Genomic DNA, 71085 nt, shown 5'->3' with positions numbered 1-71085 from the left:
AATTAAGTAATCAAAACTCTGTTGCACTGGCATAATTATAAACATATAAATCAATGGAAGAGAAAAGAGTCCAGAAATAAATTTGCAGTCGTACAGTCAATCGACTTTTTATAAAAGTGCCGAGGTACTTCAATGGGGAATGAATAGTGTTAAGAAAGATCCTATAATCATGGAGAGAAAAAAAAACTGAATTGTAAACCTTACCTCATACCATATACAAAATAGTCAAATGGATCATAGACCTAAACATAAGAAAGAACTGCAATAATAAAATTTCTAGAAGAAAACATGGGAGAAAATCTTCGTGATATTGTGTTGGCAAAGATTACCAAAACATGACACAAACTGCATGAACTGTACAATATATATATAAGAAAATGGACTTCATCAAAATTAAAGACTTTCATTCATCTAAGGACACATTTAAAAGTGAAAAAACAAGCCACAGGCTAGGAAGAAGTATCTGCACAATACCTAACTGGTAAAGGACTTGTTTCCAGGATAATAAGAAAGCAAATAATGCAATTAAAAATGGGCAAAAGATTTGAAAAGGTGCCTGCTCAACAAAGATATATGACTAGCCAATATGGACATGGCTGACTAGTCATCAGGGAAATTAAAGCCACCATGGAATATCATTACAGACTCACTAGAATCGGTAAAATTGAGAAGACTGTCAGTACCAGTTTGTGAGATGGGAGAATACACTGCTGGTGGGAGTACACAATGGCACAGTCTCTTTGAAAAAGTGTTTGGCAGTGTCTTATAAGGTTAAATGTATGCCCATCATCAGTTGAGCTCAGGTCAGTTCAGTCGCTCAGTCGTGTCCGACTCTTTGCAACCCCATGAATCATAGCACGCCAGGCCTCAACCCAGCAATTTCACTCCTAGGTATTCACCCAAGAGAAACGGAAAAATATGTCCACACAAAGACTCGTGTGCAAATGTTTATAGCAAACTGATTCACAGGCACATATTTTTAACAGCCCAAATCTGAAAACAGCCCAAATGTTCTTCAATAAGTGAATAGACAAATGAATTATAGTTATCCTATGATATACTGCTAGGCAATAAAAAGAAACAAAAATATTGATACATGCAACAACATAGATGAATCTCAAAACCCAGACATTGAGTAAAAGAAGTTAAACACAAAAGACACTGTGTACTGTGTTGCTTCATTTTATAGAAAATTCTAAGAAAGGCAAAACTATAATGACAAGATTTGCAGTTGCCTGGAGCATGGGGTCTGGAGACAGTGCTGACTGTGATGGGGCTTGAGAAAACTCCTGGGGATGACAAAAATGCTCTGTACCTTGACTGTGATAGCAGCTATATGACTGTACACAATTGCCAAAACCCCATCAAACTGCATCCATTAAATGTGTAAATATTATTGTATAAATGATTCTAAAGGAAATCAACTGTGAGTAGCATTAGAAGGACTGGTGCTGAAGCTGAAGCTCCAATACTTTGCCTACTTGACTCAAAGAGTTGACTCATTGGAAAAGACCCTGATGCTAGGAAAGATTGAAGGCAAAAGGAGATAGGGGCAGCAGAGGATGAGATAGCTAGATAGCATCACAGACTCACCAATATGGGTTTAAGCAAACTCCAGGAGTTGGTAGAAGACAGAGGAGCCTGGTGTGCTGCAGTCCATGGGGTTCCAAACAGTTGGACACGACTTAGTGACTAAACAACAACAATTTTAAAAAATGCTTTGACCTAAAAAATTAAATATAGTTATGGGTCACTTATTATTAGCATGAACAACCCACTGCTACCACATTGAATGGAGTCAAAAACAAGAGAACAAGACACACACGTGATAGTTGGTCCCACGCCCTTACCACAGGCTTTCTGAAACACTGAAAAGCATTAAAGAGCCTTGTTTACCACTTTTGCGAATCCCTGGTGGCCCAAAGACCCCACACTAAGAATGAATGGAAGAGATGCTCCCCTTGGTCACAATGTTCTCTGAGGGAACATGTAAAAATGCACCCAAGAAACAGGACCACTTGTCCTTTCCAGAATGTGAAGTCATACCTTCTCATGGAAGTAAACTAGTGGAGATTAACGCACAAGGGTATTTGATGAGGCTAAGCCCCTGAGCAGAGCTGCCTTCCTGTCCACTTGGCCAGGAAACATTTCTGTAAAGATTTCCTGGAGTCACTTAGGAGACAGCAAAGAAATGCCCCATTCGGGCAGGACTGAAACACTTAGAAAGTAGTCCTAATTAAATTAACATGCAAATTGCCAGTCACAGTGGGGCAGTTTTTTAGATTTTCAAATTAGCTGCTATACAAGGCAAAACCAAAAATGGATTTGGTTTAAATAAACATGAAAAAGGAAGGTTTCATCTTTTCCTCCCCTCCCACGGTTTCTGCACATCACTCTCTAACACTTTGAGGGGCAGGGCAGATGCAACTCAACATTCAATACATAAATTACTATGTACCAGCAGCGATACTAGAGACCCGGCCACCGAGAGGAGTCAAATGTGGTTTCTGACCCTGAGAAATCCACAGAGTAGGGTGGGGCAAAAAGCACAGAACAAAGACCCCCTGTGGCGACAGGGGCGGGCAGTCAGTTCTGATTGGGTTAGAAGCTTGAGGACTGTGTCCCACAAAGGAGAACACTACACAGAACCCTGAAGGATGAGACAGACTTAATAAGTAGAGAAGATGAAGAGACAGTGGCCGGGGAAGCAACAGATACAACATCGTGGGGCAGGACCTCATGCTCTGTTTGAGGGAATCATGGGTATTTTGATGGTGCAGGAGTTTAACGGGAGGCAAGGGGGAAAGTAATGAATGAAGAGCTGACAGTATTTTAGCTTTTTGCTGTCTGGTTTTTGCTGTGCTTGGGCAGCAGCATTCCAGCCCTGCTTATGCCCACAGGGCCACTCCCTCGGGAGTTGAGATCCAGCAGGACACCCCAGTACTGTTCATTCAGAGAGAAAGGCCGGAAGTTAGCTCTGAATGAAGAATCCTCTTTTGAGCCAGATCATCTATGACACTGGATCCATGAACTGAAGTCCACAAGGCCATGAAATTTTCCCAACGTGTTCATTCAGGTTCCAGTTAAATGGGCACTAATAGTCCTTTCTGTGTGTGTGCTCACACACACAGAGTAAACCTACCCAGCACCTTTCTCTTTATTTACAAAGCGCTTTCTCACCTGTTAACCAGTGGAGTCTCCCAATGCCCTCATGAGTTAGAGGGCAGAGAAAACACACCCTATTTTATAGGGGAGGAAACAGGCTGGAGCTGCCATGGGTTAAGGCCCATGTTCCCTGTCACAAGTGAAGTGAAGTAAAAGTCGCTCAGTCGTGTTCGACTCTTTGCGACCCCATGGACTATATAGTCCATGGAATTCTCCAGGCCAGAATACTGGAGTGGGTAGCCTTTCCCTTCTCCAGGGGATCTTCCCAACCCAGGGATCAAACCCACAAAGTAGCCACAGAATATAAACACCATCTGAAGGGCAGGGGGAGAAGTGATTTACTGGCCAGATCTCCATGCATTTTTTTTTAGGGTAGACTTTCATCAGAATGTCAAAAAGTCCACTTTCCTGTAGACCTCTGAAAAGTTGATTTTGATCAGACCAGCCAGCCCCACAGTGTTAAAAGTCTTGTCTTCTGGTTTTTCCTGCTAAGGACATGAAATTCACATTAGTGATCAACTTATTCTCAGAATGGACTTGTGATTGTTGTTCAGTTGCTAAGTCATGTCCAACTCTTTGTTCTCATGTTAATGCTTGTTAATAACTCCTCTCTTCCAATCCCTCTTTGTGACACCGAATCATAGAGCACTGATGCTGGTAGGGCTGTAGAGGCACCAGTAATGTGGTTTCAAAGGATTTTCACTTACTAATCAGCATCTATCATTGCATTTGATCATAAGCTGTGAAGCACCTAACAGCCTGGATCGTTATTCCCCTCTGACAAATGAAATAACTACAACACAAAGAGGCTGAGTCGCCTCTCCACAGGTCAGAGAGCCAGGTTCGAACACAGGTCTCAGAACCCCCCGCCGACGTTCAGTCTACTACACCAAACCCCCTTTCCCTTCCTCCCTGCAGATTAGGTGAGATTTACAACATCCCTGAACTTCACAAACGGGAAATTGCAGCTCATAGAGGATCAGAAATCTGACTGGCCTTGATGGCATTCTGTAGAGCTCCCTACTTCTCACCAGCCCTAGAGAGAGGGGGAGACACAGCATTGCCTTTATGTGCCCTCATGAGGGTTGCTGCATGTCAGCCCCCATCTTAACCTAAAAATGACTGCAGGCCAATATCAAAAGGAAAGGAGAATGCCCACCTACACACTCATGGTAGCTGGCCACATTGTGCTGTCCGGGCCACAGCCGGTCGCTCCAGGGCATTCTTTTGAAACACATAATGGCATCCACCACTCCACCCCGCCCCCCCAGCTCCAGCCTCAGCTCCTGCTGACAGGCAGGCTCTGAAGCCAACAGGCTACAGCCTGAAGCAGCTCCCAGCAGGAGTCGGACGAGGCCGACAAGGTTACAGGTGCTTTTCATCCAGCCTTGCAGGAGAGCACCAACTTCCTGCTGCTAGAAATTTGTCTGCAAATTTTTGTCTTCATTCAAATCGATGGATGGAGGCCTGGGGACCCTGGGGTGATATGATAACTTGATTAAGCCCCAGGACAGATGACACGCTAGCTCAAAGGCCATGTGCTCTCCTCCTTAACCTCTCCAAGGGAGACCGCAGGCTTTGCTGGTAATTGGCCCATTGTCCCTTCCACCGTGCTTCCTACAGAAGCCCACTAATCGCCACGACCCTGGGCTCCTCTCTGCAGCAGCCTTAAATGCTCTCAGAGCCATCAGACTCAGTGAGCTGTGAAAAATACCTGTGCAATGTGACATACCAGAGTCGTGATTTGAGCAGCCAAAAATGACCTTTACTGGAAACAATGACTTGGTAAGATACCTTTCCATCTTCCAGCCTGGGTGCAAATTGCAGCACATTTGGGGATGAAAGTCTGAGACAGTTTTGCTAAAAAATGTGTTCAAACTTTTAGAATGGTTTGTTCTCTTGGGGAACTAATCCCCCTATCTTTCATGTTTACCCAGTTCAGTGTCTTCTGTTGGACAAACCATTACTGAGAGTGTTTATGATCAACCATTTCCAGGTACTTTGGCATACGCTCATGTGAGTCTGCCCTGGGTGAGTCAATGTGTGGATGTTGTTTCTGGAACAAAAGTAAGGTTCAGGTCTGCCAAAGGAGGGAGAGAGCATGAACAGAATGGATGGATGGGATCATAGGTGGGTCGGCAGCCACAGCGATAGTTTGTTCCCCACCCCGCCCTCCACCCCACTCCTTTTTAAAATCTTCTGTCAGCCTTTTTTCATAGTTTCAGGGATTTTAGAGTTAAGAGGGAGTCCGAAGTGTATCTCCTCGATCCATTTTCTTTAGGAATATTGTGAAGGAATAAAATTCACTACTCAGGATCTCAGATGGGTTCACTTTGAGAGACGTCAAGAAACAGAGCTGTTACTGGCACTTGAAAATAAGCAAAGTACACATTAAAAGTTAAAGAAATGCTATTTTAAATTTTCACTCCTTATGATTTATTGCTTGAATCTCCCTGTAAGAAAAACGGCTAGGTATGCCAACAACACCGTTGCTGTATTTGTCATGGGAATGGAATGTCTTTTGAACTGCTAAAATAGATAATTCCAAGCCTGGAAGAAAAACAAGGGAGGGGGGAGGGGGAAGCATGGGAGAAAAAAGAGCCTCTCATTTTCCAATAATTGCAAAGGCCAGGAATGTGCCACAGTGGCACAGAGGACCACGTGGCGGGACGGCCTACAGTGGCGCACGCGCCTCCTCCCCCTGGTGCCAGGCTGGTGGTGGGAAGCCGACTGGAGATCACTTCTGCCATCTGCCCAGAACCCAGAAGCTGGAGCATTTGCGCCTTTCTGCGAGGGAGAACTGTGTGTTTTCATCTTTGTCATCTTAAAGCGGGCCTCTTAGCGCCTAAGGGCAGCACGCACCCCGCTTATTGCGCGGGAGCCCTAGCTGCGCGCGGAGCCTCCTGCCGGCCCCAGGACTGGAAAGGCCTTCTAAAAGGGGGCGTTCCGCTCGGCCCTGTGCGCCGCCGGCCTTTGTCTCCGCTCGCCCCGCACAGGGGCTGAGGAAGGGGCTTTTTAAATGGCTTCCCGGAAACAAAGGGGGCCCAGGCGCCCGGCTTCATTACAGGCTCATCGGCCACACCGGCCGGCCGCCCCTGGCCCGCCCCACTCTGGCCACCATCGGGCCCCGCCTCGCTCTCGCTAGCCCGCCCGGGCCCACCGACCCATGAAGCTGGGCGTCGGTGGGGGGCGGGGGGTGCCTCTCCTCCAGGGCTCCCCTTCTCCACCCGCCTCCCCTAGCCTTCCCCAGCACTCCTCTCTTCCCGGGCCCTCCTCCGCTACCCCCACTTCCACCCCCACTGTCGCACCTACCCCGCGCTCCTGGCACGCCACCCCTCCCGCCCCAAGAGATGCTCCCACCCCAGAGCAGCCCTTTCCCGGTGGAGAGGCTCTTTCCCGTCTGAGGACAGGGGAATGATTGCCTCTAAACTGCCTTGAGGGCCCACGTTGAGATGATCCAGGCCCTGACTCCTGCATGACCGCTCTCTGACCCTCCTTTGCTGTTGGCAGAACAGACTTGGCCGACCACAACTGGGAGTGGGGAATGCGAGGGCCCGGATTTTGTCCCAGAGAAGAGGTTAGCATGACCTCAAACATACTCTGGGAGCCACCTGTTAGGCAAAAATGGAGAAAGGCCACTTGTAAGGTGAGCAATAATGTATGTGACCCTCCTCCTCCTAGTTCATCTCAGTTCAGTTGCTCAGTCGTGTCTGACTCTGCAACCCCATAAATCACAGCACACCAGGCCTCCCTGTCCATCACCAACTCCCGGAGTTCACTCAAACTCAAGTCCATCGAGTCGGTAATGCCATCCAGCCATCTCATCCTCTGTCGTCCCCTTCTCCTCCTGTCCCCAACCCCTCCCAGCATCAGAGTCTTTTCCAATGAGTCAACTCTTCGCATGAGGGGGCCAAAGTACTGGAGTTTCAGCTTTAGCATCATTCTTTCCAAAGAACACCCAGGGCTGATCTCCTTTAGAATGGACTGGTTGGATCTCCTTGCAGTCCAAGGGACTCTCAAGAATCTCCTCCAACACCACAGTTCAAAAGCATCAATTCTTCAGTGCTCTGCCTTCTTCACAGTCCAACTCTCACACCCATACATGACCACTGGAAAAACCATAGCCTTGACTAGATGGACCTTTGTTGGCAAAGTAATGTCTCTGCTTTTGAATACGCTATCTAGGTTGGTCATAACTTTTCTTCCAAGGAGTAAGTGTCTTTTAATTTCATGGCTGCAATCACCATCTGCAGTGATTTTGGAGCCCAAAAAATAAAGTCTGACACTGTTTCTACTGTTTCCCCATCTATTTGCCATGAAGTGATGGGACTGGATGCCATGATCTTCATTTTCTGAATGTTGAGTTTTAAGCCAACTTTTTCACTCTTTTCTTTCACTTTCATCACGAGGCTTTTTAGTTCCTCTTCACTTTCTGCCATAAGCGTGGTGTCATCTGCATATCTGAAGTTATTGATATTTCTCCCGGCAGTCTTGATTCCAGCTTGTGCTTCTTCCAGCCTAGCGTTTCTCATGATGTCCTCTGCATAGAAGTTAAATAAGTAGGGTGACAATATACAGCCTTGACGTACTCCTTTTCCTATTTGGAACCAGTCTGTTGTTCCATGTCCAGTTCTAACTGTTGCTTCCTGATCTGCATATAGGTTTCTCAAGAGGCAGGTCAGGTGGTCTGGTATTCCCATATCTTTCAGAATTTTCCACAGTTTATTGTGATCCACATAGTCAGAGGCTTTGGCATAGTCAAGAAAGCAGAAATAGATGTTTTTCTGGAACTCTCTTGCTTTTTCGATGATCCAGCAGATGTTGGCAATCTGACCTCTGGTTCCTCTGCCTTTTCTAAAACCAGCTTGAACATCTGGACGTTCACGGTTCATGTATTCCTGAAGCCTGGCTTGGAGAATTTTGAGCATTACTTTACTAGAGTGTGAGATGAGTGCAATTGTGTGGTAGTTTGAGCATTCTTTGGCATTGCCTTTCTTTGGGATTGGAATGAAAACTGACCTTTTCCAGTCCTGTGGCCACTGCTGAGTTTTCCAAATTTGCTGGCATACTGAGTGCAGCACTTTCACAGCATCATCTTTCAGGATTTGAAATAGCTCAACTGGAATTCCATCACCTCCACTAGCTGTATTCATAGTGATGCTTTCTAAGGCCCACTTGACTTCACATTCCAGGATGTCTGGCTCTAGGTCAGTGATCACACCATCGTGATTATCTTGGTTGTGAAGATCTTTTTGTACAGTTCTTCTGTGTATTCTTGCCACCTCTTCTTAATATCTTCTGCTTCTGTTAAGTCCATACCATTTCTGTCCTTTATCGAGCCCATCTTTGCATGAAATGTCCCCTTGGTATCTCTAATTTTCTTGAAGAGATCTCTAGTCTTCCCATTCTGTTGTTTTCCTCTCTTTCTTTGCATTGATCACTGAAGAAGGCTTTCTTATCTCTCCTTGCTATTCTTTGGAACTCTGCATTCAGATGCTTATATCTTTCCTTTTCTCCTTTGCTTTTCGTTTCTCTTCTTTTCACAGCTATTTGTAAGGCCTCCCCAGACAGCCATTTTGCTTTTTTGCATTTCTTTTCCATAGGGATGGTCTTGATCCCTGTCTCCTGTACAATGTCACGAACCTCATTCCATAGTTCATCAGGCACTCTATCTATCACATCTAGTCCCTTAAATCTATTTCTCACTTCCACTGTATAAACCTCCTTCTAGTAGGTGGTGCTAAAATCCTAACCACGGTGTCTTTAGAGCAGGAACCCAGTGCACACAGTGCCTTGGGAAGTGCCTCTGAAGTGATGTGGTCTGGGGAGGGGGTGGCCAGCGGCAGGCCAGCCATTCCTTTGAGAGGAGGCTTGTTCCTATCTGCTGTTCCCCCTAACCCCACCTCAGAGGAACCTACAGAGCCCATGATAAGAGCACCGGCAGGTGCTCCACGGAGTCTTTGGAGAATGACCCAAAGGCATTCCAAGATGCTGTTATCATAAGGCGTGCAGACAAGTCAAATGGACCATTTCATGTAAAGCCAGCGAGTCATGGGAATAGACACATCTTCATGGGGGGCATGGAGGACTATTTCAGATTGAACCCTTGCTGTGCTCCTTTCTCGCAGAGGACCAGACCAGCACCCACAGGACAGGGGTGAAAGAACATTCACCATCAGAGTAAGAGCACAGCCTCCCAGGGGAACTTTCCAAAGGACCAAAGAGCCACTCCTGTTCCTCAGTGCTATCCTGGGGCTGCCTCTATTAGTGAAGGCTAACAGAAGGCTGCCTCTGTTGGTGCCCACCCAGAGGACTGGTGTTAACAGTGGACCATCAGGCTAGGCAGGACAGGTGGGAAGCACAAACCCACAGGGCTCTGGGAGCAGCTGCACATCCTGTCTGCCATCCCAGCAAGGTACTGTTGCTTCTCGCTTGCAGTTGGTGATGAGAAAGGTGAATTGTTTCAGAGTAGTGCAGACAGAAATTCAAGCTGGCGATAGGAAAACCTCACCCAGATCCCAGTCCGCAGCCTGCAATGGGCTACTCCCTGGAAACAGTGAATGAAAATGTAGGACTGTGGCCCTGCAGACAGGTTATTACTCTCCTCCTCCATGCTATGCATACTGGGCACCAGTGATGCCCATCATTTGGATGTCGGCAGTTATCCCAAGGTCCCCAAAGGAAACAGAGAAGAAGCAATAAGTGGGAGTTTCTGGAGTGCACCATCTTTTTGTTGCTGGACAGATTTTCAGCCAACTTGGCTAATATATATGTTAACTTTTTGGTATTAATCTTCCCTTTGTTTACTTTGCCTCCCTGTTTTTTCCTACAGTGATCATGAATTGTGACATTTTCTAAAATTATTAGAAAAGAAACAGGAACCCACTGGATAGTCTGGAAATTTAGATATCCAGTGAAGGAAAGTCCTAGTTGAGACTAAAATTGGCTTAAAAACTGCCCCCAAGGAACTTCCCTAATGCTATAGTGGCGGAAACTCCACGCTTCCAATGCCCGGGGCACAAGTTTAATCCCTGGTTGGGGAACTAGATCCCACTGGACCACAACTAAGAGTTTGCATACCTCAAGTAAAGATCCTGCATGAGGCAATGAAGATCAAAGATCAAGAGAGCCGCAGCTAAGATCCGGTGTAGCCAAATAAATAAAAACTGCGACAAGGTGTTGCAGCGCTTGGGCACTTGTGTAGGAGCAGGTGTGGGCGGTGGACGAGGAAGGGTTGCACATTCAGTCCTGGACCCCAGGTTTCTGCAGTTTCTCTGCTCGTGTCCTCTCGGACGAGATAACTTCACTTCTGACAGTGAACCTCGTCCAGAGACTCCCAGACCTGATGACCGGCAGCCAGTCTGTCCAACGTGAAGGTCACAGAGAGGCCACCCTGAAGAGGATTCACCACACAAGCCTTTCTCCATCTGGGATGGTGAATGAATGGTGGCTGGACTGTTGGAACGCTCTTAAAATACTTTTGATGAGCTGGCCTCAAGCAAGGTGGGCTGAGGCCCAGGGTAGATGATGCAATACTGACCCCTTCTTGTTCTGGCCTGGGAAGGAGGTAGACGGCTTCCATGATGTGATTCCCAGCCCTGCTCAGTCAACCAGAGGTGGTGAAATTATCCAAGGGCCAGAGACCTTGCTCTGGCTGGAGCAGAATCCCATGGGCCCTCTTGAGCGGAGAACCTGTTTAATCTGGAGCAAAGGACCTGAGAATGAGTGGTATTTGTGTATACCTGGGGAAATGCTCTGAGGAGGGGAAAGATGTAAATGTTTATTGGTGGTGGTTTTAAAAGTCTGGGGAGGTATCTGCTAAATGAAAATTTGAGCATATATTTCATACTCAAATCCACTGGATATAATGAAATGGTCAATTTTAAGTCTCAAATGTTGCTTTTTTAAAACTCTATGAAAGTTTCCAAGTTAATTTTGTTCAACCTCCTATCTTAAACTCGGTATAAATATTAACTGAACTGTTTTTGAACTCTGATTTTGAGCAAGTTAAAAATCTTATATCATTAGACTGATTTCTGAGGCCTATAAGATTTCTTTCCAGTGGCGTAGGGCCCATCTGCCAGTTGCGGCTAAATCAGTGCACTGGTGTATCGGCTGGTTTTGATATCTAAGATTCGGTACATTTATAAAACTAGTATTTTAGGTTAACATCTTTTTTTTTAGTTGGTCTTCAGTCTAATTCATATTTTTTGAAGCTATAACATACTTGACACTTTAATAGGCAGTCTGCACTGATAATGCCACAGAGTGTCACAATTGAGTAACTGTGGATGATATTGAGTTTCTAGAACTTACAAGAACAGAGTTATGTGACACATCTCCTTTATATAAAAAGTATATTAAATATATAGTCTATATTACATATAATAATATAGAATATTCTATATTATTCTATATTACATATAGTTTCCATGGACTACTCGCTCTCCTTATTAAGACTGGCATTCAAAAGTTGTCATCACAATAACCATTATATTCTTTTTTATTAGTATATTAATAGCACTTTATACAACATCTGCATTGTTATTTATGCATTCAGCAAACATTTACTGATTTCCTCCAATGTGCCAGGTTCTATGCTAGGGACCAGAAATTGAAGTGAGTCAGCATTATTTCTGTTACTGAAGTGACATTCAGTAGAAGATAAAAACAGGGAAGCAAATAAAGATGGGAACATGTTATAAGTGTTAAAATACAGAAATGAACAATGAGCCAAAAGGAAGATGGTGCAAGCTCTGCCCAGAAGAGGGAAAAGAAAGTAGGACCATCTTCCGAATGGAAGGCTCCCAGCCTTTAACTGTTAGTCACTCTCTGGATTTTACCACAGCCTCGTGGGTGGCCTCCCAGCTGCCACACTTACCACAAGGCTAAGAAGGCATTTGATGGAGTGTGGGAGAGTGTGCTCCCCACCCAGGCCTGCAGTTCTTCAGGAGTGGGGAATAGCCATTCTGATTGAAAGTGACAACCAGTCCTCTGTAAGATGTCAACAGGAACCCTCAAGCAATTACCAATAAAGAACACATTCATTTCCCAAACATCAACATTATGAAGGAAGGTCTTCTACTGAATGACACTCATGAATTCTGACCTCTGCCCTTGGCTGGTGACCCCGAGCGTGAAGATGATCAAAGCTGTTGCACTTGCTGTTCCTTCTGCCTCAACCACTTAGAACTGGATTCATTGAGGAAACCCTCCTGATGGCCGTCAACTGTGGGCTCTCATGGCGCCTTCTGCTTCATTCATTTAGACCGAAATCCACTGAGCATCTGCGTGTGCACGTGCATGCATGCTCAGTCGTGTCAGACTCTGCAAACCCGTGAGAGTAGCCTGTCAGGCTCCTCTGCCCATGCAGTTTTCCAGGCAAGAATACTGGAGTGGGTTGCCATTTCCTCCTCCAGGGGATCTTCCCAACCCAGGGATCAAACCTGTGTCTGCTGTATCTCCTGCACTGACAGGCAGATTCATTGCTCCTGAGCCACCTGGGAAGCCCCTCACTGAGCATTTACCACCCGGCACACATTAGGGCCACAGTAGGGAATAGACCAAACATCCTGCCTCCAAGGAGCTTATATCCTAAGGGAGGGGAAAGGAAAGCAAATAAATAAGGGAAATACAGAGTGTGTTATATAGTGGAGAGTTAGTGGGAGCTCCCCTGGTGGGGAGGAATATCATATAACAATGTTTAGACTTGCCAATGCATGGTGCTAATAGAAAACAGACTGACTTAGTACTTTTCATGATTATTTTTTAATTTTCTACAGATGATGCACCTCCTTATTACCTGGACCCAGTACAGGCTCCCCACCCCCACCACTGAATTGGTAAATCACTGAATTAAAGAGAGATAAGAGCTCACAGACATAGAAAACAAACTGATGGTTACCAATGGGGAAGGGAGGGGGGAAAGATAAATTAGGAGTTTGGGATTAACAGATACACACTGCTATCTATATAACAGATAAATTATAAGGACCTACTGTATAGCACAGCAAACTATATTCAATATTTTATAATAATCTATAATAGAAAATAATCTGAAAAAGTGTACATAGATATGACCGAATCACTTTCCTGTACCCCTAAAACTACCACAAGGTTGTAAATCAACTATGCATGCTAAGTCGCTTCCGTCTTGTCCGGTTCTGTGCAACCCTATGGATCGTAGCCCGCCAGGCTCCTCTGTCCACGGTATTCTCCAGGCAAGAATACTGGAGTGGGTTGTCTTGCTCTCCTCCAGAGGTCTTCCTGACCCAGGGACGGAATCCAAGTCTCATACGTCTCCTGCGTTGGCAGGTGGGTTCTTTACCACCAGCGGCATGAAAATTACATATTTGAAGAATGGTAAGTACACTGGAGAAAATAGCAGGGATGGGGACAGTGGGTATAAATGGGGTAGGTTGTGACTTTACACAGGGTGATTAGGGAAAACCTTACTCAAGTGACATTTAGCTTGTCTAATCTTGGAGGCAAAGAGTTCCCAGCAGAAGAAACAGTTAGTGCAAAGGTCCTGAGGCAGGAGAGAGTGAACACAGTGGAAAGCGTAGTAGGAGATAGAAAGATCATGGAAGGACAGAACACACGTGGTTTGAAGGCCTTTGAGATGAATGTGGCTGAGGCTCCATGTGAGATGAGAAGAAAGAGACATGATCTAACCTATTTTTGAAAAGATTCCTCTGGGAACTGTGTACAGAATAGACTGAAGGCAGGGAGGGGATCTTTGGGAAGGGTAGAAGCAGGAAGAACCAGTTAGAAGCCTTTGGCAATGTTCTAGCCAAACATAATGGTAGATTGGACCAATGTGATAGCAATAAAGGTGATGAAATGTAGGGCTCACAGGATCTGATGACACAATCAATTTGAGACATGAGCCTGAAAGAAGAATCAGAGAAGTTGCCATTAGCTGAGAAGGATGGGCGGCGGGGCGGGGGGTGGGGTTGCGGAATGCAGGCAAGAGGGGATTTGTGTGCTGGTGGGGCAGGGGCAAGCAGGAGCTCGGTTCTGGAATAGATGTGTGTTAGCTGCCAAATAGAGTTGCAAACAGGCCTTCTTGAGTTCAGAGGAAACACAACCTTGGAAGTTAGTGCATAAGTCTCATTTAAAGTCTTGAGGCTGGGTGAGTGATGACAGAGAGGGGAGAGGCACTAGACTGAGCCTTGTCATCTTCATCAGGAAGATGAAGAGAAGCCAGCAAAACTTTGAGGTGGAGCAGGCAGAAGTGGAAGGAGAGCCACATGAGGATGATGTCTCAGAAACTGTGAGAGAAACTTCTCAAGAGAAGGAGGGGCCACTCTGTCCAATGCTGTGGACAGGTCAAGCAAAGTGAAGAAGGACCAGGAACTGGCCATTGGATTTAGCAAAATGAGAACATTGGAGACCCTGTCAAGACAGTTTTGAGAGTGACAGTCTGACTGGAGTGGATTCAAAGCAGAGTGGGAGGAGAGGCTATGGAGGTGATAAGTACAGACGACTGTCTACACGGTTTAGCTGTAAAAAGGAGAGCTCCAGGGCCAACTTCCTGGGGGAGGAAGTGGAGTCAGGAGAAGGTATATTTAGATGGGGGGGGATTAACAGCAAGGCTGATGCTGTTAGGAGAGACCCGGCAAAGAGGGAAAGATGGGTGGGACAAGGGAGAGAAGAGAGACATGGGAGCAATGTCTGAGAACCCAGATGGACATGGGGTGGCTCAGGCAGGTGGAGGGGCTGGCTTCAGCCAGGTGTGGAAAGCTCATCCTAACAGGACAGAGGCAGAGACAAGGGCACAGACGTAGGCTCGGGGTGGGGCAGAAGTAATGTGGAGACAAAGGCCGTGCAGGTTGCCTGACTACTTTTATCTTGCCTGCAGTGAAATAGGGGCTTCCCTGGTGACTCAGTGGTAAGAATCTATCTGACAATGCAGGAAACTTGGGTTCAGTTTCTGGATCGGGAAGATCCCCTGGAGAAAGAAATGGCAGTCTCCTCTAGGATTCTTGCCCGGGGAATCCCAGGGACAGTGGATCTGGCAGGCTACAGTCCATGGGGTCGCAAAAGCTGGACACGACTGAGCGACTAAACAACAACAGGGAAACAGAGGAGGGTAGGAAGTGAGACCATAAGCTCAGGAAGGTGGTACCTTGTCTCTTGCTATTGTTCTTCTGGTGCTAGGCACAGACAAGGTGTTCAAAAGGCACTTATGGGAAGATGAATGATTGAATAATTGATTAAATGTTCAGAATAAGCAGACTATCAAAGGACCTGAAACCTGTTAGCCTTTGCCTAAGGTCTCCAGCCAGATGCCCAGTGCCACTCTAACACACTTGTATCCGCAGCCGTCCAACCCCAGGGCTGCCCTGGCCACCTGATACGACTTCAGGCCAATCCCTTCCCTGTGCTTTCTTCTCTTGCTGGCAAGCTTAGAAGGGGCTGGACTTAAGGCCTCTTTGTAAAATGGAAGTTAGATTAAAACAAATTTATCTAATTTGAGATTAGTGAGGCATATCACATTTGTATCCATGCCTTGTCCTTTTCTTCTTTCCTAATTACCCTCCGGTTGTTATCGTATTTGTTGCCAAGCCCATCAAGGGGAGCACCTCCAAACTAGTGACATCACCCATAGTTAGAAGGGAAAGTTGGAAAACCACAGCAATGACCCCACTGCCTTTTACAGACATCAATAAAATTCAACTGCTTAGTCAAGCCCCCAGGAATATTTGTTTTATTAATATTACTAATATTCTATTAATATTACTAATAGTTTAAACTGTTCATAATCTTCTGGTCCAAGGCAGAGCTGTGGAGGAGGGTGGGGGTCCTGCCTGCGATGGGTTAAGATAGGCTTCCTGCCAGGTCCTTCAAGTCTGACGGTCTGGGTGCTCATCCCAGGACCACACAGCCTGGAGCCCGTGGGGAGGGAGCTCCTTGCCACACTGCACTCAGCCTGAACCACAAACCCACGGCAGCTCCAGGGCTCCAGTAATCCAGCCCAGTGCTCGCCAGCACGCAGCCTCCTATGCATCCACGTCAGGTAGTCTCCAGCTTCATGGGGACTTGTGGGTTTAAAAGCAAATTGCCAGAAAAGCTTTGGCCCAATTGTCTGTAAAGACCTGTGTGTCTAGTCACCTTGTTGATCCTTACTTGGCATGCCAGATTCCCGCCCAGAGCGTTAGGGAGGGGCGGAAGGGGGTTGTCCGCCCCATCCACTCTTATATAACGTGTGACACAGTGACCTGGTGTCGCTTGGAAACATCTGCCGAAGGGCGACAGTCTCCCTGGGCACCTGACAGCCTGGGGTACAAGAACTTTCGTTCCTTCCCTGTCAGGCTTGAGAGCAGGCTTGAGGGGGAGGGGTAGAAATTCACATACTTAGTCAATACATACTCAGTAAGAACCTACCGTGTGCCAGGCATTGTTCTAGATGGCGGAGGGTGTGTGAGGAGCAAGACCAACCAATCCTATGCCTGTGGAGCTTGCATCCCGGTGAGGACTCGGGGGTGGAGTGGGGGTATCACGTGAGAAAACGGCTCCCCTTCCATCCAGTCCACTCTAGGGGGTGAGCTTCCTTTCCCCCCAACCCTTGCTCAAGGAGCAGGTGGAGCCCTGGGTCCTTTCAGACCTGTGTCCCCGGACTGAGGCCCAGAGGCCTCCCCCTGAGCCTGCACCACCGGATCTGCTGAGGATGTCAGCCGATCCCATCTCCTCAGAAAGACTCGAAACCGCTGGGCAATCAGGGAGATCAGCACCGCCACGGTTGGTGGCAAACCCCCGCCCGCTCTGGGGGAGCCTGCGGGGTCAGCTCCCTGCCACCTGCTTCCTGCCTCCGGAGCCACAGGGGAAATACTACCTCCTGGGGAGGTGGGGCCTGTCACCCAGATAAGCAGGCCTTGTTGGGCTGCCCACTTCAACAGGAAAACCCACTTTCTAAGAAGCAGCCTCCCTTCTCTCAGGGTTTTCCTGGCAAGTAGAAGCAGCATGAACACCTGCAGATAGCAGTGAGCTGGGGTGGATTAAAGCAAAGGCTGCTTAAACACCCACCCTTTCTTTAAATCCAGGGAAGCTTCCCAAATAAAACATTTTTAGAGGGGAAAAAAACAAACAAAAAAAACTTCAGGTCCACCACTGTTTGCAAAGAGCAGACAACTCAAGGTTTATCTTCTCCCTGTCATGGGCAATAAAAAGAGGCTCCTGACATTCATTCCCTTTAAGGAGTTTGTAAAAAACAGAAGGCAGCTGTACATGCTGCTTTGAGTATAAGGACCACAACCTCCCATCCTCGGGGCCATGCTCCCCACGTGCCCATGAGGGCAGTGCAGGGTTCGAGGGTGGGTCTCCACCTGCTGGGGTGGGCCGTCACCTCAGTCAACTCCTAGTCAGCAAGTCACACAGGACAGACTTTCCAAATCACCTTGAGGAAACTCATCTCCTTTCTAAGTCTCCAGAGTGAATAGATTAAGACTTTGTATGTAACTGGAGGGAGGTTTTCCAGGCCAAACACAAGTCACTCCGTGGTATCATGAAATTTCTGAAGCTTAAAAAAAAAAAAATCACCAAAATACAGAGACATTTGCATGATTCTTCTAATGCAAAATTAGTTTCTAGATCAATGGTTTTCAAATAGGGGAGGGGAGCGGAAGGGGAGAGAGACCATAACTTTTTAGGGACTTTTTCAAACTACATTAGTCATCGTCACCCCCAGCTCCAGAGTTTATGGCACACGCCCCAGGGGAGCCTCCCTGACCAAGAACCACTGTCGCGGTGAGTTAGTCTTACTCACTGGCCCTCGAACATGAGCGGCCTCGGAGTCACCTGGAGGGCTTAGTAAGCCCAAACCGCTGGGCCCACCCCAGTTTCGGATTCAGTAACTCCCAGAGGGAGTCAAATATGTGTGTTTCTGTAATAAAAAGGGCAGAGGTGCTGCTGCTGTGGCCGGCCCAGGGCCACAGTAAACCTTCTCCATGGGTTTCGAGGGAGAAAACGGTTAAGAACACTGAAAAGACACCACGTGCTGTTTATTGCAAAAAAAAAAAAAAAAACAAGCTCAGCTCCCCACCCCACCCCGTTGCTTCTCTTGATGCAGAAGGTGTGACTACACACTAAAATGCCAAGACTCTACCTCCACTGTCTCCCCCATCTAGGCCACGGGAGGAAATAAGGCCAGGAATCCCCAGCTGCTCTTTGAGCTGGAGCATGGATGCAAGCAGAACAGGGGCGGGCTCCATCCCCATGCAGGCTGGGAAGCTTGACTTGTTGGGGATAGCGCCTCAGGCCGTAGGGACACCTGGAGAGAGGAGCGTGCCAAGGGAGACACCTCGGCTACCCAGGCCCTTAGCTGCAGTGATGGTTCTATTCTCAGAATTCAGAAGGGACTTCGTGGTAACCAAAGATGCAGCCGTCAAGCCAAAGTCAGGCCAGGACCCCTAGCATCAGTAATGGTCACAATCATGACACAGGAAGGAAACTGGCCTGTGGTTCCAGAGAAGGAAAGACAGTCTGAGTAAAGAAGAATTGTAGAATTTACCTTTATTTCCTATTGTGTTTTCATCACACATGAGATCGCGTCTCATAATTATCTGTGGGAGTGGGGATTTCTCCACCTTCTCCAGTGCTTCAGGGCAGGGAGTCTGTCATCACTTCCAGGGCCTAGCACAGTGCTAGGAACACACTAGATCCTCAGTTAAGGATAAACGAATAGATCTTTTAAATGTTCTGAAGTCAATACCTCCCCAAGGGGGAAAAATACCATCAAAGGGCAGGTCTGTGGGGGCCCAGGGATTGTGCTCAGCTCAGGGGAGCTCTGTTCAGTCTAACAAGGAATCCTGCAGCCATGGAGCAAAGAAAACTCCTTCTCCCGGCTGTGTGCCTTGCCTGGCTCTGTTCCTGAATATTTAGTTGGAGTCGTTATGGCTTTTGCCCACAGGATGTCTGCCCCAAGCCTTCAGAAACTGTCTTCTTATTCTTCCAAAGAGTTAAAGATCCTCAAGCATTAGAAAGAAGCTATATTTTGGCCGGTTATCAAAGTCAGCTATCCATAGAGGTGCTATTGCAAGCTGCTCTCTGGGGTGGTGTGCACTCTGGGGGGGTGGGGGCAAGTAGGATGGGAGAAGGGCTTGTGTTTACACCCACTCACACACCCAGGTATGCATGGGCACCAACACCAAATTTAGACATTAGCTGATTTAAGCAGATGACTCATTTTCCGCTCACTCCTTGCGGGTGCGGGGAAGGGAGATTGGCCACATGCACAGTTAATGTTTCCCCTAAGATATATTCCGACCAATATCTTTGGTGGCTTGTCTTTCTTCTTTTTACGCCCCAGATCCCACCCAAAGTGCCTCTAGGTAGGGACCACACAGTGGTCTTATCCATCCTCTTATAGTTTCTTACACTCTGTTCACCCCTTTCTGCTTCCCAGACATCACAATGACACCCTCGGTGCTGGTGAAGGCCATGACAGAAAATATTGCCTTGAAAGCTACTTCTGTGTTGAGCATAAACTGTTGTCAACATGCCGGCCCGATCCTATCGCTCTACAGGAGTCCCTCAGAAATTTTTTTTAAAACTCAAAAATGAGAAATCTTATCCCCACTAAGAAGCCAAAATACCAACTTCTCCCCCTTTTTTTCTTGGCCACTAGGACCTTCAGAGTTAAGTTTAATAAGAGTTTTAGGTTTTATATACTTACTTCCTGCCTCCTTCTTGCAGTCCTGGAAGTAGGACAATGATTTTAATCATCTTATTGGAGACATGTTCCTTGTTGTAAGCACACAATTTTTAAATTTTAGTTTTTGGCAAAACACAAAGTATCAATGATCTTAGTGTCAAACAGGGATAAACATAGACCCAGCTGCATAAACAATAGTGATTTCCCATAAACACAAATTCCTGAAAACAATTCAGGGGTCACAGTGGACCACAAGCTGATGATGGCCCTGTGCCAGGGGCAGCTGGGCCTAAGAGACTGCGTACCTAGATGCATGTTTGACCTGTGAGGGCAGTTCCTTCTCCAGGACGCTATTACATTTCAACCCCCCCTGATGCTTAGTGTTTCTTTCTCACATTGGCCCTTGGAAAAGATAATGATCTTACTAAGGCTTGCAGGAAAAGGTTGTGCCATGCTTAACTGCAATCTTTTTGCTTGGGAGAGCTTGTCTAGTAAACATCCGTTACATACCTGCTGTTTTCAGAATCCTGCCCCCAGCCCCCGGGAAAGGGAGCATCCAGAGGAGAAAGAATAGAGCACAAGCCATTGCACTCAGGGCTTTTCTTCCAATCCTGGTCACCAGTGTCCATAGAAGCTTCTGGAAGCAAATTCCCCAGCAGCATAATGGATCTGGATTGGAAGGAGAGAGCATTTCCTGCTGACCACGCTGATCAGACCCCGAATGGGCGTCCACACAGGCTTCAGTGTTCTGTTCTCCAAGGCTTTTAGAAAACTTCCTCCAAATGCACTATAGTGAGTGGGGCCCATTCCATACCCGCAGGCCTCCTGCTCTGCAAAGCCCACATCGTACCAAGGCCCAGCCTCCAAACCACTCGGCGAGCTCTCAGAAGCTGGCGTGAAGCACCGCTCCACTGTATGGTCCTAATTCCCCCACTAATCCTCCACAGCCTTCATTCCTGTAGCTGCCGTGTTGGGGGTTCTGGCACCAGTGGCCACGCGAGCCGGGCTGGCCCCTTGCCCTGACTTTTTTTTTTAAATATAAATTTTAAAATGTGACTTTGAGATGAAAGCAAGAATGCCAAAAGGAGGCCGATGCCTTCTTGTGTTCAATTACAGCCCTGGGGAGTACCCCACACAAGGAACTGCTCAGAGCTCCAGCCAAGATGAAATCTGCTTTTCCAATAAGTACTTCAAACAGCGGAGGATGTTTTTGGCTGGATTCAGTAACTGGGAAGCCAACAGTTAATAGGGCTGGGCACTGAGGCAGGGCTCCCTGCCATCAGGGGAAATCTGAAGCTGCCTTTCACAGTGGCTCCCACTGCAACTGAAGTTACAAGGCACTTGTTTGGCTCCCCCAGACAAGCAAGCACGAACTCCACTGCTGGACCTCATTGAACACATCTTCCCAGATGAAAGATTTCACTATCCCAGTTAATTACTCTCCATACAATTTTTCTTCATTTTTTTTTCCCAGGCCTAATTCCTTTATTCCTAGTCAAGGCTATGGTTTTTCCAGTGGTCATGTATGGATGTGAAAGTTGGACTGTGAAGAAAGCTGAGCGCCGAAGAATTGATGCTTTTGAACTGTGGTGTTGGAGAATACTCTTGACAGTCCCTTGGACTGCAAGGAGATCCAACCAGTCCATTCTGAAGGAGATCAGTCCTGGGTGTTCATTGGACGGACTGATGCTAAAGCTGAAACTCCAGTACTTTGGCCACCTCATGCGAAGAGTTGACTCATTGGAAAAGACTCTGATGCTGGGAGGGATTGGGGGCAGGAGGTGAAGGGGAAGACAGAGGATGAGATGGCTGGATGGCATCACTGACTCAATGGACATGAGTCTGAGTGAACTCTGGGAGTTGGTGATGGACAGAGGCCTGGTGTGCTGCGATTCATGGGGTTGCAAAGAGTCAGACACGACTGAGCGACTGAACTGAACTGAACCGAACTGAATTCCTTGACTAAAAGTTCTAGCTTACTGTAAAGCTATTGGAATTTTGTTGGTCTGAATAAGGGACGCCAGAAATGTTGGTAATAATGAAATAGGGATACTGATGGTTATGGTGATAATGGATGAATGGATGGATGGGATAGGTAGATGGATGGATACACAGGTTGGCTGGTGGCAGAGGTGGAGGCAGCATTGAAATAAGTGGGAAAAGTTTTAGGAGGCCCAATTCACAACCCTGGAAGCTGAAGCTCCTCAAAGCAAATGACTTGGTCAAGCTCACCACCATTGGGAGTGATCTATTAATAGAATGCAAGTCTTCTGATCCATGCTCTTCTCATGACAATGGCCTCTTGCTCCAGTAAGCTGGGCTGCACCTTGACTGAACGACATGCCATGATATCATGCTTTGCACTGATAGATCCTTCCAGACCCAGTCAGGGTCATGAGTGCACTTTACCTATTTTAGTTACTAAGTATAAGCTAGTTTGGAGAAGGCAATGGCACCCCACTCCAGTACTCTTGCCTAGAAAATCCATGGACGGAGGAGCCTGGTAGGCTGCAGTCCATGGGGTTGCTAAGAGCCGGATACGACTGAGCGACTTCACTTTCACTTTTTACTTTCATGCATTGGAGAAGGAAATGGCAACCCACTCCAGTGTTCTTGCCTGGAGAATCCCAGGGACGGGGGAGCCTGTTGGGTGCCGTCTATGGGGTCGCACAGAGTCGGACACGACTGAAGCGACTTAGCAGCAGCAGCATAAGCTAGTTACTAAGTCACAACGGGAGTCATCATCAGGACCTAGATTCCAGTTTCACTCTTGAACTCCTAAAGTCACACCTAGATTTGGACAAATATTTCCTCACCTCTTAGGTAAATGTCCTTTGCACGGAGAAGCACCAGGATGCAGACAGGGATCTCTAAATTTAGCTGGGCATACAAGACTTGTTAAACCATGTATTTCAAGACCCCCATTCCCAGAGGTTCTGAATGAGCAGGTATGAAGTGGATATGGGAAGTGCAGGTTCAACAGCAAAATATTTACCTTTTTGGAGTTTTGGTTCAAATGGCATTTTCTTGGTAAGGCCTGTTCCGACCATTATGTTTAAAACGACAACCCAAACAAGGACCTAATATATAGCACAGGTTTTGAACAATATTCAATATTTGAATTATAGTCAATATCCTATGATAAACCATAATGGAAAAAATATGAAAAAGAATGTATGTATGATTGAATCACTTTGATGTACAGCAGAAACTAACACAATATTGTAAATCAACTATACTTCAATAAAAATATTTTAAGTTAAAAAAATAAAATGACAACCCACCCACATACCACCTCCCCACTTCTCACTTCCTACTTCACTCTCCTTTTTTGTCACACAGCATCATCACCTTCTGTTATTCCATTGCTATGGACTGAATGTGTCCTCCTACTGTCATACCTTGAAGTTATAACCCTTTGTGTGATGGTATTTAGAGACAGGGCCTTTGAGAAATTTAAATAAGGTCATGAGGGTGGAGCCCCCATGATGTGATGAGTGCCCTTATAAGAAGAGGAAGAGCCCAGCATGCTCTCTCCACTATGTAAGGACACAGCATAAAGGTGGCCATCTGCAAGCCATGAAAAGGGTCCTCACCAGACACCAAATCTGCTGGCACCTTGATCTTGGACTTCTCAGCCTCCATAACAGTGACAAATAAATGCTTGTTTAGGCCACCTGGTCTATGGTATTTTGTTATGGCAGCGCAAGTTGACTCAGACAACTATATAATTGACTTGGTTCTTCTATATATCTTGATCTCCCCAGGCGTGGAAGCTCTGTGAAGCTTCATGCTGACTCCAGTGAACCTGGAACAGCCAAGGTGGATAATATCTGTTTAAAAAGATGGACAGAATCAGGAAGTGGTTCTAACATAAGTGGCCCAGGATACACTAGAGTAATCCTGGTGGAAGAAGAGCATGAGCATTGGTATTAACCAGATGAAAGTTTGGACCCCAACTCTATCCACTTCTGCATGACTTCAGACCCTTTAAGCAACGTTAGCCTCAGCTTTCTCATCTGGGGAATGGAGGCAATCCCTCCATCCTAGGGTTGCCACACAGGAATCCAACACAGATCCTCCACAGAGCACTGCCCCACCTGCAGAGTTCTTCCCTCCTTCCTCATCTTCTGGGTAGAATTTTGCATTCAATGACCTCGGAGCAGAAAATGTGCCTGAAGCCTCCAAGGTAGGGGAGAAGCATGTTCTTATATTGTGGAGAGAGGCAGGGAGGACACGCTATCAGAGGCCATCCATCAAGGGGAGTGGGGAAGTCCTCCCTGCAGCTCCTTCTGCAGCTCAGAGGACACACATTCACCTCCCTCCATTGCTCCATCCCTTCCCACCAGCAGGAATGAACAAGCGCTCTCTGAGTAAACAGACAATAAATCACTAGCTGGGATCACACTCTCCTTCCAAAAGCAGCATCATTCAAGACCTCAGGCAGAGACAGCATGTGCTTGGAGGCTGAGCGTTCCTCCCAAAACAGCCCAGCCAGTTTCCCCGGGGGTCCTTGGAGTAAATCCCGTAGACTCTGCCAGCCCCACCTGGAGAGACTTAAACTAGAGCATGGGAGCTTTGGGCAAGGTGGGAACAGGATTTCCTGATAGACATCCTGGAATAGGTGACTGAGGTTATAGAATCTCTTTTCTCTGAGTTTTATGAAGCTGGTAGGAATTGGAGGCAGAGACACAAGAAATGTCTATACACATGCATGCACACACACACACACAGATACAGATTACACATCCCAAAGAAAAAGAAAGCAGAGCCTCCATCCACATGGAAAGCTGGACAGTGGTGGGGACAGTTCACTTGGAGTCCAGAAGCCTGTCCCAGCTCCACTCTGCTGCCAACTGTGTGGTGACCTTGGGCCTGTCTCTGTCCTGCCCTGCACTAATTCTTGACCCACAAGAAGAGAGCATGAATCTCCTTGGTCCTCCTCCAGCTTCTGTTTCATGAGGCCCTGACTTCCAGCTGGGCTCTGGCCAGATGTGCGGCTGAGGCGGTAGGGAAACTGGTCCAAGCCTGCGGCTGCCTGGATCCCCGGGGTCGCCCCCAGGCCCTTTTCGAGGTCCAATTTGAGGCTCAGACCTTTACTTCCAGAGGCTCTGCTAGAAGGTGCAGGATCTGTACTGACCTTCCTCATCTCTTCCCTGGCCTTCTGTCTGTAGGGACTGGTGCCTGGCAGGTGAAATCTCCTGAGTCCTAGGGCAGTTGTTTCCAGCCAGTCCTGCTGGGTCAGAGACCCCAGGGTCAGGCTGAGCCCTAGAAGGACATCTGCCTCTGGCAAGGGGTCACTCATTAGATTCAAGGAGAGACTAGCATTTCTCAAATTAAACCAAACCAGCTCCCTTTGGAACCCAGCCATCACTCCTTCAACATTGCCTAACAGTGTCCAATCTTGCGTCTGGAACCCTGAGGAGCCCTACCAGGGACTTCTGAGGAATCAGCTTGAGAAGGGACATGCTGCAGACCAGCTGTGTGACCCTGAACGTGTCCTTTCCCTCTCTGGGCCTCGGTTTCCCCATCTGTGCTGGCCTGGCTCCCTGTCATCTGCCCAGTGCTGATGGTCTGTGTCTCTTTCCAACACCCCAGCAGCCTCTCCCTCTTCGGGGGCTACAGGGAATGCCCACCTCACTGGCTGGTCATGGTTGGGAGGGGGCAGGGGTGTCAATTGAAGGAACCAGGCACAGGCACTGAAGGTCAAGAAGAGAGCAGGAATCAAGCCTGCCTGTTGCTTCCCAGAATTACCTCCTCTCCTCTTCTTAAAATTATGAGCTGTTGAAGCCCAGAGAGTCATCAGCCATCATCCAGACCAGAGGTTTTCAGGCTGCTTTTACCCACAAAACCTTTCTCCAGATGAAATTTCACACAGAGGCCCAGAAAATCAAGCATGGGGGAGGGGAGCAATATCGGGTGAAATGGGAGTCTTTATGATAAAGGCAGCTCTGGCATGCCTGCTGGGAAAGCAACTCCAGGGACGTCCTCAGCCAGAGGGGAAGCCAGATAGGGAGAACATCACTGCACCTGACTGGGCAGTCTCCTCTAGAATAAACTCCCATCCTGGCTTCAAGGAAGTAGTTTTGTTGTTTTTTTTTTTAACTAAATTTTCATCAACAACCAGAACTCACTCCTCACCACCACAGACAACGTTCCTTACAAAGAGAACTGCTTTGTCTGTCATATTCAAGGGAGGCAATCTCTGGCCCCATCTCTCCCACTCCTGCATATAAGAACATTATCAGGTTGAAATATCTGATCTACACACCTCAGATAAGAGAAAAAAGGAGTAGGCAACCGGGAACTGAGCTGAGGAGAGCCAGGGAGAAGAAAAACTCAGAAGGAGATAGGTAAGACTTGGTTCTTGCAGCTGAAGTGGAAGATCCAAGGATCTGGCCTTGGGGTACCGGGTCTGGGGGATTTCCGGGGACCTTCGGGGATCCTGATAAGGTAGGGGAGGGGCAGGGAGCTGCCGGGGAATGGGAAAGGACATTGCTGCCCCAGTCCGGTGGAATCTGGGAACCGATCTCGCGTCATCCAAGGAGCATGAACAAAGGCTGGATACTCAGGGTGAGCCCGGCGCCCTGCCTGGAGGAGGCGGGCAGCATGGCTGGCCGGGCGAAGCAACTTGTGCCGAGTGGCTGCAACGGCCGCGTCTCCCCAGCACCGAGCACAGCCCTGACGTCAAGCGCGGTGGGGCCGCGGCCAGCTCTAACTAGGTACAGATGCACGGAGGAGGGCCGCCTCGGCCGGGAGCCGCTCCCGCGGGCCCCCCTCCCCCAGCCCCGGAGCCCCTCCAGCCCCGGGCTGGGAGGAGTCTGAGTCGCCCGCCCGGCGGCCTCCCAGGCGGCGCAACAGCGCGCCCTAGTGGCCATGGCCCGGAGAGCGTGTCCAGGAGCCCCGCAGCCCTTGGTGTGGGTCTGACATCTTTGATACCTTCTAACACTCAGAGCAATTACATCTCAATCGTGGGAGGGACTTTTCAAAACCCCAGTGCCCAGGAGACACCCAACCTTAGTTAAATTATAAGCCCTTGGAGCGGGACCTAGGCGCCAGTATTTTTTAAAACTCTTGAGGTGTTTGCCATGGTCCACCAAGTACAGTTCTGGTTCCCTTCAAGTAGTGGTTCTGCTACTGCTTTGAGCGGACATCAGAGTCACTTGGAAGGCTGTTAAAACAAGGATTGCCAGGTGCCGGCCTGGCAATACTGGAGTTTTCTGCCCCAGTGTGTCTGTGGTGGGGCCTTCCTAGCTCTAGCGGTTTCCCGGGTGATGCTGATGCTCTGATACCCAGGACCCACCTTGAGGACCCAGGGCTGAACTACCATGACTCACAGCGGGGCAGGGCACAGCACTGAGATCACGTGGGAACTGGCTGGAAATGCAGACTTGAGGCCCCGCCTCAGATCCACTGAATCGGAAGCTACTGATAATCTAAATTATCAATTTGTACAATAGGATTAGAAGCACGCTCTAAACACCATTTTGTCAGGCCTCATAGGCTCAGACTGTGTTGAGTGCTGGCAAAACCTCTTCACATCCTCCCCAAAACCTCGGGATCAGAGAGCTGGATGGGAATTTCCAGATTACCTGATCCATTTCTCCTGCATGACAGATGGGGGAAAGCAAGGCCCCAAGAAGGGAAGGAGCTCGCCAAGGGTCAGTCACCCTGGGCACCTCAAGTTTCATCTATTCATAAATATTCCCTCTCCTCCCGGGGAACAGTCCTGTGAGTTATGATTTCATTCATCCATGGGTCAGGCACCTCGAGCTCAAGGGAGCCTGAGGGGCCCAGGTCTACCCTGTCCTGTCTGCTTGGCAGTACGCGGAGACAGGGAGTGGGAACACAGGCAAACTGCAGCACTGTGGGAGTGGCCTGCACAGGGTGACTCAGGAGGGGCCGGGCTTGAGAGCTGAGGGTCAGCCACCGACCTAAAGTGGATAGAGACTGACACCCATTTTTTTGCTCATGATTATTTTTCTGACTTCTCAGGGAAAAGACACAGATCCGAGGCCTATCTTACAGGCACCTGTCTTACAGAGGGGATATACCGGTCATCCGGTCTTTCCAAAGTGGAAGGGATGGAGGGCTCTGATGGCAGTTCACAGTGGATTTCTATCTGTCTGTTGTTGTTGTTGTTTGTCATGCAGGTACTCGAGGGGTACACAGAGTCCAGGTGGAGAGACTAGAGAAACATACAAATAAATGGCAGTGGAACAGATATCACAGGACTGGAGGTTCTGACGCCCATGGGAGTGGGAGGAGGGATGGCGTTTGGAGCAAATGGACGCTGGAGGGAGGCGCACTGTGGGTCCGGGAGGCTGTGTGGCCCTCAGAAGCAGGGCATGATGGACTTGGAATGTGCCCGAGTTTGGACCTCACACTCCTAACCACTCCACTCACTGCCTAGTCCTCAAAAGGTACAAAGGTGAGAACCGCACCCCCACCGTGTCCTGTCTGGGATCTGTAAACAGGATGTCTGACTGGAAAAGAAGCAGCTGAGGCTGAACAGAGATGGGGACGTGGGACTTTAAAGTTGATGAGTGTGGGTTCTATCCAGGATCCCATGGGAAGCCATCTGAGTTGTGATGCAGGAAACAGGCACTGATGGAAGTTTCAGGAAGACTCAGGCTTTCTAGAGTCCAGCAAATGGCTGATATGTAAAGCTCTAGCTTTAGGGCCTGTAGTGAGAGAACCACCAAAGTTCTCTATAAGATTATCTCAATTTTGAAGGGATAGATGCATTTTAACATTCTCCCTTCATTTCCATTCATTCCCCCAAAGCTGGGGGTGTGGTGGGGGCGGGGGAATAAACAATTTGTAATTGTTAAATAAAAATGGGTAGGTGTTTGTTTTCCACTTGTGGTCTTTTACATTCCCAGCTACACCACCCTATTATCAGCTTTACAGAAAACAAAGAAACTGAAATTAAACATTAACCGGGGTCATTGAGAATGTCAGTGAAATGAACAGGCCTGGTGTTAGGAGAGAAGAGGCCCCTGACTCTGGCTGATTGTTCAAACAGGAAAGGGACCTGAGTGGGCCTCATTGCCAAAGGATTGGGAGGCCAGCCGATCCCAGTAGCGCTTTTCATTCCAGCCAAGCAAAGACTGAATGACCGTCTGTGTAAGGGCTAGGTGCCTGGGTACCAGGAGGGCTCTGACAGGGTTCCAGCCCTGAGAACCATAGAAGGACCTTTTTTGGCTGGGGGCGGCGGGAGGAACCAGGGGCGGAGGGGGGAGCTGCGCTGGGTTTTTGCTGCTGTGTGTGGGTTCTCTCTAGTTTCTGTGAGTGGGGACTACTCTCTAATGGTGGTGCTCCTCTTCTCGTTGCAGAGGCGTCTCTTGTTGCGGAGCATGGGCTCTAGGGCACAGGTTCAGTAGTGCTGTGCATGGGCTTCTTTGCTCCCTGGCATGTGGGATCTTCTCCGACCAGGGATCTAAACCCATGTGCCCTGCATTGCAAGGTAGATTCTCAACCACTGGACTACCAGGGAAGCCCAGGAGAAGGGTTCTTGAGGAGGCAGATCCAGGGCCACGGAAGGCAGAATGGGGAGTGATGTGTTTCACCCACAAAGAGGTAGGTAACATCTGCTGTGGGTCTTAAAGAATCAACAGACATTTACCTGTAGAAAGAGAGGGCGGTCCAGGCAGAAGGAACAGGTGAACAAAGGGTGGAGGGCCACGCAGAGCATGTGTGGTGGGAGGAGGTGGGTGTGGAGGATGGCCAGGGCTGGAAGGTAGCATGGGACTAGACTGGAAACACCAGCTCTAAAGTTAGGTTTGATTAGAAAAGGTCTGGGGACCTTGTCTAAAGCCCCAGGCCACTGTGGAGGAAGGTGGGGTGGCAGGGTGTCCTTGTGGGAGGCTGCTGGGATCATCCTAGCAAGAGATGATGAAGACTTGCCCCAGGCTGCAGCAGAAGGGAGGGGTGACTGAGCTGAAGAGGATTCCAGAGGCACAGTCCTCTGACTCAGTGACTGGTTGTGTGAGGGGGAGGCGAGGGAGACTGAACACTCTGACCTGGTGCCATCCTGAGGGGGAAGGAGTGGTCTCAGTCAGGAGTTCAGCTGGGCCACAAGAAGCACACAAGTATCTCAAACAGAGGGGATTGGTTGCATACTGATGTAAAAGCTGAGAAGCCGCACAAGATGTTGAGGCTGCACAGAGGTTAACGATGAGGAAAACCACTGGCACCACCTAGAGAAGGAGGGATGGAAGGGGAGGCAGTGTAAGGAGAGCTGGAAGGTCAGTCGAAACCGGATCAGGCCTGTGCAGTGGGAACTGGGGGCATGGAGGAGGCCCTGCTGGGGACGCTTCCCACAGCAGAGAGAGGGGAAGATCCTGGCCTCTCTCCGCCCACCTGCTAATGGCCAAGTACATGAAAGCCCAAAGACAGGAAATGCTGGCACAGGACTACTAGAGGCACCTGGGCGAGCAAAGATGAGTGCAGCCTAACTGGGAAGTGTGGGGGGCCTCCCTGGAAGCGCACCCAGCGTGCACTGGAGACACAGGCTTAGGGCTGGAGGGGCAGGTGTCATCAGCATGACTCTGTTGGAGGTTTTCCCAGTGGAGGCAAAAGCTGACTCATGCCTGAGTCACACCGTCCCGAAGCTGAGCCTCGTGGGTGGGGCAGGGCAAGGGGCTGTCAGGTGGCTCAATGAGATGCCAAGCCCCAAGGTCAGGAGAAAGGCTGGCCAGGAGAGGCTGTCAGACCACATCATCATCCACATCTTGATGCTCTCTGGGCCTTGGCCTCCCATCTGTAGAGTAGAGAGAATACTGCGCCCCCATCACTGGGAGAACAGAACCATGCAGAAGCACTTTGTCAACATGAGGCTCTGTCTATGCCAGGAAGACCAGAATGACCAGGAGTCGCCAGGAACAACTGGGGCTCAGTGACACCGGGGCTGGGCAAGGCATTCAGGTTGTTTGCTGTGCCCCTGGGGATTCTGAGGTCACACATCCCGCAGAGAGGCCGCTGGCAAGTGCAGAACCCAAGCTGGCTCCACAGAACACAGGACTGGATGGGATCTTTGAATTCCCCTGGTGTTAGGAGCCTTGGCCTGGACCCCTGAAATGATGTGCAAGATCCTATAGGTCCTTCTTTCCTGCGAGAGGGTCTGATTCTTAAAGGATTGACAACCACAGGGGCTGACAAACTACAGGTTAAGCCCCTCCACATGCAGCCCCACCTCCAACCTGCCCAGCCCGCACCAGCAGCCCCAGTCATGAAACTCCTTGCGGTTGCCCCCAACGCTCCAGGCTTTTTCAAATCCTTCACCCTCAGAGGATGCTGCCTCTCCACCTGGAATCTCTCTCCTCCCCTCTCCTCCCACACATTTTATTGTCTCCAGTCTTCAACACTCAGTTCAAGCATCACTCCCTCCAGAAAGTCTCCTCTGGCTTCCTGCCCCCTGGCCCCAGTCCTAGATGGACGTGGCAGATTGCATTCTCCAAAGACTCTGACGTACTTAGGCCATCCTGTAAGATCTCCTAGCTGTATGATGGATACACACTACTCCCATGGAGAGGAGAGTCTCTGTCCTCTCTCCTTGGATCTTGGATCTGGAGGGCAGGGTGGCTTGTGACTGCCCTGACCAATGAAGCACAATGATGCCTTCTGGGGCCAGGTCAGAAAAAGACAGCCCTCTGCCTGATTCTCATTCATTTTCTCTCTCTCCCCTTCAATCTCTGGGTCCTCCTTGGACCAGTCACCATGCTGGGAAGAATCAGGGCCACAGAGAGAGCCACGGGCCCAGAGTCAGCGACCACATCAAGTGTGGACCTTCAGGTCACCCTTGGGAGGCCCTACCTAATGGTGTAGATGCAGACTGTCCCCACCAAGCTCTGTCTGTGTACTGGCCCCCAGAATCCCTGAGAGATAATAAATGATTACTGCTGGTTTAAGCCACAACATTTCAGGGTAATTTGCTTTGCAGCAATTGACAAAAATACTTCTCTGGAGTCCTGTGACCCCTCTGCTTCTCTCTGTTGAGGCACTTTCTCCTGAAGCTGGAAGTGTTGGCTGACAGCCAACCCTCCAGATGCTGAGCACCCAGAGCAGGGACTAGACATACCGCTTGCTGCTCACAGAACACCCCGAAAACGTGCCTCCAATGAAACCTAGGAAGTAAGAGAGAGACGATTGGGGATAGCGGAAATGAATTCCTAGGTCAGAGAAATATTTGAGCTACAACTCTAAAGATGTGAAATATGTATTTTTTTTAATGAATGAAATATTGGTGAGAACGTATCCATTGAAAGCTTTAAGGTTTTATGAATTGGTCACCGTAGACTGTGGTCTCTTATTACAGGGCTTGCTGTGGAGTAAGCTGATGAAGGGACATGAAGGGACCCAAGGCCAGTGATTCTCCCTTCAGCTTTGCAGTTCAGTAACTTCACAGAACTACCGAGTAGTGCAGGTTTCTATTGGGTTGCAAAAAAGTTCGTTTGGGTTTTTCTGAACGACGTTATAGAAAAACCCAAATGAACTTTTTGGTCATCCCAATACTTCTCACATTGTGATTTCAGCGTGCCCTCCAACAACAGGCAGCCTTCGTCTCAGGGAGCATCTCTCCCTTCCTCCTGGGGCTCTGCAGGGCCCCAGGCAGTCACCCACTCCCCAAGGCTGAGTCCCCCCAGAAGCCACCCTCCCAAGGGCCCCAAATACAGAATTGCCACCCTGTTGCCTAGACCAGACTTCTGGCCTCTGCCTCTGGGAGGGCATCTCCATCCCAGGAGGCAGGCAGAGAAATGTCATGACAGGGACCTCACGAGGAGCCCTTTCCAGTTTCCAGAGCATTCTCTCCTGCTTCGTGTCCTTGATCTCCTTGATCTCCGGGTCACCGAGGCAGACCCGGGAGATGTGATAAGGAAGTGGCCTCAGCAGGCCTCCCAACTGGGCTTCTGCCTGCACACAACTGCCCCCCAACCCTGCTCAGGCCATGATCGGCCAGGCTAAGGCTAATCACCGTGGTGGGTCCTGCCGTCTGTCCCTGGTGTGTACTGGGTCATCCACAGACGTCTAACCATCTCAGTAACCATGTCAGTTAGATCTTGGCACCCAGGACATTTCTGGTCTTCCTTGACCTACAGTGCCGGTTAAGAAAACAAAGCTCGGATAGATTAAATAGGATTAGACTGGTACTTCTGTTGCCAAAAGACACACACTCACATATACACAGCAAAAACAAACCAAAAAGACAAACCAAAAAACTTTAGCATATCTTCCCCAAGCCAGTTTTTGGATTACTTGCTGCTTGGGATTATTTGTGTTCCTTTCCCCGTGTACCAAAAAAAAAAAAAAAATTCAGTTAGCTGTGCTGTGTCTTTTTCACAGATGTCTGCTTATATAAATATTTAGGGAGTACGAGCATGTGTCCTGCACACGCACACACAGGCCTCGCTGTGGATAAAGAGGTCTCAGGGTTAGGATGCATTCTGGAATCTCTCCTTCCACACCTCCCGCGTCTGGTCACTGTCTTTGAGGCTGACATTCCTCAAGTTGAGGGATGGGCAGGCAGAAGGCTGCAGGCTGTGCGCCAGCCAGGTCAGCTTACGGCGAGCTGTCAACCCGTTTCTGACGCCCCAGCTAGGCCATAAATAACCGCAATGAAACTGCAGCAGGCCTCCGGGGCCCCTGCAACGCGCTCCCCTCCATCAATCTCCCCTAATGACTGCTTGGCATTCAGGCTTCCGCCCGTGACCCGACCCCGGCCCCAAGCATTCTTTGGGGGCGCAGCGTCCTTCCCAGGCATAGAATGGGTCAGCTGGGAGCACACAGCTTTGAGAGGTCCCCGTGTCCTGCCAATATACTTTATGGAGGCTGGAGACAGGCAGGAAAACTCTCATCACTCAAAAAGCCCCTCCTTCCCCAATGGGCTCCGGAGAGCAGAGCTATAGCCACCATCCATGTGGTCAATCTGGTCATGGTGGATTCTAAGGTGCAAATGAGCCCACACAGCTATAGCTTTCCTCGGCATAATACTCTATGGAGAAGCTGGCTCTGTGCTGTTTGCAATGTGGGTGGGCAAGAGCCAGAGGACACTCAACGCCCCTATTTACACTTCTTTGTCCTGTCCTCAAGTGACAACTACCTTTCATTCTTGCCTTCTGCTCATAAGCCTGGTTTGTCTCAATTATCTCACTATCCTAAAAACATCAACTTCAGGGCCTATATCCAGAAGAGTTGAAAACCTTTATTCAAAAAGATAGCCCTATGTTCACAGCAGGACCACTTCCAGTAACCAAGATACGGAAGCAACCTAAATGTCCATCAACAGAGGAACGGATAAAGACAATGTGGGACATACGCAGTGGAATATTACTCAGCCATAAAAAAAGAATGAAATAATGCCACTTGCGGCAACATGGATGGGTCTGCTTCTGGGAAGCCTGACCAAAACCATCAGGAAACGTCTGGGGAACGAGTGAAGGCATCGTGGCTGCAGGGACGCTCTGGGAAGATGGCGGCAGGAGGGACTCTGGGGCGCCCGGAAGGGTGACGCTGGGAAGAATGAAAAGTCTCCAGGAGCCTCCACTTAAACAAACAGGCATACAGGCTCTGGCCCGCGCAGGAGCACACGGGCCAGCGCTCGGGCTCTCCAGCACTCCCACGGACGCCGCGAGCCCAGAGCCCTCTTGAAGGACCACTCTGGATGGGCTCATCTTCGGGGTAACTGAGCATGCGCCCTGTGAATGACCCCCGCCATCCATCATCCTCCATCCTTGTGCCCACTTCCCGGAACTGGGGTGGGGGGGTGTTGGGAGCTGGAGGTGGGCGCTGGTGGCTAAATGCTCTGCCTCCTAGAGTCGCTCTGGATGTGTCTCAGGCCGCCCTTCTGGAATCAGTCCCATTGCCCAGAGCAGCTTCCACAGTCATCTGTGTGTTGGTTTTTCCTCCTTCCCTGTTTCCTGGGCCTTCCTCTTGGGATCACCTCCTAATTAAACTGCATTCACGCCCTGGACCCAAACTGTGCTTGCAGGGAATCGAAAACCAAGCCAGTGCTATACTTAATGTGGACTTTCTGCAGGCAGCTCGGGTCATCATTATCTACCTGGGGACTCCATATTTACCTCCAGCTCTGAGCTGGAATAACATGTTGCCCTCAGAGCAACCCAAGTGCCCTCTACTAAATGCCTAGCTGCTCTTCTTTGGGATTTCATATCCGATTCTGCTATTTTTCTCTTTGTTACTGGCAAGTCTCCAGCAGGACTGCCACTCTCCTCCCAATTTACGATTTTGTCTTTAATCTACTATAGTCTGGAAACCATATGATCAAACTTGGTGGACTTGTGTCTAACATAGAAGTGAACAGATTCCAAGGGCAGGAATGTACGTTTGAGCAAATGCACATGCTTTCATCCAAGGGAGCAGAAACTTATGTTGGCTGCTCTCAAGACATGTTTCTTTTTCCTGGTTTAGAGCTCTAATTTGGAGAGCATAGAGGTTGGGTAGTGAAATTTTGCATGAGTGAGTTCTTGTATTTCAATTTAAATTGACGATGTGTTTGTGGGCAAAGGCAGTGGATCTAATAACACTTATTGCAAATGCCCTAAGGCTTCAGCCTGCCCTTTATTAGGATATGCTGACTCCATAGATGTAAGTTTTAAGACTCTGAGGGTCTTCACAAATTTGCCAGCTTCACAGATGCCAAAAAAGGTCACACTCCACAAAGAATGATGACTGACCCACACAGTTTGGAGCGAAAGTACAATCTGTCCAGGGATTGAATTAAAACCTCCCAGGCTTCCCAGGTGGCCCTAGTGGTAAAGAACCCGCCTGCCAATGCAAGAGATGTCAGAGACACAGGTTGGATCTGGGGTTGGGAAACTCCCCTGGAGCAGGGCATCGCAATCCACTCCAGTATTCGTACCTGGAGAATCCCATGGATAGAGGAACTTGGCAGGCTACAGTCCATGGGGACACACAGAGTTGGACACAACTAGACTGACTTAGCATACATTAAGCCTCCTAGTCTAACCTCTTTCCTCTCCTAAGATGTCACATGTCCCCTCTTGTGGACAGGAGGAGGTGTGTGCCCACACTGGCCTAGGTAACTCCATGGGATTCTGCCCATGGAAAGAATTCTGTTCTGGGCTCGCCTCTTTCCTTGGTACCTTTCCCAGCCTCAAGGGCATGGGGCAGCCTCTGTGTGCCATGGCTGATGGCACAACTGGGGAAAAGCCACAAAAGAGCCACATTTCAGGGACAAGCTGAGAACATAGTGCAGTAAGCGTGTCAGTGGTAACCCACCCGGAGCCGTGGGAGTGAAGCCAGGGGTGAGGGAGCTGAGTGCTGAGAACAGGGGTGGCAAAAGCGTGTAGGTGTTGTTGTTGGACCTGGGACCTCCCAGGGCTGAACGGTGAATGGGAGTTTCCTTCTTGGCCAGGTTCAGTCCCACAGGGTGGCAGTGGGCTCCCCTCTGGTGAGGGACAAAATCTAGGCAGAGGGAAGCATGTCCCACTGGGGCCCTGGCCCCTAGCCAAGCCACAGCTATGCAGACCCCAAAGCCTGGTGTTCTGGGCAAGGTGGCAGGTGACAGGAGGGCTAGTTTGAGGATCACAGTTGTTCAAAGACATCAGGGTTGATAAAGTGTCGTCACAGGGGTGGTTACTATGTGTGGTTTGAGGGCTGGAGTTCACACAGAGCAGGCTGACGAGGATGTGGTTGGAGGCTGAGTGTGGTCGGCTGCAGAGAGGCAGGAGGCTAGGTGGTTGTCGAGTGGTCAGCGGGGCTGGTACTCGATGCGCCTGAGGATGCTGCTGCTTCAGTGAGGCCCACTGTCCCTCTGAGTTGTTGCACGAAGGGAGGCAGCAAGATGTGGACAACTCCACCCCCCTGGGAATCCTCTGGGGCCACCTGAGAAGGACTCTCGTGGATTAGAGCATCAACGGGGATGCAGAAGCCCCCTGAGGCAAGCTCATCCCCTCAGTGACTGTGGGGAGAGACTCCTCAAATTTGGCAAGGGAAGAAAATATAATCCCTTGAAAAAAGCAACTGAACTGGCTTCCATGCAGAAATCTCTGAATTTCCCAAATCCATGATTCCCCAAGCCAGAGGTGAAATCTGGTTATGAGAAGCAGTTTCTTGGTTGAGGGCAATTTGGCTGAAGCATAGGGCTGTCAAGAGCTCAGACCCGGACCCCTGCTCCCAGGGAGCGACAATGCATAACTGGACTGGGAGTGTCCCAGCAACCACTCAGCTCCTGGGTTCCTAGGACTTGAGGTCACCCAACCCTGACCTTCTCACCTTGAGACCTTATTCATATCCCTTGAGACCCCCGACCTCCACTGGTGGTAGCTTCAGCTCTTACAAAAGACACTAGTGAACCCCCTTCCTCTCAAAAATACTGACCCCCACTCTGCTGCCCCCAGCCCCTGGCTGCTGTATGCTTCTGTAGCCCCTCCCTGGACCCATCCCTGCTGGTGCTGATGGTGCCTTCTGTCCTGGCCTGGCCCTGCCCCTGCCCTCTCCTGCCTCAGAGGGTGGATCTTAAGCTTCCTCCTTGTGCCCACCCTACCCCCCACCCCTCTCTGGCTGCCTCTCTTTAGTCCTCAATGAGAGACTAAATTATTTGTATTTTGTAGAGAGAATTCTATTTTAGTAGGATATGCAGGAACCCAAGCCGGGTCCCTGCTGCTTGTATAAATTGTACAGACCATGAAAAAAAAAAAAAAAAGCCGCGTTTCGTCCTGTGTGCTTGACTGCCCCAAAGAAGTCAGGACATGGAATCTTCCCAGGGAGGTTGCTCCCCAGATTCTTCATTTTCAGCTCAAGGAGTTTCCAGAAAACAACTCAGCCCCATTGTCCTGAATGCTCAGTGCAACCTTGCAGGAGCATTAGGGTTCCCCACCCAAAAACAGGAATGTCTTTGACTATGAAGTATCTCTCTATTAAGGCTGACCCCAGAGTCTCTGAAATTTCTATGAAATAAATCCTAACACCCCCTTCAGTCTCCTGAAATAAATGTCACAGTTATCATCAGCTCTCATAGAAAATTTAAAAATTAGATGTTCTAATTGTAATAAGCTAGAATAAAAGGTAGTTTTTAAAAAAATATTTATTTATTTATTTGGCTGCATCCAGTCTTACTTGTGGCACATGGAATCTTGGTTGCATCATTCAGGATCCTTCGTTGAGATGCACGGACTCTCTAGCTGCAGCATGCAGGCTTAGTTGCTCCGCGGTATGTGGGATCTTAGTTTTGGGACCAAGGATTGAACCCTAGTCTCTTGCATTGCAAGACAGATTCTTAACCACAAGCCCACCAGGGAAGTCCCCAAAAGGTAGTTTATAATAAAATAATATTCATCTCTGTGTGTAAATGCTTGGATTAGACCTCACACCTTGGTGAAGGTCTTGGTGAAGACTTGGTGAAGTAGCCGGAGGTTTTCACTTACTTCCATACTGATTAAAGGATGAATTTTAGAGAAGTTGCTTTTCCTCTGTACTCTACTTCTTAAAATAAGGGTTAAGTATTGCTAAGGGGAATTTCCCCCCCAAATCCAGAACAACTTGCATAAAATTGCAAAGAAAACAAAGCACAATCTTCCTAGGATGTATTTGCTGAGGAAATACATTTCAATCTTGGAAAACTGAAAGTGTGCAGACAGCAAGGCAGAGACAACTTTGAATGTATATGAACAGAGTGATCTCAATCTTACCGCAGGCAGGATTTCACCCCCAGCCGTGTCTGGAGGTCTGTTCGCGGGAGAAGTAGGAACACCTCCCCCCATCCTACCCCAGTCGTGCAGGATTGTCTCCCTTCACACCCCTACCCCACCCCCGTGCAGGACACGCTGCATCACTGGGACAAATCTGATAGCCCGGCGTGCCTAAACACCACGAGGTGGCGGTGAGCGCGAGACCTCAGCCTCCGCACCGGCCGCTTCTCGGCGCGGGCGCGTTCCAGAGTCGCAGAAAACAGAAGCCTCCGCAGGAGTTGCCATCCGGGAAGCGTCCCAGACGACGGAGTCCCTGTGGTCCGGTGTCTTTGCTAGGGCTCCCAGGTTGACTTCTGGGAAAGCTATTCTCCCAGTACGCCACGTGGGGGCGCCCTGAGACCCAGAATCGGAACCTTTTAAGGTTTGTGAGATGTTCAACGTCTTCTCACAAACCTTTTAGAAAAGGCAGAGGAACCAGAGATCAAATTGCCAGCATCTGCTGGATCATCGAAAAAGCAAGAGAGTTCCAGGAAAACATCTATTTCTGCTTTCTTGACTATACCAAAGCCTTTGACTGTGTGGATGACAATAAACTGTGGAAAATTCTGAAAGGGATGGGAATACCAGACCACCTGACCTGCCTCTTGAGAAACCTATATGCAGGTCAGAAAGCAACAGTCAGAACTGGACTTGGAACAACAGACTGGTTCCAAATAGGAAAAGGAGTACGTCAAGGCTGCATATTGTCACCCTGCTTATTTAACTTCTATGCAGTGCAGAGTACATCATGAGAAATGCTGGGCTGGAAGAAGCACAAGCTGGAATCAAGATTGTTGGGAGAAATATCAGTAACCTCAAATATGCAGATGAGAGCACCCCTATGGCAGAAAGTGAAGAGGAACTAAAAAGCCTCTTGATGGAAGTGAAAGTGGAGAGTGAAAAAGTTGGCTTAAAGCTCAACATTCAGAAAACAAAGATCATGGCATCTGGTCCCATCACTTCATGGCAAATAGATGGGAAACAGTGGAAACAGTGTCAGACTTTATTTTTCTGGGCTCCAAAATCACTGCAGATGGTAACTGCAGCCATGAAATTAAAAGACGCTTACTCCTTGGAAGGAAAGTTGTGACCAACCTAGATAGCATATTCAAAAGCAGAGACATTACTTTGCCAACAAAGGTCCATCTAGGCAAGGCTATGGTTTTTCCAGTGGTCATGTATGGATGTGAGAGTTGGACTGTGAAGAAAGCTGAGTGCTGAAGAATTGATGCTTTTGAACTGTGGTGTTGGAGAAAACTCTTGAGAGTCCCTTGGACTGCAAAGAGATCCAACCAGTCCATTCTAAAGGAGATCAGCCCTGGGTGTTCTTTGGAAGGAATGATGCTAAAGCTGAAACTCCAGTACTTTGGCCACCTCATGCGAAGAGTTGACTCATTGGAAAAGACTCTGATGCTGGGAGGGATTGGGGGCAGGAGGAGAAGGGGACGACAGAGGATGAGATGGCTGGATGGCATCACCGACTCAATGGATGTGAGTTTGAGTGAACTCCGGGAGTTGGTGATGGACAGGGAGGCCTGGCGTGCTGCGATTCATGGGGTTGCAAAGAGTCGGACATGACTGAGAGACTGAACTGAGATGTTGAACTGTTAACAGAAGCAACAGGAGGCAACAGGAGGCAGTGGGAGATAGAGGCAGTGGGAGATGCAAACAGTGTGAGGGAGAATTCATTACTGGACTACTGCTGTGCTAAATTGTCTAATCTTTGGCAGAACCATCCAGTTTTCCAATATCCACTGTTAGCACTGAACAGTTTTGAAAATGGCATTTCCAGTATTCCCAATAATTATCATTTTGATATATAAACAGCAGTGTTAACATCCTCTAGAAATACCAATGGATACAGGTGAAACAAATGCGGTGGCCAAGCAACTATCCAGTTCCTTCCTACCCGCTGCCAACATCCCTCACAATTCCCTAGAAATAATAATGATAATAGATGACATTTTTGAGAACTTACCCCACCTCATTTTTCTGGGATCTCGACATGAATATTTCATCTTCACCAGTGACTATGAGATAGGTACTATTATCCCCATGGTAAACAGTATGGAAGAGAGAACCGAGCTGCAGAGGGTTTCAGTAACTGGCCCAAGGTGGCCTTGCTGGCAAGTGGTAGGGAATCACTGAAGAACTGTGGAACTTTGCAGGCATCGGCGCAAGGACTCTCTTCTGCTTATAAGAAGGCATTTTGAAGGAACTTAGCCACCCTTGTACTGCAAGAAAACAAGGCATCCCGTACCCAGCTTATTGTCACTCCAAAACCTGACAGCATTGAAGATTACATAGAATAAAATGCACCAACAAGAAAAAAAACCCGGTGAGATATTTTGCCACATGGCCTTGTGGCTTGCTTCACTCATGAGTTCATCTGAGCATTTCACCAGGTGGGCCTGACAAAGCATACATTTGCTCCTCAGCCCTGGGGCAGCTATAGAGAGTGGAAGACCTAGAACTGGGCAAAATCCAGCCCTGAGCTTTTAAGCCTGGCTGAGCATTTAAATCACTGGAGGAGTTTTGTGTGTGTGTGTGTGTGAAACTGATATTTGGGTCTCCCCAGGCCAACTGAATCATCAATTCTGTAAATGGGGTCCTGTTGGTTTTTTGCCTTCCCCTAGGTGATTCTAGGATTCACTGAGCATTGAGAACCAACCTCTTCTGGCCAGAGAGGAGCCATGACTTACCAAAGGGCAAATGTTGAGGAAGGAGGAGTCAAGTGTCCTGATTTCTTTTCAGAACCCATCAAAAAAAGCCCTACTATGGCACCAGACCAGGACCACCTCCCAAGAAGGCAGCAGGACCGAGGACGCCGGGTACACAGCACACTCAGAGCTGTCTCCTGATCTGCTTACCCCTGTCTGGGGGATGCTCAGCACCTCCTGCTTCCTGTCAACTCCAGCCTCAGGATGCTAGCGGCCCTCAGTGGTCAGGACTTGCACCACTGCGGGCTCAGGCCTGACCTCCCCAACCCGGAAGCGAATCCCCAACCCCCACCTCCATCCCCTTTGTTACTTTACCTTCATCAGGTGGTTGGCTCACCTCATAAAATATCCAGTTAAATTTGGATTTCAAACAAACTAAGAATCCTTTTTTTAGTATAAGTGTGTCCCATGCAGCATGTGTGTGCTTATTTGTAACCCTGGCAACCCTGCTCAAAGAGCATAGTGACTCTGGTCTCGCTCAGCCAACTTAAAAGGCCTGCAAACAGCTTGCCCTGACTACTGGCCTGTGCTTTTTCCCCATTTCCCCAGCACCGTTCAACACAGAGAAAGATTATTATATTTCAACTTAACAAAGTGTTATATTTGGCGGGGGGCGGGGTGGGGGGGTGGTGGGCGGAAATAGAATTAAGAGAAATGTCTGGTTGATTATCTTGCTCCTTTATTCCTGGCAGTAGACATAAAGACCACTTGGACCAGGAGCTGTAGCTCAGTGGGCATCCTTCTGATGGAGATCTGTGATGTGTCTCCTGTGTGCTGGGTGTGGCCATCCTTTCCCCAGACAGCGGCCCTCACGACCAGGTGGAAGCCAGCGGTCAGCGCAGCCTGGACCAGTGCAGTGAAAACAAAAGCACTGGGGGCCAGCACCACGGGACCCTCGGTCACTCAGGATCTCCTCCTTTCTGGGGAAGCAATGTTCCCCAACCTTGGAGGAGCTGGTCAGGATTATTATTAAACCAGATGCTTTGGAGAACTGGACCAAATGAATCTGGGAAAGTCTATTCCTTTGGTAAATCTGCCAGACTACCTTCCATCACCTTAGACTAATTGGTTTGACTCTCAGGAAGCACGCCTTTTTAAAGGGGCATCACTGGACAGGACAGGATGGCAAAGTTGTACTTTTTTGCCTAAAGCTGGCATCTTGTTCCTCCTTTCCCCTTAAACTCCACCGGCCCATGGTCAGTGGCTTCACTGTCCTCCCCATCTCCCAGAAGAGAAAACTGAGAGTCACCCCACATATCTCCCTCAGCACCCCCCCCATCTTCTAGTACCCACCCCATCCCTGTCCCCCTCACCAAACCCTTTCTTTGCCTCAGGGTGTCTCCCGTGCTGGGAGGAGTGGCTGCCAGGGGCACGCTGAGGCTCCACTATATCTGTACTGAGCATGATCCTGATTTCTCATTTCCATATTATTAATATTAATTCTCAAATTAATGGGTACAAGGCAATGCCTGTATTGTTTGAATCTGCATTTCTGTAATTCACATTTCAGTCTTTTAATCCATTTGTGTAGGTACTGTTCAGGTCCTGACAACTTTTCATTCTATCTCCTTGGCGCCCCTGACCCTTGGGGCTCCCAGCCCAAGCCAGGCAGGAGTCCTCACTGTTTCCCCTGCCTCTTGCTGTCAGACTTCACAGGCATAAGCCTTCCTTTACATAAAGTTCTTCAGGAACAGCTGGGCATCCATAATGAATATGCAGCCTGCTCGCTGTGCCCCTCGAGACTCCAGCTAGCTTTGCAGCCTTGCTTATCTTTCCGTCTGCTTTCCAACCAGCCTGTTCCAGAGGCCTCAGCCCTGACCTCACCGCTCGCCTGTCTCCACCCCTTGGCTCACGCTCTGCTTGCACAATCTCAAGGCTCAGGGATCCAACACAGCTTCCAGAGGTCTGTGCTCGTCTGACCTCTGCCTCCCCTGTACTCTCCAGCACCTGCTCGGCGCCCACCCTATCGAGCTTGTGTTTTCATCCCAGACACCCCCTGTCTTTTCTTTTCCATCAGACCGTGAGCTCCTGGAGAGCCTGCTTACATCTGATTCTCTTCTCCCAACCCCTGAGCTTCAGCCAAGCCTGTCCACGCTGTAGGCGTGGGCAGGGAAACCGGGCAGGAGGCTGGGCCATGGTTCAGTCCAAGGAGACCAAGAGCTTCTCCAGGCTGGGAACAGGAAAGGAGATATGGACAGAGGACACTCAGAGGCACTCAGTGACAGGCTGGGCATGAGGACTAAGGGGAGGAGAGGCTGGAGACCACTCCCAGCTCCTGGGCTTGGTGACTTGCGGGGCAGGGGTCCTGGAGGAGCTGGGGACAGAGTCTGGTTTACACGTGTGTGTGGCTGTCCTGATAGAACACGAGTTGCTGAGCAGAGAGAGATGTCACCATGGAGCCAAACACCAGGCCTAAGACGGAGATTTGAGACAACTAGAGAGTAGCCCCCAATCGCCGCAACTAGAGGAAAGCCCATGCAGCAACAAAGACCCAGTGCAGCCAAAAATAAACAAACAAATAAATTAATTAAATTATTTCTTTTAAAGATGGAGATTTGAGGTCATCGGCATAGAGGTAGGATCTGACTACCCAGGGAACCCAAATGACATCCAACCCGAAGGCGACCAGCATGCAGGAGGTGAGGGGAAAACTGGTGGGGGGTGCAGCCAGGCTTGGGTAAGAGGGTGGTGTCCTGAGAACTGAGAGAGGACCATCGCTGTGAGTGAGCAGACCCTCACTCACAGTTCTCACTTCAGTTCTGAGGGTCTCACAGGCGCAGACCCTCAGAACTGGAGGATATCCGTCCCCGCCCCTCCTGGCTCGCTCCTCAGGGAGCAGCCATCCTATCAGCTGAGCAGGCAAAGCCACGGCGTTCACCCTCCTCAGGGCCCCTGTCACCTGATTTCTCCTGGACGCCCCGGAGGTGGGTGCGAACAGCTTGAATCCTTCTCAACACCAAGTCAGAGCTCTACCCCACCCCTCACCTTTCTCGTCAGCTCTGCTTTTATCCTCTCCCTTTTTCTTTTTATCAATTAAAACCACATTTCCATATGGTAGTGTGTATGTTTCCATGCCCCTCTCTCTGTTTGTCTCACCCTCTCCTTACCCACCCCCCGTGACCTTGTCCGTAGGTCTGTTCTCTATGTCTGCATCTCCATTGCTGCCTTGCAAACAGATTCATCAGTACCATCTTTCTAGATTCCATGTATATGCATTAATCTACGATATTATATTGTAAAGCAGTTATCCTTCAATTAAAAAAAAAAAACAACCCACCACGTTTCGAGGCAGAGGAGAAGAAACAGACATTGGCTCTTGAACTGGATGTCAAGAGAGGTTGGCCCCCACTTTGGGGAAACAGAGCCTTCGTATCTCAGGGTGGAGGTGAGACAGGGGTGAGTATTAAATAACAGAAAAACATCAGGGGAGCCGCATTACTTTATTCTCCAGACCACAACGCAGCTCTGATGGGTGCTTTGCAAAGCTTGCAGAAGGTCCTGTTAGGTATCATTCTCAGAGACCAGGGTAATGAAGGAGGCTCTGGGTGGTGGAGCCGGCCACGCCCCCTCCTCCACCTTGGAGATGCAACTCCACCCCTCGCATCTGAAGAACCCGCTCAGCTCCCCTCACCATCTCTTGCCCAGTTGGGCTCAGAGGCCATCTGCCTAGGGTCCTGGTCCATCTGCCCTGCACCTATGGCTCCCCTGCCAGAGCCTCAATGGACACAGTGACCCTCACAGAGCCACAGCTGGACTTCAAGTCCCACTCCTGACTGGCATTGATGGGTAGTCCTGGGGAGCCCGAGCCCTGCCTGGGGGACAGCTGGACGTTCAGCCAGCGACACCGGGCCTTGTCACAGGCCAGCACCACGGTTCCCTCGGGATTGCTGTAGGTGCACCGGCTCCTGGCCGCCCTTTCCTCCGCAACCAGATCCCAGGCGCCCCCTGGCTCCCTGTCCTGTGGCCCCGGAGCAGCCTGGAAGCCCAGGTGGTCCCGGGTGATGGGGCACACCAACTGCTCTTCCTTCAGCGCGGGCACCACCTGGCCCTTGAGGTAGGCAGGGCCGGCACAGTAGGTCTGGATGTTGAAGAGCCGGTCGCTGTACTGATACAGCCAGCTAAAGAGATAGGCCAGGTGGCAGTCACACTGCCAGGGGTTCCCATACAGGGCCAGGTTGAACAGGTTGTCATTGGTGTCGAAGATGCCCTCAGGGAGCGTGGTCAGGAGATTCCTGGAGAGGCTGAGCAGCTCGAGCTTGGACAGGTTCTGGAAGAGGGCGGGGTGCAGGACCGTCAGGTTATTGCTGCTCAGGTAGAGCTTGACCAGCCCCTTGAGGCCTCTGAACACACCGGCCGGCAGATGGGTGAGGGCATTGTGCGAGAGCATGAGGGACCCAAGGCTGGTCAGGTTGGCAAAGGCTGCCTCGGGGACTGTCTCCAGCTGATTGTGGGACAGGGACAGGCTGACCAGGCCGGGGGACTGGGTGAAGAGGCCGGCAGGCAGTGTCTGCAGCGCATTGCCCTGTAGGCTCAAGAAGGTCAGGTTGGGCAAGGCCGAGAAGACAGACCCAGGCAGGTGACCGATGGCATTGTGCTGCAGCCACAGCTTCTCCAGGCAGGAGAGCTGAGCGAACACTTCTGGGGGCAGCTCGGAGATGGAGTTTCCATCTAGGAAGAGTTCCTGCAGGCTGCCCAGACGGCTGAAGAGCCCCCGGGGCAGACTTGCCAGCTGGTTGTTGCTCAGCCTCAGGGTCTGCAGGCGGCCAAGGGGATGGAAGAGCTCCTCGGGCAGGTATGCCAGGAGGTTCTGTGCTAGGTTGAGGGTCTTAAGACATCTCAGAGGCTGGAAAAGCCTCTGGGGCAGGGTCTGGAGCCGGTTGCCCTGCAGCTGGAGGGACTCCAGGCCATCCATGTGCTGGAAGAGGCCCTCGGGCAGAGCCTCCAGCATGTTGAAATTGAGGGTGAACTTGCTCAGCGAGATCAGGTTGGAGAAGATGTCGGCGCTGAAGTTGGAGAAGTTGCCCCCGGTGATCTCCAGATCCTGGAGCCCCGGAAGGCCCCCGAAGGCATCCGGCCTGAAGTGGCACACCCGGGTGTTGAGGAAGACCACCTTGGTCAGGTTGGGGCTGCTGCTGAAGGCCCTGGAGCCCACCACAGTGAACGAGGTCTCCACAAAGATGATGTTTGTGGCTTGTGGCGGGATGTCCAGTGGGACGGCGGCGAGCCCCTCATCCGAGCAGAACACCTCCCGGATGAAGCAGTCACAGCCCTGGGGGCAGGGCAGGGTGGGCCTGGCCAGGAGCAGGAGGCAGGCCCAGCACAGCCAGGCTCTGGGCAGCATCTCCTACACCCGAATGGGAAAGAAAAACAAAAGCAGCACCTTCATCGAGGGCAGGCAGCCCAGTGACCAGCACACCCATCAGAGAGCCAGGAGCCTGCTTATGCTTCTGATAGTTGTTCTCATAGGGCCTCACAGCAGCCTTGCAAGATCAGCAAGACCACAGTTCTAACCTCCTGACAGCAAGGCTGTCACCTGTGGGTTACTGTCAGGACCTAGACCCTGGTCTCCTGGACTAGCCGTGTTCTTTCCAGATTGGAGGGAAGAGGTGGAAAGTGAAAGTGAAAAGTGAAAGTGAAGTCGATTAAGTCACTCAGTCGTGTCCGACTCTTTGCGACCCCGTGGACTGTAGCCCACCAGGCTCCTCCATCCATGGGATTCTCCAGGCAAGAATACTGGAGTGGGTTGCCATTTCCTTTTCCAGGGGATCTTCCTGACCCAGTGGTCAAACCCAGGTCTCCTGCATTTCAGGCAGATACTTTACCATCTGAGCCACCAGTGAAAAGGAAAGAGGTAGGAATAAGACCAAAAGGCATGGAAGAAGGGTATGAAAGGAGACCATGGGTACTGCAGAATTTTTAAGATAATATGTAAGATATGGGCAGATTATTCCTGAGTTGGAAATTTTTAAACCATAACTTTTCCTGAGCTTCCAAACCTCAGCACATTCCAGAACCTAATTATGAGGAGTTCTTCCCATCAGCTCTTTGCATAGCTGAGGCTGAAAGCAGCCAACGGGATATGATGGGCTCTTATCTTGAAATGAGTCTGTGTTCTCTTCAGCACTTAATGCTCCCCTCACATCACCAGCACCTTGGAGCCCACAAAACTTTCCAACACTATGCGGACAAGAAGGTCCCAGAGGCGCATATTCTACAGACCCGTAGGTATTTTTTTGGGGGGGTTTTGCTTTAAATAAGGGAAGGCAACCAAGTTTATAGTTCAGTAAATATACAATTTTTTGAATGCCAGTATCCATTCACAGGTCACAAATTGGTGATACAGCTTATAATCCTATTTCCCTTGCCACTCAATTTTTTTTTTTTTTTAATGTATGAACCACTAGTTGGCATATTGACACTGAGAAATAGCACATTAAATGTTTCCAGATTTCAGGATGACTTAGGGGCTTTGGGCTCACATTCTCACATGACAAGACCAACGGGGTCTTAATTGCCTCATTATGGGGTTTGCACCACCAGGTCACTATTGCTCCCACCCACATCAACATGTAGGTGGCGCATAGTGATTCAAGTTCTGTTCATTGGAATCCCAGCTCATTCCAGTGTTCTAGCTATGTGCCCTTGGATGTGTGTTTCAACTTCCTTATCTGTAAAATGAGAACAATAACCATGTGCTAACCATGTTGGAATAATCGGAGGATTAAATGAGTAAATATAGGTAAAGATTTTAGGACAGTGTCTGAAAGTGTAATTAATAAGCTGTGTTAACTATCGTTAAAGGGTGCAAACCACCATCATTACAGAAAAGATTATTTGAACACCAAAAAAAGGAGGAATAACAAAATGCCCTTTGGATAGAATATATTTAAAGACAGAAAGAAGGAAAGGCAGAAAAAAGAGATAACCCTCACACAATATAAATCATAATTTTTTTCAGTTTACCTATCTTCAGCCAAGAGCTCAATTGGCTCCCTTTTGGGGAGCCTTGGCCCCAAGCACCAGAGAAGGCAAGAGCACCCCACTCCAGTACTCTTGCCTGGAAAATCCCAGGGATAGAGGAGCCTGGTGGGCTCCAGTCCGTGGGGTCGCTAAGAGTCGGATACGACTGAGCGACTTCACTTTCACTTTTCACTTTCATGCATTGGAGAAGGAAATGGCAACCCACTCCAGTGTTCTTGCCTGGAGAATCCCAGGGACGGAGGACCTAGTGGGCTGCCATCTATGGGGTCGCACAGAGTCGGACGCGACTGAAGCGACAGCAGCGGCAGCAGGCCCCAAGCACACTTTGCTGGCTGCCTCTCTGCTGCCCTCTGCTGGCTGCCTTCTCCATCACAAGATTCAGCTTGGGCCAAAGGGCTCCACAAGCAAACACAGTGCTTTCAAAAAGCCGCCTGAGACCTCTTCCCATTCAGACACTCAATAACCCTCAGTTTTCCCAGGAATTTTTCTGCCTAATCAATAGAGAAGGAACAATTTCTCCCTAAGAAAGCACATAACTCCCTGGAGGCTCCTATGTAAGCCACAGGAAGTGGATTTTATACAGAGGTTAGGAAGGTCTCTAACAGTGATGGCACCAGACTGCCACGCAGGACACACTAGGGAAAGGGACAAGCCTCCTGGTCCTACCGCCCCCACCCCCAGACCAGAGTTACAGAGCTCAGCTTTAGCCTGAGACTTATCCTCTCAAGATCGGATGCACAGAACACAAATAAGAAGCAGAGGACCTGGCTAAAGAAGGATGGGGTAGCCATGGTCGCCTCCACTCACCCACTCATATCTGCCACCTGGGCTGCCCCTCGACTCCTACACAAACCCCTGGGGATCCTCACAGAAGGCTTCCCTGACCCCAGGAAGGAGGCGCCTGGCCGCATCTTAGCAACCTAGCATGGTCCTCTGAAGAATGGATTCTCACAGCTGTCTTTTTTGTGAGAAGATAGAGTGATCGCTGTCTAGCATAGAGTCATCACTCTATGCTCAGCATCCAGCACAGTGTTGACGCACGGTGGGCTTGGCTAGAGTTTCTTGAACCAACTCCTCCACAGTTGGGATGAGCAGCATTTAGGGCAGAACTGCGTCTCCCAGAATGGTTCCAGCCTGGAGAGAATGACCACAGCCAGGCATGAACGTGGTCCTGAGCCCTCCTGCCTACACCCCTGCCAACCAGAGGGTAAGAGAGGAGCAATCCTTGTCTGTAACATGCTGTGATGTTATCAACATGCTGGGCCTCTTCCTGCTAACCCCTTCAGTCTTTGCTTCTCAAAGGGCAGTTTCCGGGAGAAATCCCATTAGAATGGACACAAAGTCCCCAGGGACCATCTGGCCAGCTTCGTCAAGAGAGAAAGGCCAGGCTCCCAGGGGTCCACAGTGGGCCCTTGGTTAGAACCGAGATCTGGTCTCCCTGATCGCTCCTGCTGGAAGAGCTGTGACCAAAGCAGGAGGTGCCCGTGAACGAGGGGTCATGGGGAGACTGTGCCCCACCTACCCCACTCCGTGCCTCTAACTTCTAACCCACTGTAACTTGGAAATAATACCCTTTATAATTTTCCAAAAGAAGACATAACTAGAGAATTCAAGACTTGAGTCAAAACTATGGCATCAGAGGCACAGAAAATCAAGTGTAAACAAATCAGCTTAGGCTCAAGCATGGCTGGGGGAGGTGGGGGAAGCCTCTCTGATATAGGGAGCTGAGCTAAGGGGCGAATCCCACCTGCTAGCTCCTAGAGCTCTCATCATGATCCTTGGCAGATGGAGACACTCCCAGAACAGGGAAACCAGGGCTTCCAGAGCTAGAGCGACTGGGAGCTATAGTTAAGAAGTGCAGGCCAGAATCTATTCCCGTGGCCTGAGCTTTCAGCCAGGTGCTTGCAGCGACACCACAAGGCTCCTGGAACAGGCAGACCCCTCCTCACATTCCCAAGACCCACAGTGAACATAAACAAGGGACCTGGCCTACTGCCTGGTCCCTCCTCTTCCCACCCAACTCTCTCCGGTACTGTGAGTAGAGAGCCCACAGTTGCCCCAGCACCCCACAAGCCTACGGGCATGCACTTCCATGACAAGAGTCGGCTTAGGGAAGATGAAGCTGGGATGTGCCCCACATAAGCCCTGGGTCCTGGGTCCCTGCAGCAGGGTTTCAAATATGGTTGAAACCTCTGGTTGGGCATATCCCTTTGATCTTGCAAACTTCTCACTCTTTGGGGTGCCATGGTAAAAGGAGAGCCAGAACAGGGCCTCAAAAGTTTCAGGGCAAGATCCTCGTACCCCAGTCTATTGGGGCAGAAGGAAGTGGAGGATAGTAGTCACAGTGAGAACACTGATGGTTTCCAAACACTGATGATCCACTCCCAGCCCAAGACTCACTCTCACATCCCTCTAGAATGGCTAAGAGTTTGTGCTCTAATGTCAGACAGTCTGGGTTCAAATTTTATCTCCACCCCTTTATTAGTTGTGTGGCCTTGGCTAAATTACTTAAACTCTCTGTGCTTCAATTTCTTTATCTTCAAAATAGCAAACTTCAACACTACCTTCCTCATGGGTTCTGAGGACTGAGTAAGAAAACGCACTGAAAGCTCCCAACCCAGAGCTAGGCACAGAAAGGACTCCCAGTGACAGGAGCTCAGGCCAGCCCCAGCTCTGGGCTGAAGTAGCCACAGGAGTCAGCTAAGGAGAAACGGATGGGATCATCCGAGCGCCTCACTGGTAGACCCAAGAGAGGCCCCTTTAAAAACTTTCTGGCTCTTTCCTCCCAGCCAGCGGAAATGGGTCACTGTTTTGTGCTTGGTTTAGTGGAGCTTGGATTCTGATGACTCTGGTCAGGATGTCCTGGACTTGGGCCCCTTCCCCAAACCACCCTTGAGAGCAGGTCACCAGGGACTTAGGAGACGGGGAACATCCCTGCCTAGGTACCTCGGAGGCTGGCACCAGAGGGGACGGTGGGGCAGCAGCCGGAAGATTCTAGCTTGTCACCTGACAAACCACCTCTGCATTTGTGCAGAGAGCAGCAAGATACCCACAAAAATGTTCCATGCTTTCAGCAAGCCACAGAAGCCTGGCTTTTTGAGGGTGGGGGATGTAACTGGCTGCACATGGACTCTTCCCTCTTCTCAAATTGCTTTTGTGTTGGTACATTTCTGTGTCATCCACCACAAAGCCAACCCTCACTCCTTCCAGAGGGTGATGGGAGCTCAGAGCCCAGCCCCCCCCCCCAAAAAAAAGCCCCAGGGGCTTGCCCCTTGACTGGGATATCTACATCAGGGGCTGTCTCACCAACACGGTTGGATTTTGCCCTTGGGCTCCACTACATCTGGGGGCAAGAAAAAGGGCTTCCAAGGCTCATCTGGAGCCCCTGACTGCCTCACCCAGGTTCCCGGGACCCCTGTCTCCTTTGTTCTCAACCAGAGAAATAAGCCAAGTGGCTGAGGCTGGGGGACCTGGGCTGGGCTCGTGCCTCAGGCCCCTCCCCACCAACCAACCCCGCCCCCCACCCCCCAAAACACACAGTGAAGTAATCCCTCAGAGTCCCAGTTTCCATACTTGTAAATAGAGAACAGTCGTGAAAATAAAACCCACATTACATACTGTTAGGGCTATTGTGGCAATTAAATGAGATAATTGGCCATGGGTTTGTGATACTCTGATATAATAAATATATATTTGGTCTTCCTCTTGGTTCCTGGTACAGAGCTCCAGAAACCTTTGGAATATCCTGAGTAATAAGAGAGAAATGTCTTTGCTATTCATAATAAGACCCTTCCACCCACACTGGAGGCTAAGTTAACGAAGTGACTCAATGGCTTCAGATTATACACAAACATATTTGCAGCAGTTATCACTGACGAACAGAATTAATTGCAGGTGATTCTCATTTTTTCCTTTTGCTTAATCATATATTTTCAACTTTAAAAAATAATAAACAGGCATCACTGTTGTCATAAGAGTGAACGTTATTAAGAAAATCATATAAAACATGAAGCATGGTTCCAAGCACACAATAGGTGCTTCCTTGATTCTTTCCTTCCTTGCAATTACATTGCAGAGACTCGACGAAATTTGTCTGTCTACTGTGTCATAGCTTCTTTTTTTTTAATTTTTAAAAATTGAAGTATAGTTGATTTACAATGTTGTACCAGTCTCTGCTGTATAGCAAAGTGGTTCAGTCAGACATATATAGATATTCTTTTTTGTATATTCTTTTCCATTATAGTTTCTTGAAGAGAACGAACATTCTGAAGTAAGAGCAGGTTGTGAACCTGGCACTTTCCTTTCCACAAATGCTCCCCATGGGCCCCACCTCTGGTCCTTGATTACATAGTCGCCTCCACTTTAGAAGGCCCACCCTGACCTTTCCCTGTCGCTCCCTGTCCCCACTCTCCCCATCCTGCGGGACAGCATAAGTCACATTTCCTCTGGGAAGCCTTCCTTGCCTATATCTCCTTTGAGTCCCTCAGGAACTTGTCTTCTATTGACCATGAGGGTCCTTCTTCTCTGCCTTCTAGTCAGTTGCACCACCTGACTAGGAGCCTCTGGGATGGCGGTGGACAGGCAGAGGTCTGGAGATCGCAGCATCCCTTACCTGGCCGTGCACCCCAGTACCTGACTCAAAGTTGAGCACAGATAGGTGCTCAGGCCCTGGGTGCCAAATGGAACTGAATGTGTCTGCGGCTCTCGTGAGCCTGTATCTAGGGCCTTAGTCTTCATCCTGCTTCAGGGATTGGGGCGTTATTGGCACTGCGCCCTGTGTGCAAATTCTGATATCACTCCCTACTGGCTGCGTGGGATTGGGCAGTTCACTCCATTTCTCTAGGCCTCAATTTCCCACTGCCTGGTTATAGCCCATCCCTTGGTATTAAAATTAGCACTCAGTTGGATGACAATATGCTAAATTAGATGGTAAATAATAAAGCACTTAATACAGTGCAGGGTATATAATAAATGTTTGACTAAAAGGTAGCCACATGCACATTTTATTTCAACTTTATCATCCAAACCAGGACACTTCTGAGAATAAAAGAGGAGCTATTGATAATTATGGGCTTCCCTAATGGCTCAGTGGCAAAGAATCCACCTGCGATACAGGAGTCATGAGTTCTATCCCTGGGTCAGGAAGATCCCCTGGAGAAGGAAATGGTGACCCACTCCGGTATTCTTGCCTGAGAAATCCCAAGGACAGAGGAGCCTGTCAGGCTACCGTCCATGGGGTTACAAAAGAGTCAGTCACGACTTAGTGACTTTGTTGTTGCTCAGTCACTAAGCCGTGTCTGACTCTTTATGCCAGAAGGACAGACATAAGCAAGGGTGGCGTCAGGCCAAGTGGAACATGTGTCACACTACTTATCCTTCCCATTCACTGGCAGCTCCCTGAGCACAGGGACCAGATCACCCTCATCTCAGAACTCCCCTGCCACAACCTGCCTCCAGCCCCAATGCAGCACGACCCTGGCTGAGCAGCCCTCAGGGACTTCCCCTACCCTGGCACAGAGGTGCAGCCTGCCTGGAGTCGGGGATATGCTCTGAAATCTGGGACAAGTGGCCAGCCCATCTCCTGCCCCTGAGCTGGGACCCCAGATTCCTCCCATGCCCCCATGTCCCCTGTAGCCTTGTAGTGACCATACCGTGAGGGGCTGACAGGTGGGGACCAGCTGCCCTGGCTCTTCCTCTGGAGCAGAAGGGCCTCTGAGGTGGTCAGTGGTCAGCACGAACCCAGCAGCCCTGGCGCTGATCAAAGTTCCAGGCACAGGTTCCTCCCCTCACGTGGCCTGAGCATTCCTGGAATGTCACCAGCGTCACAGGACAGCAGGAGAGAGTCTAGGCAAGGCCTCTGAAGATTACAAAACGACCCTGAACTCTTACCACGGACAGATCCTTGTTGGAGCCAAAATCCAGCCAAGGTTACAGGTTTGGCATCTTTAGGACCCCAGGGGAATCCATCAGGCCCTAGAAAGTTCCCAGTAGGCTGCTCTGGGGTGAGCACTGGGATCAGGGGTTAAAACTTATATCCCTTCCTGTGCTAGACAGGCTGACCACAGCTGGGCAGCCAGCCACAGGCACCTGCAGACTCCCAGTGCCAGGAGAAATCCTAAGAGGTCTGCAGCTTTGCTGTCCTTCTGTAGCTGTTTATTGAATGCTTATGTTTCTAAACTCTTTCTGAGTTAAAACGGGGGAGTGATATAGGGAGGTGAATTTTGGCTCAGTATGGACAGGAACGCATTCACTGCTGAGATTATCCAGGGATGAAAGCAGTTGCACGAGGAGGCAGTGATTTTCTGGCCTTGAAGGTATTCATGCAGGGGCTGCAGAGCAGAGTGAGGAGAGCGTGTGAGTGTGTGTGTTCATTCGTATGCACTTGTGTGAAATCAAACAATGGGTCTGTGCTGCTGGCAGGACCCTGGGCAGATGTGCAGGTGTGGAGGGCAGGTTTGTATTAAGAACTCCAGGCATCTTTTGGGAGATGGGAGATAGGCGCTCACTGTTCTTCCGTTGTTGGAATTCCAGGCTCCCATCTTGAGTGGATGGGCTCAGTGGTTAGGGAAGGTGCATAAGGCCCTGTCCCAGTCATTGATAGGGTCTTGCTTTGTGAGACAGTGAATACACTACTGACCCTCGCCAGGTCCAGCCTCCTGGGACAGGGTTACACCCAGCAGAAGGGATTGAAGAGCTAAGAGAGCCCAGGAAATATGGTTTGAAGCCCTCTTCCCGGGCACGGCAGTGGGATGAAGGGACAGAGAAAAGATTACCCTTCTCATAAACCCTGGACTTGCACCAGCAACGGTGACAACTCCCGAACCTGGAGGCCTGAAAAGGTCCCAGGGACTTCTGGACACCTGGAGAGTCACCTTCACTCACAATGTGTCTTCTGAGAGCCTGGGGCTCACTGAGCCTGGGTGCTAGGCACTGTAAGAGTCCAGATGTGTGCAGGAGAGTCCTACCCATCAAAGCTAGTGTGCACCTGTGTGTGCATGAGTGTGAATGCATGTGCACTTTGATGAATGTTGAGGGAAATTCACTGCCTTTCTGAGACATAGAAGAAGCTCCAGGTTGGGAGTGGAGGCCTGGTTGTCTTGCAAGCTCAGCCACTAGTTCACTAGGTGACTATGAGAAATTCATTTCCTGTCCTGATCTTATTTTCTCCATCTATAAAATGGGTTGAGCCTATTCCTAAGGCCCCATCCAGCCATAGTGACCTCAAGACATCATTTTGATCCCACTCGCTTTCCAAAAGCCTTTCCCAGCCCTGAATATCTGGTGTCTGTGAAGAGCTGTCTGGGTCAGCCTTGCATTTGTGTGACAAGCATAGAATCAACAGCGAGATCCCTTAGCCAAGGCGCCCATAGGAACACATGTGTCCTTAGTATGCCATTTATTGTCGATTCTGTACTCCAAATCTGTTACAAGCAGCATCCAGCAAAGAAGGACCCCCCACCTCGCCCACCAGGGCTCACACTCTATAAAACCCTGGGGGCCTAGAAAGCTCTAAATACATCACCAAGCACCTGGGACTATTTGCAATGGTTCCCTAAGTGAGGCAAAATCGATCCACTTTTGAAGGCAGCATGAAGGCGATAAGTTGGTGAGAACAATCCCTCCTTGGGTGAAGAAGAAAGTTCAGACGGGGAGGAGTTTGGCCTGGAGGAGTGCCCACCCCGCCCCTCTCTGAACCACAGCCATGACCTCCTCCCCAAGATCACCACTGCCTCCCCAGCAACTCCAGTTCAATTCCAACTGTGGGATCTGTGGGTTGATTTCCTTGAGTGATTCGTAGCTAAAGGCAGGCTACCGCCCATGTCTCTCTAGCAACTCCAGTTATCTTGTTATCTGTAGTTGCCTCCTCTTCATAAACTTCCTGAGTCTGGAAATGATTCCTAACACTTCACTACACAGACATCTGTGACAATGCTGTTGCCGCCCATGAAGAGTTCTGAGAACGGCGTTGTGCCTTTAAATCCTGGTGAGGAGGAAAAATATACACTCAGCCCAACAGTCCCTTGAGGAAAGCCAGTTTTTCTTTAATGGATGGATGAGTTTAACTTTTCCTGTATTTACAAAGCTTTGGATCCACACAGTACCAGGTGGGGTCGAATAGCTAAGATGACGGGGAGCAACAAGACAGTGACTCCCATTTTCCTTGGTTTAGCAATGAAAGCCTAGGACAGGCCATGAATTCTTGTATGAGCTTAAAGAGAGAAGGAACACTCACAGCCTGTTAAATCATGTTGCAGAAGCAAGAGGTTTTAGATCCTCACACGTGTACCGCTCCTGCACAGGGCTGTTGTGAGGGTTAAAAAGAAAATGCCTGCTAAGTGCTTTGAAGGGTATCTATGCAGAGTAAACATTTTTGAAAAACAGTGGTTCTAACCAGTTTTTATTATCTTTCCTCCAATATTTACCCTCCACTCCAAATGGAGAACTGACAAGGAGGACTAGAAGCCAATGAGCTATGGAGAAAAGTGAACTCAACTCTGGGGAACCAAGCAGCTCACTTCAGCCCCAAGAAGTGGGCAAATGCCAAGAGCCAAGAGCCTGTTGGAAAGGAAACTCCACCCACCTTTTCTGGCAGCTTCCTGACCAGACAACATGGTTTAGAGAGACCACATGGCCTGCCAAGGAAGAGAAGGCTCAATGGTTCCCTCCCGTCTCTGATGGAGAAAAGACCAGGGGCACTCAGAAGGTCAGGAAAAGGGTCCACCAGCCCCACCTAGGGTGCTTCCCTGGGGAGTCATCTGAGGACAGCTGCCCTCAGGCCAGCCTTTGATCTGGAGACATATGAGGTATCTTGGGCCAGAGAGGAAGATATTCCAAGGTCGTGGCCAATGCTATTAATACCCAGGGGTCTGGGCTCAGCTTGACAGGTCACACTGGATGACGAAGACTCCTTCCTTACCTTTCTGATGTCTCTGGCCCACTTGTACCCTTGCACAATGACCCGCCTTACACGGAGTCCTTTGAAGAATGCAGTGCCAAACCATGCCTCCTGTCCGGAGGAGAGTAGGCCACGCTTCCCCTTTGGGGCCCAGGATCAACAAGGCAGGTCACCATTGGGAATGATGCTCAAGCCCCAAGCTCTAGGCTCATTTCTTTTTGGACCCTGGCAAACCCTGGTACATGTCTGCCAAGTACTATACATATTTTGCAAACATTTTGGAGACCCGGATTTACCTTGGTGAGATAATGTCCTTTGCCTCTAACAACATCTCTCCCAGATTTCCTGTGACAGAGAGTGAAAAGCTACAAAATGCACTAGCTCTTAACACACATCTGCTCCTGGACTCTTCGTCGGGGTCTGTCAGCACCATGCTGTTAAGGCCAAAGTGGATTTCTTATTTGTCTCGTGCAGCAGAGGGAACTAGTAAAGGCCAGTCAGGATTGATGGCAGATTTCCAAATCTGTACAGTATTGGCTTCAGCTCTTTTATGGGAAGACACAGACACCTGAAAGTCTCCATTTCACTGTTTCTATTTCTAAAGTGGTATACCAGTTGTCCAGAGAAAGACATGCATCGTCATGAGTGTACTTTCTTTACCACTGTGAATATGTGTGCAGCAGGAATGGTGGCCAGGGCAGGTATTCATGTGACTGCAACACTGAACCAAAGCACTCAACTGTTGTAACCAGACTACAGGCAGGGGGAAGCTCCAGAGTGGTCCCTGACCCAGTCTGACCTGTCTGTGTATCCGTGTTGCCTGCTGTGTGTGAGAATGCTGAAGTTCAGTTTCTAGCTGACTGTAATGTCTATGAAGAATTTTACCATGACCAGAAGGATTGCTGGGTTCTATTATACTTGGCTGTCCAATTAAAGGATCTCATCCCTAAGCTATTTCACTTCCCCAGATGCAGAGTGAAAATTAAAAACAGATATAGGGCATCTCATGCCCATAAAAGGCCCAAGCAGAGGAACCTCCAGTAAGCAACAGACAGCTTGTTGGCAGGGTAGGGTGTGTGGTTGCATGGGCCTCTCTAGTTGAGATGCTTCTGACCTGCCCAGTCTGGGTGCCTGAAGGTCTGGCATTGAATACAATTTCCTGTTCAGGCCAGAGTATACCTACATCTTCTCCTCCACTGCTGGTAGCTGGGCCTTTGCAAGGACTGGCTGCAGGGGGAGGGCAGGCAGGGGCCTATCCTGGTCTGTGGGGAGCCAGTTTCCAGGTAAGTCCATACCATCTCCACAAGCCCCAGTCTTCTCCAGTAAAAGCCCCAGATGGAGGATCCTGGTGATGTCTCGTTTCTTGAACTGGGTACTAATCACACAGGTGTGTACAGTTTGTGAAAATCCATCAAACCTTACACTAGCATGCTCCCACTTTTCTGTATGTAGGTTACATTTCCAGAAACAGTTAGAAGAGAAAAACCTTGCAGGTGAACACAAGGATCCCCAGGTACCAGACTGCTTTCTCCATCCAATACCAAAAAGCTGACTTTCATGTTTTGGGGAGGTCAGAACTTCTACATGATTTTATTCCTTAAAGGACTAAAATTTTCAAAGCAAAGTTTGCAGTTCAGAAATATTCTCTAAAGAGGCAAAACTTGTTTCACCGGTGCCTTTCTTCTTTTTCCAGATAAAAATCACAAGACAGATACTGATGATGGCTCTGTCTTCAGAAACTGAGCAGCCTCGGTTTTCCCTTTCTCTCTATCATAGCATCCTGAAAGCCAGGACATTTGGCAGTTCTTGGAAAAGCAGCTAAAAGGTTTGAAGCCTCCTTTGAGGAGAAAAGTCACCTTGTCTTCAGGGGCAGGAAATGAAGAGAGACTTTTCATTTGAGGGGACAGGGTGGAGCCATGCCACAAACAAGACGAGCAAAGAAGGGGAATCAACTTACATAATACTTGGGAGAGGGGCTGTCCCGGTGGAGAACTATTTCCACAAAGTGGCAGGTGTGTGATAACTGTGTCTATGGAGGCCAGTGGGGGCACAGACACAGGGAAGGCACGTTTTGGAGGAGAGCTGGTGAGCTTTAGAGGAGGGGCTTTCTGGAAAGAAGCCCAGGCATGTGAATTGGGACCACCACAGGATTTTTTCCATGGCAGGTTAGATCTCCCTGGTAGTAAGAAGGTTCTGCCAGAACCTCATCTACAGGAGAACCAGGCAGGTCAGGAAAAGGTAGGGATGCCTTTCTCTAGGGGACCCGAGAGAGAGGGACAGGGGATGGTCTGTGGACCCAGAGGTGAAGGCAGCACGGTGAAATCCCAGGTCCTCTGGGGTCCCACCGTCCCCTAGCCCTTCCTCCAGCCCTCCTCTCTAACACTCATTGGGTGCCTTCATCTGCATCAGGACCGCGTGGCTCCTCTTCTTGCAGCAGCAACAGCAGATGCAGGCAGCCAGGGAGCAGGCCAGTGCAATGATGCCGATGACAATGGCGGCAATGGCCAGCCCTCTCTGGGCCCGGGGCATGTCCCCCGGGCCACGACTAATGGGGGTCTCAATGGTGGTCAGATCGGTGTAGTCCTGTGAGGGGCTGGTGAAGTCAGTGGTGGAGGAGATGGAGGTGGTGTCGGGGTAGCTGGACGTGTCCGGGTATGTCGGCGTCCCTGGGTAGCTGGGCACCGCGGGGACCACTGAGCCCTGCACACTGGGGACAACAACATTGATATTGATGATGATGAGGGACTGGCCACGGACACTGGCTGGGCTGAAGCACACAGGGACGCTGTCTGTCCCCAGCCTGGCCTTGTTGAGCAGGAGCCAATTGTGGAGCGGAAGGATGTCTGAGTCACACCTCCAGGGGTTGTCATAGAGCCGCAGCTCACACAGCTTCCCCAGGTGATCGAAGATGCCCAAGGGCAGGTTCTCCAGCTGGTTGTTCTGCAGCTGGATGGTCAACAGGTTATTGACGTTGGCGAAGAGGTTTCCGGGGAGCTGCCGAAGGCGGTTGTTCTGCAGGGAGATGTTCTGCAGGTTGACCAACATGCGGAAGATGCTTCCATCCAGCTCCTGCAGTGCATTGGTGTGGAGGGACAGCTCCCGCAGCTCCACCAGCCCGTTGAAGGCATCCGGGGAGATGTAGCTGATCTGGTTGCGGCTGAGGATCAGGACCTGAAGCTGGCTGAGGCTGCTGAAGACATTATCCGGGAGGGAGGTGATGTGGTTGTCGTAGAGCCACAGCTCCCGCAGGTTGTGCATGGGTCCAAAGATGCCAGGAGACAGCTCTTTCAGGGAGTTCCCAAAGAGCGTGAGCCGGTTGAGCTGGGGCAGGTGTAGGAAGATGCCGGGGGGCAGCTGGGAGATGTGGTTGTTGGACAGGTAGAGCTTCTGGAGGTTACGGTTGTTGTGGAAGAGGCCAGGGGACAGCATTCCAATCTGGTTCTGCTGCAGGGCCAGCTCTTGGAGGTTGCTGAGCCCATCAAAACAGCCCATGGGGATGTCTGAGAGTCTGTTCTCATACAGCCGGAGGACCTGAAGGTTGCTCAGGCGCTGGAAGACCCGGGGTGAGAGGTGGGTGAGGCTGTTCTTGCCCAGATTGAGCTTGGTGAGGCCCACCAGGTGGTCAAAGACCCCATCAGGGATGTACTCCAAGTGGTTGCCATGCAGCTGCAGCTCCTTGAGGTTGCTGAAGTGGGTAAAGTGGGCCGGCTGGATCTGCACCAATTGGTTGCTGGACAGCAGGAGCGACTCGAGGTTGTCCAGGCCCTGGAAGAGGCCAACAGGCAGGATCTGGAGCTTGTTGTTGGCAAGGCTGAGGTAGCGCAGCGAGCCGAGGCTGCGGAAGGCACCGGGAGCAATGTGGGCCAGCTCGTTCTTCTCTATCCGCAGCGCGATCAGGGCCGAGATGTTAAGGAAGGGGGACTCATTGAGTTCGGTGATGTGTGTGTTGAGGATCTGCAGGCTCATGGCGTTCCAGGGCAGCGGGGTGGGCACCACCGCGATGCGTGCCCCTGTGCACTCCACCTGGGAGGCCCTGGAGCAGGTGCACTCGCTCGGGCAGCCATAGAAGGCCAAACCCGCAGCCCAGGCCTGGCAGCCCACCAGCAGAAGGAGGTAATGCTTCGGTAGCATGGCCTCTGCAAGGGGAGAGAGAGCATGCGGGTCAGGACTGCCTCACCGACACTGCCACTACTTTTAAGCCAGCATCAACCTTGGGTGCCAAACACCGGCTTGCCTTTGAACCCCATGACCACGTGCCCATCTCATGCTACCTATAGGTTGATCTGCAAGCCTCTTCATCTTCCCCGCCGGCCTTCCTACTTCCAGGCCGCTGCCCAAGCAACCTAGAGGGCTCTTCATCCTCATCCAAATCTTTCCCGCACTTCACATGCCTCCACCTTAGGATTCCGTGAGTCGGCTTTAGTCGCCCTCCAATGCCGGTGGTTTCCCCAGCCTCCTCCCCAGCCCAGCCACAGAGGCACATATGGCATCCCCTGTGACCCCGTCTGCTTCCTCACTACTCAGTAGGCTTCACAAGGGCAGGGCTGCTGGTGCCCCATCCCAACGAGTTCCTTAAGTCAGGAACAGTATCTTATCCATCTCTGTGTCCCTCTCAGTTCCTGGACTTGCTGGCTGAACATGGCTTCCTCAGGAGAAACCAATAGGAAATGAGAACAAATAAACCAGGCCTGAACCAGGCGGAAGATGCTGAGGCCATGAACACGGAGGCTGCTGGGAGGAGCTGCGGCAGCCAACAGAGTGGGACCATGCAGTGATCTGGTGGAAAAGACTGCAGGGAAGCTCAGTTTTTGCTCTCCCTGGGCCCCGCCCTGCCCCATCACCACCGGCAACAGCCTGCCCCTGTGTTAACCCTTTCACAGGTGCTTCATCAAGGTTTAATGCAAACCACCTTCCCAATAAAAGGAAATTATCCACACCACTTCCTGTCTCGCTGAAAGGACCGCTGTGCGTCAGCTGACATCTGGAGTCTGCCTTCTGGGTACCAGTACCACTTTCCAAAAGAAACATCGAGTGGCCTTAAGTAAGTCCGAGAAAATTTAGGATGTACTCTGAGCTGAGAGGGCTTCCCTGGTGGCTCAGACAGTAAAGAATCTGCTTGCAGTGTGGGAGACCCTGGTTTGATCCCGGAGTCAGGAAGATCCCCTGGAGATGGGAATGGCTACCCACTCTAGTATTCTTGTCTGGAGAATTCCATGGACAGAGGGGCCTGGCAGGTTATAGTCCAGGGGCTCACAAAGAGTTGGACACACTGAAAGGTGGTAGGTAGGCCCAAATGTTCCCTCAGACATGGTACTGATCTGAGAATGGATCCAAAGTCATGGAAGTTTTGGTATTTGAGTTCAGGCCTATAAACTGTATAGAAAGTGGAAAATGGGGCATGGGGGTTGGGCCCTATGTGAATATTTAAGGACCACTAACTAGTTTATTTTTGGGGGCTCCAAAATCACTGCAGATGGTGACTGTAGCCATGAAATTAAAAGACGCTTACTCCTTGGAAGAAAAGTTATGACCCACCTAGATAGCATATTGAAAAGCAGAGACATTACTTTGCCAACAAAGGTCCGTCTAGTCAAGGCTATGGTTTTTCCTGTGGTCATGTATGGATGTGAGAGTTGCACTGTGAAGAAAGCTGAGCGCCAAAGAATTGATGCTTTGGAACTGTGGTGTTGGAGAAGACTCTTGACAGTCCCTTGGACTGCAAGGAGATCCAACCAATCCATTCTAAAGGAGATCAGCCCTGGGTGTTCTTTGGAAGGAATGATGCTAAAGCTGAAACTCCAGTACTTTGGCCACTTCATGCGAAGAGTTGACTCATTGGAAAAGACTCTGATGCTGGGAGGGATTGGGGGCAGGAGGAGAAGGGGACGACAGAGGATGAGATGGCTAGATGGCATCACTGACTCGATGGACGTGAGTCTGAGTGAACTCCGAGAGTTGGTGATGGACAGGGAGGCCTGGCGTGCTGCGATTCATGGGGTTGCAAAGAGTCAGACACAACTGAGCGACTGAACTGAACTGAACTGAACTAGTTGTTTGGGCTTCCCTGGTGGCTCAGAGGGTAAAGCGTCTGCCTGCAATGCGGGAGACTCGGGTTCAGTCCCTGGGTCAGGAAGATCCCCTGGAGAAGGAAATGGCAACCCACTCCAGTACTCTTGCCTAGAAAATCCCATGGACAGAGAAGCCTGGTAGGCTACAGTCCATGGGGTCGCTAGATCTTGAATGAAGTTTGAGGCCTCCAGGCTCAGCTTCCTCGCCCTCAGTGATGTCGATAACCACTGTCTCCACCTGAGGCCATTGTGAGGGGCAGATAGGAGAAAGGCTGTGGAGGTGATCTGTACAGCATTGTGAAAATGTGTGAGATGTGCCAAGCTCACCCACAATATGCCCTTATAACCTTGGCATTCTTAGTCAAATGATGAAGGATTTCTGTGTATGTGCAGAGCATCTGTAACTTCCATCTGAGGTTCAAAGAGGTCTTTAACTCCCAAAGGGTTAAGAACTGCTGATCATACATTCCCATCATTTTAAGGGATGTAGGAAGCAGGGAAACTGAGGCTTAAAGCCTCAAGCCAAGATCTTCAGATAGCTGATGAGAACTTTGAGTGTTAATGCAGTGCCTCTCCTTGCCTCTCCTTTTAATGAGCAAAAGCCCTGAGTCAGAGGAAAGAATTTCAAATGATGGTCTATAAGGCCATAAACTGACTGGGTAGAAAAGGTATTTCTTTGATCTCTCTTTGCTCCCCTGCACTCATGGGGTCCTGAGCCTGGTCCATAACTCAGAGTAGTCCAGGCTTCCTTACCTGGAACTCAGTGCAACCCTCCCCTGTCCCCCAAAAAGTTTACTCTAGGGACAGAACCCAAGTTCATCCCACCTCAGACCTTGATTGTTGCCTTAGTCACAAACCATACAAGCCTTGACCTGCTGTGCTTTCACTTCAAAGACTCAAATAAGTATGTAAAACTGTAGAGAGAAGAAAGAAAAATAACAACTTGACTAATGAAATCAAGATGTAAAGGAAGGGGGCCAGAGTAAGCTATGGACACATTTAAAAGTATAGAACAGTCTTATGGACTCTGTGGGAGAGGGAGAGGATGGGAAGATTTGGGAGAATGGCATTGAAACATGTAAAATATCATGTATGAAACGAGATGCCAGTCCAGGTTCGATGCACGATACTGGATGCTTGGGGCTGGTGCACTGGGATGACCCAGAGGGATGGTATGGGGAGGGAGGAGGGAGGAGGGTTCAGGATGGGGAACACATGTATACCTGTGGCAGATTCATTTTGATATTTGGCAAAACTAATACAATTATGTAAAGTTTAAAAATAAAATAAAATTAATTAAAAAAAAAAAAAAGGATGAACGTGTATAGGCAAATGTCAGATCCAGAACTTGAGAGCAGAAAATTAACAGCTTAGATAAAGGGCACTGAAAAAAGTGAATTAACATCCACCCTTAGATGTTAGGGCTTTTTAACTGATGGTAACAGAGAAGGAAGGCTGCTCACAAAAGCTAATGTGATTGTAGATTGCATTAATAGAAGTGTTAAGTGTGGAACAAAGGAGGTGATTGTCTTCCTCTACACTGCCCTCATCAGTCCACATCAGCAGTGCTGTTCTCAGTTTCACCCTGAACTTGAAGAAGACCAGTAATAAACTGGTCTCCTGAAGGACTTCTGGAGAAGAGTTTGAGGAGGGTGAAGGGATGCAGACACCAGAACATCCTTGCATCCACTGAAGGAACTGTGGATGAGTAGCCAGAAGAAGAGATGTGAAGAATCTGGAAGCACTTTCTTAATATATGTCAAGGGCTAACTTGGGATAAAGAAAGCAGCCTTACTCATGTGGCCTCCAAGGTCCAAACCAGTGTGAAGAAGCTATGGGGTCACATATTTCAGTTCATCACCAAAGACAGCTTGTCAGAATCAGAATGGACAAACTTATAAGGTAGTAAGCTCCTCATCACTGAGAGTGTTCAAATAGAAACTGAGCAACTACTTGGTAAGGATGCTGGAGAACAGGGTCCTACACCAGGTAGAGTATTGAGCTGGATGACAGCTGGTGTCCTGTTCATCCCCAAGAGGTTAGGATTCTAAGGCTGGGTGTCAGAGCAAGGACATGAGAGCCATCTACCAAGACAATAGTGTCTGCACTCCCAGCTAGTGGCGTTCTGCACTGCACTCCCAGTGGGTGTTCGCCCATCCCCTTGATATGTGTGAGAGAGCGATCCACTCCCTGGACTAACTTACCAAAGGCAAAGCGTCACTTCTGGTTATGAGCCATGCAGTACTCAGCTTCTATGCCCAGAATGCTTCAAAATGGTATTGTCACCCAAGTATTAAAGATTAAATTAAAGTGCCCATAACCTGGCGAGCCCAGGGCAGCCTCTCAAGTTTCCCCATCTATAAATGAGGGTGTGGGCCAAGGTACCTTCTGAGGACACATCTAAGACTTCTCTGAGTTTGTACTCCCCAGCTGGGGAGGGGCATCAAACCAGGCCCCGGAAGGGCCCAGGGCCAGGGGAGGTACCTTGTGATTTGGGAGGAGGAAGCACAAGATAATTCCTTATAGGAACAGAGGCACTGTTGTTTAAAACAGACCACACTCAGCTTGACAAATATTGCAAGAATTTGCAGATTTTCCCCCTCATAAAACCCTCCCGTCTGCAGAGCCCACCCCAGCACCACATGCAGTGGGCTCCTACTTGCCAGCACTTGTTGCAGCTGACACTGCTCCAAAGGACCTCTGGGGAGCCCACTACAAACCCAGCTGCAGAGCTTCCGGGGAGGGAGGGACCGCAGGAGCAGGGCTGGACACCGGGCAGGCCCTTAGATTTCCAGTAAGGGTGGCCTGCGTCTGTGGCAGCCTGAGGCGCTCGGGAGCCCAGCACACAGCAGCCTAATAGCCCACGCTGCCCTGCGCTGCTTGGTAGCCGTGACAAATGCCAGTTAAAGTCCCACAAAGCTACCGTAATTACACCTTCCTCCTCCAAGCAGCCAAACGCATTCTCAGTCACTGCAGCGACCAGCCCCTGTCCTTGGAGGGGGCCCAGGCTAGCATCTGCCACGGGTCCGGGGAATTCACTGAGCCCACAGTACACAGAAGGACGGACAGACAGCTCACCTGGGCACTCTGACGTGGTTCCTCCCCAGGAGAAGTGCTCGGACCCAGAGCTCTGGCTCTGGGTCGCCTTAGCAAGAACTGCCTATATGACTCATGGGCAAACACATAATTAGCCTCGAAGCCCTGGGCTTTGTTGGCTGGTGGGTTGGGACTTTGGGGTTTAATACCATCATTCACATTCCCTAAACACGAGCTTCCATGGGAGGAGACGCCTTCTTATTTCAATGCCACGGAACAAAGATTTTGGAAAGAGCCTCGGAGATGGATGAGCTACCCAGTCTTGACTCTAAGCTGGAGTGTAAGTTTAGGTGAATTCTCCAGACCTCAGTTTCCCCTCCTGTAAAGACTCCCAAGGCCCCTGGGCAGCTCTGATATCTTCAAGGACACAGAATGGAGATTTGGCCTGAAGCCCTGCCATTCCCACCGCGCCCTACAGGTTGCATTGACCCACCAGCATAGCCACCTTCTCACTGAGGCTTGAGGACCTCATATCCATCTTTTCAGGCCCACCATGTTTCAGAAGTTTTCCAGGCAGGGTAATCCCACTCGTTAACTGGTGCATTTTCACATGGCCAATAGCCATTTCATGGACTGGGGAGCTCAGAGGTGGCCTTTGGGAGGCAACCTCCTAGCCCATCTGGGGAAACTGAGCCCCAGACAGGAGATCTCTCTCCCTGGCCTGTGTCCTTCCCCCAGAGAGGCCTCCCAAAACGTGGCTTCGTGTGCACTGAATGGTGCCCCATTCACCGAGGGAGCTGTATTGTCTCTCCCTCACTCAGCCAGCGTCAGCCTCGGTCCAGCTGCTCCTCTGTACATGGTCCACTGGATCTGAAGTCACTAAGGGGCTCACTGCATCCTAACCTCCCATCTCACTGATATGAGGTAACCACCCCCCACCCCAATCAGTATACAAACACTGTCTGGAAGTACCTGGGAAGTGTGTTTAACAGAACCAACCTCACGGCATCACATCAATGAGGATTACATGTAAAGCACTTAGACTCACTCTTGGCCCCAAATGAGTACCTACTAAATGTTACTTACAATTATTGTTCATCCACCTGTTGAGTAAAATCCGAATCTCTGGAGGCTCCACCCACAGAGCTCCTGACCCTGAGGTCTGGGATGAGTGGGTGCCCAGGACCCTGCACATTTAACAAATCCCCCAAGTGACCCTGATACAGGGGTCCACAGCCCTTACCACCACTTGAGACCTAGGTCAGCTGGGACCCCACACTCCTGATGTATGTCATTTACTGCCAAGCAGTAAAGAGAGACTGAACCCTGGATGGGGGAGCTAAAGGTCAGGCCACAGACCTGGTCCAGCCCCCTCTGTCGCTATTTCCTTCAGTGGTCCTTTCTCCATCCCTGTCATAAATCTGGGGCTGAACTGAGTTGAATCCAGCAGTGGAGGCTCTTTCCAGGAGCAGCACTTAGAGGGCAGGGCATCAAAGGAACCAGCGTCCTCTGAGCCCATCTGATCTAACCATCTGGTCAATGTGTAGAGAGGAAAACTAAGGTACCCAGAGGAATGAGGGGTCTTGCCTAAGGTCACATAATCAATGGAGGACTCCAGACACCCAGATCAGGGCTCTATCTAACCATAATGCTTGGTGACCCCCTGAACCTTAACATGAGGCTTTAGGATCTCATCAACCACATGTCTGGCAGCACCTGGAAGCAGAAAGAGGTGGCTTCTCTCTCTCCATCCTAAAATGATCTAAGGTTTATCTACAGTCCACCCTCTAGCTGCCCAGCATGATTATTCAAGGTCAAGTGCCTCTCCCAACTTCCAGGCTGCATGGTCTGAGAGATGTTCTTCCTCAAGTCTGCCCTGATGCTTATGTTCGCTCAGTTTCACCTGAGTGCCCTGGAGGAGTGCAGGGAAGGAACCAGAGGGATTGATCCCATCATCTCAATACACAGCCCCGTTCAGGACTTTACCCCCAAACACATCCTGGAACCCCAAAGGAAGAGTGCCCACATCCTCATTCCCCACCTGGTTCAATCATTGACCCCATCTCTCATGGCCCACCAAAGTCAATATACAGTTCATTTGTTTAAAGAAGAAAATGAGAAAGAAAAAGCCAGTCCTTTCCAGACCCAGGGTTAGGGGAGGTAGGGCTTCCTAAAGAGGCCAGAGCAGGGCTGTAATTAGGTTGGCAGAAGCAGCAGGAGATACTGACAAACTTGCCAGCAGACCAAAGAGATACTCCTACTTGGGGCTTTTATTTTAAAAGCCTTGGGCTACAGCCCCCTTCTCAGGGTAACACCTGGGGGGCCCAACTTTGATAAAATGGATCAGCCCCTCCTCAAAGGATCTTGAAAGAAGTTTCTAAATCCCGTGTTCCCAAAGCCCATGGAGGCAGTGAAACCAGAAGCGGGAGTCAGTCTTTGGTGGTCAGGACTCAGTGAAGCAAATTGCCATGTGTGATCACTGCCCCAGGAGCGTGCGCTGGCAGGACAGAGTTAGAACAGCTTCTGCCCCAGCTCTCCTGACTTCTCCCCATCTGGATCTACTTCCACCCACACCCCACCCCCCCTTCCATTTGCTGAGCAAGCCAAGTAGTGTCTCCAGCCCTGCGAGAGCCTTCCATGTCCTGACTTTCTGCAGGGTCTGTTCAGAACCCTTCCCCCTGGCCCTGACCTCTCTCACATACTTGTCTCCTCCCCACAGAGCCTGCCTGGCTGACTCAAGACCACAGGCAAATACTACGGCCTGGCCCTGAATGTACCCCAGATGTTCAGTCGAGGCAGAGTGTAAGAAGTGACAGCCATTAGAGAAGTTCTAAATTATGGAGGCAGTGGTGCCCACACTGGTTGAGATACGGTGATATAATCCTAAAGGAGAAGCCAGAGCATTTCAGATGGGCATCTAGCACCTTCAGTCTGAGTGATGTGTCATCCAAGAGAGAGTCCCAGCCCGCTCAGAGGTCAGGCATTTGGCCCTGGAAGTAGACTGGCACTCTCACACTCAGCATGGCTGGGAAACTCTAGAAAAGTTCTGGTTTTCCACAGTTGGTTCCTTGGCCCCACTTCTGTCTCTGTGTGTGAGCAGAGAAGCTGGTAAAGGTACAACAGTCACAGTCTTAAATGCAAACCACCCTCATCACAAATCCATCTTCAGCCCTGACTCTCTCCGCCCATAGCCATTAGCGGCCAAGGCAAGAGGGGAAAGTGGCCTAAGCCACACACAAACTTAGCATCCGGAAAAACTCTGAATCCACAGCGGAATTCCAAACTGGAATCCAAACCAGACATCAGAACATCTGCTGAAGCTGCTTTTGTAGCAACTGTGAGTCAGTCTATGAAAAGAGGACAGTTCTTGCCTGGGGAGCCCCCAGCAATCCCTGAGAGACCCAAATTCACCATGGACCACTGGTGGCCACCATAGTATGTGCTGAAGAAGAGGACCTGGGTTTGAATCATCTGAAACTTAAAAAAGAGAAAACTCTTCTCCCGATGGAGCTAGTATCCTGAAAGAGGTACACTTGATGGGTAACTGGTGTGATAATTTAGTCAACTTGCCATGCGTCTTGCCAATCTAAAACATCGTCTCAGCATCTCAGGTGGACATCAGGGATGGGTAGGACCAGTGGAGCCAGAGGCGGGTCAGGGATCAGGAGAGGCGGGCTGTGGCCCCAGGCGCCTGGGCAGCAGGGAGGCGCGTTCTGAGAGCATCCTCAGGCACCGCGCCAGCCCGGCCTCTTCTGGACTCTCTTCCCCGGGGGAGCGGGGTCAGCAGAAAGAGAGGGGGAGGGCAGCCGGGTCCTTCCAGTCCGGTAGGAGGGAAGGAGGAGGCAGGAGGCCGACCCGCCTACTTACCAGCAGCTCGGCGCCCGCCCGCCTGCTTGCCGTCGACCAGAGGGAGCCGGAGAGGAGGACGTGGGGCGGCTCAAGGCTGCAGCATGAGTGCGGCTCCCGGGTTCTCCGCGTATTTAAGGGCTGCCTGGCGTGAGTCACCGCCAGGGGCAGTGTCGGCGCGGTGGCAGGGAGGGGCGCGCGCCACTGCAGCGCCCGACGTGCGAGGACAGCCGTGCGGCATCCCCAGGGGAGGCAAGCCTGCAGCGCTCAGGGGAAGGGGTTTCCTTCTGCCAGATTTTGTGCTATTTTTTTGGCCCGGGAACCAGGGTGGGAAGGGAGCGTTGTTTGTTTTTTTGAACACGTTTTCCTCTTGTCTGTTTTTCTCCAGTGTTTCTTTTGGACTCTCAATGGCATTGGCTGCTGCGGTTCTAAGAAAGGGCTGTGGCTCTAGAAAAAGCATCTGTCTTTTCCGTTTAAACCTTGTATTCAGAAGTAATTTCAAGTTTACAGAACATTTTCAAGAAGAATACAAGGAACCCTCTTATTTGCTTAACCCAGTTGACCCTGTGCGAACATTTTGGGAAAATTCTGAGGCAAGTAACCCCCAGGGTGTCACTCCTAAAAACAGTGTTTCAATTGCCTTCTGACATCATCCTCTGTTCCCTCACTGCCCCTCGCAGATGTGGGTACACAGGGCAGTCAGCGGACCTGTCAGAGTGAGGGGCTCCCTATGCCCTGCACCTCTGCATTGAAGCCATCAACCTGCTGCCCCAGTGGGAGGGTAAGAAACCATTTCTGTGCATAGCATCACCAAGAGGGCCTGGGAAGGGAAGAAAGAAGTCATAGTTGGAGGGGTGGGGAGGCTGTTAAGCCCCAGCTTCTCCAAGGTGGAGCCTCAACAAGGTATGAGCCACGCTGGACTAAGCCACCTGCCCTCTTCCGCTTAAGTTACCCTCGCAGCCAAGTGGGGAGAGTGATATTTACACACAGTGCCTCATGGGATGCCGAG

At 49.9% G+C, this 71085-nt stretch overlaps 2 protein-coding genes across 2 annotated transcripts; both read right to left on the bottom strand.

Moving 5' to 3' along the window:
• Positions 1 to 44670: 44670 nt before the first annotated feature.
• CPN2 (carboxypeptidase N subunit 2) lies at positions 44671 to 54014 on the bottom strand. Its single transcript, XM_061412554.1, has 2 exons — positions 53882 to 54014; positions 44671 to 46593 (listed from the first exon to the last, which is right to left on the bottom strand). Exon 2 carries the CDS (start codon positions 46588 to 46590, stop codon positions 44944 to 44946), a length of 1647 nt encoding a protein of 548 aa, XP_061268538.1. The 5' UTR covers positions 46591 to 46593; positions 53882 to 54014; the 3' UTR covers positions 44671 to 44943.
• Positions 54015 to 55611: 1597 nt separating this feature from the next.
• On the bottom strand, positions 55612 to 70191 carry LRRC15 (leucine rich repeat containing 15). The gene is made up of 2 exons (XM_061412540.1): positions 70098 to 70191; positions 55612 to 61262 (listed from the first exon to the last, which is right to left on the bottom strand). The coding sequence occupies exon 2, from the start codon at positions 61255 to 61257 to the stop codon at positions 59503 to 59505; it is 1755 nt and encodes a 584-aa protein (XP_061268524.1). The 5' UTR covers positions 61258 to 61262; positions 70098 to 70191; the 3' UTR covers positions 55612 to 59502.
• Positions 70192 to 71085: the final 894 nt, after the last annotated feature.

The sequence above is a fragment of the Bos javanicus genome, chromosome 1 (assembly GCF_032452875.1).
Source record: "Bos javanicus breed banteng chromosome 1, ARS-OSU_banteng_1.0, whole genome shotgun sequence".
NCBI lineage: Eukaryota > Metazoa > Chordata > Mammalia > Artiodactyla > Bovidae > Bos > Bos javanicus.
Note: the sequence above shows the minus strand (reverse complement) of the source record. Positions and strands in the feature narration are given on the sequence as shown.

What these genes read in the sequence shown, in the direction of transcription:
- CPN2 (XM_061412554.1), bottom strand. Translation starts at nt 46,590, where the DNA reads ATGCTGCCCAGAGCCTGGCTGTGCTGGGCCTGCCTCCTGCTCCTGGCC.
- LRRC15 (XM_061412540.1), bottom strand. Translation starts at nt 61,257, where the DNA reads ATGCTACCGAAGCATTACCTCCTTCTGCTGGTGGGCTGCCAGGCCTGG.